At 34.2% G+C, this 60948-nt stretch overlaps 6 protein-coding genes and 1 pseudogene across 7 annotated transcripts; 4 read left to right on the top strand and 3 right to left on the bottom strand.

Moving 5' to 3' along the window:
• Positions 1 to 472: 472 nt before the first annotated feature.
• Positions 473 to 3515, bottom strand: LOC115974181 (alpha-amylase-like). Its single transcript, XM_031094417.1, has 4 exons — positions 3331 to 3515; positions 3017 to 3146; positions 1164 to 1969; positions 473 to 884 (listed from the first exon to the last, which is right to left on the bottom strand). The coding sequence occupies exons 1-4, from the start codon at positions 3421 to 3423 to the stop codon at positions 633 to 635; spliced, it is 1281 nt and encodes a 426-aa protein (XP_030950277.1). The 5' UTR covers positions 3424 to 3515; the 3' UTR covers positions 473 to 632.
• Positions 3516 to 8375: 4860 nt separating this feature from the next.
• On the top strand, positions 8376 to 9533 carry LOC115957875 (annotated as a pseudogene).
• A 1235-nt stretch (positions 9534 to 10768) lies between these two features.
• Positions 10769 to 11302, top strand: LOC115957866 (60S ribosomal protein L4-like). The gene has a single exon (XM_031076208.1). It carries the CDS (start codon positions 10769 to 10771, stop codon positions 11300 to 11302), a length of 534 nt encoding a protein of 177 aa, XP_030932068.1.
• An 8992-nt stretch (positions 11303 to 20294) lies between these two features.
• LOC115957856 lies at positions 20295 to 21299 on the top strand. The gene has a single exon (XM_031076197.1). The coding sequence runs from the start codon at positions 20295 to 20297 to the stop codon at positions 21297 to 21299; it is 1005 nt and encodes a 334-aa protein (XP_030932057.1).
• A 9516-nt stretch (positions 21300 to 30815) lies between these two features.
• Positions 30816 to 32651, bottom strand: LOC115974180 (SCP2 sterol-binding domain-containing protein 1). Its single transcript, XM_031094416.1, has 4 exons — positions 32277 to 32651; positions 32101 to 32161; positions 31382 to 31484; positions 30816 to 31172 (listed from the first exon to the last, which is right to left on the bottom strand). Exons 1-4 carry the CDS (start codon positions 32403 to 32405, stop codon positions 31091 to 31093), a joined length of 375 nt encoding a protein of 124 aa, XP_030950276.1. The 5' UTR covers positions 32406 to 32651; the 3' UTR covers positions 30816 to 31090.
• Positions 32652 to 34598: 1947 nt separating this feature from the next.
• On the top strand, positions 34599 to 37634 carry LOC115974179 (thioredoxin-like 4, chloroplastic). 2 transcript variants are annotated; one of them, XM_031094413.1, is made up of 4 exons: positions 34599 to 34693; positions 35853 to 36446; positions 36689 to 36742; positions 37264 to 37634. In XM_031094413.1, the coding sequence occupies exons 2-4, from the start codon at positions 35997 to 35999 to the stop codon at positions 37375 to 37377; spliced, it is 618 nt and encodes a 205-aa protein (XP_030950273.1). In that variant the 5' UTR covers positions 34599 to 34693; positions 35853 to 35996; the 3' UTR covers positions 37378 to 37634. The 2 variants fall into 2 exon arrangements, with proteins under 2 accessions (XP_030950273.1, XP_030950274.1); XM_031094414.1 differs by lacking the exon at positions 34599 to 34693 and adding an exon at positions 34722 to 34877.
• Positions 37635 to 40038: 2404 nt separating this feature from the next.
• LOC115977863 (abscisic acid 8'-hydroxylase CYP707A1-like) lies at positions 40039 to 44115 on the bottom strand. Its single transcript, XM_031099888.1, has 9 exons — positions 43816 to 44115; positions 43351 to 43672; positions 42839 to 42988; positions 42472 to 42720; positions 42231 to 42320; positions 41418 to 41496; positions 41035 to 41141; positions 40785 to 40903; positions 40039 to 40301 (listed from the first exon to the last, which is right to left on the bottom strand). Exons 1-9 carry the CDS (start codon positions 44007 to 44009, stop codon positions 40202 to 40204), a joined length of 1410 nt encoding a protein of 469 aa, XP_030955748.1. The 5' UTR covers positions 44010 to 44115; the 3' UTR covers positions 40039 to 40201.
• Between the last annotated feature and the right edge of the window lie 16833 nt (positions 44116 to 60948).

The following is a 60948-nucleotide window of genomic DNA, read 5'->3' as shown; positions in this document are numbered from 1 at the left end:
TTTGCAACACAGTAATTCATGAGGTGTTACGTCCACAACATTTTCATAATATTTTTACAACAAATCATAAGTGGTTAGTTGTTGTTGGTTCAAATTTGAACTTAACACTAAGATTACTTTTTTGCCCCAACAATAACAACCAGCCACTTAGGATTTGTTGTAAAAATGTTGTAAAAATATTGTGGATATATATCACTTCTCATTCATCATTTGCCAAAAAAAAAAAAAAAAACAATCGTGACTGATATTGACCAAGTTTAAGATCTATTTGAAAACTTGCTAGCAGTTTCAATTTATCGAACCATAGCGGTCCAAGCGGGGTGATTAAATTTTTTAACTAAGGGTATATATGACATTTTACTTCATATTTTTTTAAATATAGCATTTAAAAAGACAATGTTCCCTAAAAATGTGTAAGGATCGGACTAGGATGTCTAGGTCTACAACTCATTCCAAGCCTCCAACCATTGGATTGCACCTTGAATTGTTTTTATTTTAGATATGTAAAATTTTATTCTATCCATATAGAGATCTTTACACTCATCATAGAGACAAATGTAATAGTAAAATTAATAATAATAGGCTTCATGAACCATTTTGACATTTATTTTGTAAAAAGTCATTTCTAGTCTTCACTTTTTCTCCCACACAGCGTAGTCTTTGCCAGAGGCAGCAACCTGGAAATTTGAGGGAACAAGGTTTCCAAGATCCAACTTTGGCCCAATCTTCATAATGATCTTGTCATCAATCCTAGCCATATATAAATCAGCTTCAGACGCTAAAATATTCACGGTGCTTTTGGTGTTGATCCCATTCCTTGATCTAATCGCAATCCATTTGCTTAATTCATCCTTTAGACCCCATTCAAAGAAGTGATCATAGAACTACACAACATAAAAACAATCTCTTTTAGTCAACAAAGTAGTTATAATTATACCGTGATGGCTATTAGCCATCTTTAGAATGAAAAAGTATGTACAACAACACTAACATCCAGTCCTTAATCTGAAAACTTTGAGGTCAACTATGAATCCTCAACAGACAAAATCAAGTTAGTCACATTTATTCCTTTTTATCAAATATAATGAAAAGGTGTGTAGGCATTAACCAAAAAAAAAATGAAAAAAGAAAAAAAGAAAAAAAAAAGAGAGGATAGAAATTACTATGGTTGGGGTCCCAGGATGGGTGAGAATGTAAACATATCCCAGCATGACTTTATCAGAGGGGAATGGCCAAAGTTTTTGAGTAGACCCGGTATCATGATTATCAATAAAAGTCACAGAATTTTCTGGCTTTATTCCAATCAGCCCTGGTGGCTTCCCATTAGAGTCCTTTAACCTCCATAACTCTCCTTCCACAGCTGCTTGAAGAATCCCTTTGGTTGTGAAATCAAAGGCAGTGACAGCCCCACCAGCAGCCTGAATCCAATCAGCTAACGCACCACGGTGTGCATCCTGGTTGGGATTAGGCTTGCCATCATTCCCATAGGAAAGGGAATTCCAATTCTCTCCAACTGCAAATTCTGGTTTAGTTTGTTCCATATAGATCTTTGTTATACTGGGGGCATATCCTCTCACAAAATCAAAACGCCATCCATCGAATCCAATTTCAGTCTTTAACCAATTCATCCACTCCGACAACTCTTTCTGTACCCGTGGATTAAGATGATCAATATCAGGTGCACCACCAAAGTCCTCTCCAGAGTCAAGATTCCCTGTGCCATCAGAATAGGCTGTGTCATCCTTGCAAATGAAGGATGGTCCCCAATCAAGACGCCCGTCTGGAGTTCCACCTTCAAAGATGCACCATATTCCTCTTCCATCTTGCTTCTCAGCAGTTCTGTGGTTTATCACTATGTCAGCAACGGCTTTAATTCCTTTCTCATGTAGAGCTGCAATTAGTGACTTCAATTCATTCTTAGATCCATATTTTGAGGCATCGAGATCATATAGCCTTCCAGGCATGTATCCTAGAATAAATTAAGCAAGGAAACAACATACATTTAGATTGAGCATATCTTATCTGTTCTCTTATTTGAGACCAAAAGATGGGAACATATAGAAGATAAAAATAACCATTTTCCATAACTCAAACATTATCCATACTCAAGTTGTTCCTTTTTTAAAATATAGACAATCATGCATTCCCCAGGAATGAGATAAGATGCACAAAGTGTTGGGAAAGACTACCCACCTCTTGGTGAGAGCAAAATCTCAACCAATATTGCCAACCAAGTGTGAATTCACTTAGCCACAATAGATACCAAGGTTAGGCTAGCAAGATATGCAATATGGAATCTATAAGACATATCATCAATCATTAGAAGGCACACACAAAGTACACGAGAACTACATGATTTGGAATTAAGCCTACATCCTCGGGTTGAGTTTTGAACAATTCACTATAATCAAAAAGTTACAGTGGTCTACTATTCAAGTTCTATTACACTACAATCTTGGAGAAATACAAGATTTCCTCAAGAAATTTTACAAAACCCAGTTTCACCTCAATGGAATCTTCCTATCAACTCGTTTAAAGACCCTAAACACCTATTAGACACTTGTTTCAATGGCCTGAGCAAGAAAAGCTCACACACAAAACCTTACCTCTCACCATTGAGTGTCATCTTAGTTAGAAAAATTCCAACAACTTAGTTTATAAAAGCCTCAAGAACTTAGGCCGAATATAAATTAGTAAGTCCTTATGGGCTTGGACCAAACAAGGACAACACAAAGCAGACAGGCAACCCTTCATGTAGGCCAACCCAGCTACATGTCCTTGGAATATGTATCATTATATTGGAATTAATAGGACTTCATTGCAGTTAGGAACAAATAATTAACCAGGCCAAGCCAAAGTTGGAAGACCTACGCTAGAAAAAAAGATAACCAAAACTGTAGTACCATTATATATGGTATCACTTGTTACAACATGTGATTGAATTTAACCTTAATAGCAAAACAAATGGGACCAAATTATTTCCCAGTTTAAGGAAATGAAATTGCAGAAGTATTACCTTGGGGAGCAACAGATTGAGAAGCAGGAGGAAGCCAGACATGAGTGATTCCAGCATTAGCGAGGTCAGGAATAGAATTCTTCAGTGAGTTGTACCATCCTCCTTTATTACTTGAATCCCAATTGAAACCCTGTCATTTCATAATTCATTAATTTACATGCCACGGCAACACATGTACCAAGTGTACCATAGCTCTAGGAAGATGCATATATCCAATACATCATACATGAGATATATATACGTCTCTCTCTGTACATAGAAAAGATATATATATATATATATATATTATATAGTAAGTGGGTGCATACAGTTACCTGGAATAGAATTGCTGAGACTGCAAAGGAGGGTAATAGAGAAACACAAAGGCTGAGGAAGCTGAGTAAAGTTAGAAGATTCATGGGCTTCATTGCTGCTGAAGATGGTGGATGCTTCTCTCTTATTAATTACCTTATATAGGCATCACTCTTTGCCTTTGGTTTGGAATGTCAATAGTTGCTGACACTACACGTTTGATGGTCTGTACGTCAAGGAATTCTATTTTTTATATATTTTTTGATATCGTTAAGGAAAGATGTTAAGGCTTAAGACCGAAGTAGAAATTAATGAAATTCCATAGTGAGGAAAATTCAAAGGAGAAATAATAAAGACAGTCAAAGTCAAGAAATACCAACAAAAATCAATGGGTGAAAATATTCAGACCAACACCGGAGATATGTTTTTTTTTTTTTTTTTTTTTTTGAATAGGTAAGAAATCGATGGTATAGAAACTAGTAAGTAGTAACTATGTTACTGTAATATTTTATTATTATGAAAGTTAGTTACTTGATGTTTTAATTCTCTTTAACACCCCTAATATTTAATTCAAATAAATAAATAATTGAGGGTATAAAAGTAATTTGAACTTCTTATATTTACGAGGAATTTAATTTAAACTAAAATGCGAATACATGTTACATGAATTTCGCTATCTCATGTTTTAACTCCTATAAAACTTCTTTATTACTTAAAATTTTTAACTGCTTTCTTCTATTAAAAAAAAAAAAAAAAGCTACTTTACTGACAAATTTAAAATTTTTTTGCTCTTAACTTTTATCTAGGAAAAACTGTTATTAACTTCTGGTACTTATCTTCCTCAAAAAAAAAAAAAAAAAAACTTCTGGTACTTATCCTCTATCATTTATCTTCAAAAATAACTTTGATACGTAACTGGTTTTTTTTAATTTTTTTTATTGTGTCTCAACTAATCACAAAATTTGGCCAATGTAGCAGTGAATCATAAAAGACCAAACTTCAGTTTTCTCTACTTTATCGTCACTCTCACATGGCTAGTATGATCTCTCTTTCGTTGAAGGTTTTTTTTTTTTTTTTTTTTTTTTTTTTTTTTAATTTTAATTTTTTGTGTTATAAAATTTTTCCATGATATTCACATAAGTGTTATTCCAAATTTCCAATCTCTCCTTTTTTGTGCTTCTCTATTTCTCCACCCAAACCCCAAAGGGTGTTTTTGCATTTTGATCATAAAACAAAACAAAAATAGAAAAAAGACACACATGAGGTGAGCATTTGACATGAAGTAGTGTTCCAATCCTTAACCAAATTATTCTACTTCCTACCCATGAGACATTCCAAAAATTCTATGCATCAATAATGTAGTGAATGAAACTTGGGCCCTCTAACCTCCTTCCAAGTTTATGGCACATTTTTTTTTTTTTTTTTGGGATAGGATATGATATATCTTTTAAGTCTATTGAATCTATTATTTAGTATCCTGAAGAAACATATATTATATGATTTAAACTTATAATGTGGTGGCTCCACGATTATTGCTTTTTAACCCCTTTTTTTTTTTTGTGCTTTTTAACTCTTTTGAAACTTTTTGTCCGGTATTCATAGTTCCATACCTTATTTGATCAATTTGACTGCTTCAAAGCCGTGTCTATGACTAAAATATTGGAGTATTAAGAGAAGTATTTCTCCTTCATTTATGGTCTGTCCGTAAATCACGACTGTGTGACGACAAGCCAATAAGTGAAACTATGACCCTCAGCTTCTACTTATCACTCAGAAAAGAAAAGTCCAACATTCTGGCTTCACTAATACGTAATAAATAAAAGTATAACTTGAAAAAAAAAATGAAAAAAAAACATGAATTAAAATTTAGCTGGGTAACTTATTCGGAAAAGGAAAGGAACAAGTTATTATTATCCAACATGCAAAAAGCTTCTCAAAGAGAAAGAAGGAAAAAAAAAAAAAAAAAAAATTCTTACTATCGAAAGTGATGTAGTTATGGTAGAACGTGACTTGTTACTATTTAGGGTGACTATATAAAGAATTGAAATTAAAAAAATGTAAGGACTCGATTTATAACGATCCCCAAAATCGTATTGGGTTCGAATGCTAAAGGTTCAAACAATAAATTTGTAGAGCGTGGATATAAAAGAACTAGATTAACTTCAAAAGAAAAACGATTAAACTTAACGTTTCTTAGATGGATTAACACAAATATTACAATCAATTTCTCCTTTAATCAAGCTAAGTTCTTATTTCATAAGGTTTTCCTCTAAGCGTCACTTGTTTAGAAGTTCCGATCCCCTTTTCTCAATGCATTTTTCCATGTTATATACTGCCCTCTTGGTGTTATCTTCACCACACAAGTGTAGGTTGGGTTCGGGAGATCCAACACCTTCTGAAACCTCCAACTAGCAGCTGTAAGGCTGCTTCATCACTGTTCAGGCATCACCTCTACATTAATGCGGTCAGAGAGTTGGTTGAGAGGCAATTAATGCGGAGGCAGCAGTTGTTCAAGATATTTGTTTACCTTTTATTTCTTACCCTTGGTCCCATATCCCACCTTTAGTGGTAATGTAGCTCTGAAGTGTGTTGTAACAATATGGCGTTCAGGTCGTCCTTGGACACATAATGCCTAGAAGGATTTTGTCCTCGGACGAATACTGAACTCACCTCACGTGATATCTACTCTTCTTTTCATTTGGTTACCCTTATAACCTGATATAGACCTTCTCGGACAGTTTTACGTCCTCGGATGGGCCATAGGCCCAGTTAACACGGTTTTAATAATTATTGATTAACCGGCCCCCACAAAAAAAAAAAAAAAAGTTATCATAGTTAGCATTATATATTTTTTATATATTAAAAAAAAGGATATAAATGACATTTTACATGATTTTTAAAAAATATATATATAACAATAAAAAAATGATATTCCATAAAAAAAATCTGTGAAGTTAGTAGCACTAGTACAATTTATGCAATACTAATGTATAATAAATTACTAGCATCTAAGCACGCGCTCATGCATGCTCAAAAGCTTTTCTATTTTTTTGGTAAAAATTAATAATTTGCATCAATTATAATTTGAGATTACTACATTTTTCAATCACAAAAATACTTAGGGGTGTGATGAAAAATTATTTCACCTGCAAACGCATTCTACTCATCATTAGGGTTGTCCATGGGTTGGGTTTATGCCCAACTTGGACTCGACCCGACATTATCAGGTGGGGAAGATTTCAACCTGCAACCAACCTGAATGAAGTTTCAGATCAACCGAGTCAAGTTGTATTGGCTTTCGGGTGTGAATCGGTCGGTTTCAGGTTTTCCGATATTGCTGGATTTTGGCCGAAATCTAGCTAGATCTAAGCCGGATATAACGAGATTTGACTGATATTCCTTCAGATCTATGGAAATTTGGCCGAGATCTAACGAGATTTGGCCGAGTTAGAGTCGGGCTTACCGGAGTTTTGGCTGAGTTTGAGTAGATCTGGGCTAGATTTGCTGAATTTAAGCATATCTGAGTGAGAAAGAGGGTAGATCTTGGCCGGATTTCCGATGTCAAATCCAGTCGTGACGGGTCAGTTCCAGTCAGGTTGGTCGGTTTTGTCGGGTCTCCAGTTTGCATCGACACCTCTACTCATCACACTCCTAGGTATTTTGTGATTGAAAAATGTAGTAATCTCAAATTATAATTGATGCAAATTATTAACTTTTACCTAGAATAAGAGAGAAAAACACAAATGATCATCCTAAAATCAAATTACAATAGCAGTACTGTCTAAACAAAACTTACGAAAACCACTGCCACTTTATTTCTTTCTTCGTCAACAAAACTACAAAGCTTAAAGTATAATTAAAAAAGTTCAAAATGGCTCCAAATGTTTTTAGGACACAAAATAGAACTTCCATAGCAACAATTCATCAAAATTTATCAGTCTTTCACATACTTCAAATAAACAAGAAAAAAGAATAAAGATTCTAACTTGCATTAAGTCATAGGAAATTACAATTTAGGGTTTAAATTACAAAGAAAACCAACCACAACTACAACTAATTAAAACTTAAACCAAACCTAGAAACCCATATGTTTGATACTACCACACCTTCTTCTTGAGGGCATAAAATGTCCATGGTTGTGACAGTCTTACCCCTATATTCTGTGTAAGCTAGGATGTCCCAAATCACATTCTCCAAAATGATTTTGAGGACGCCACCTAAGATATAATTTGCGCTAGCGCCACTCTAAATATACGAATGACATATTTCATGGTCCCCTAAATGTTATTGCGAAGGACATTACAAATATCGTTTGCCTCCTCTTTTCATAAATCCCTTGTCTCGCTCTAGACGGCCGTTCATTCTCAATTAATTACAATGTAAATCTAAAACACGGAGAGAAACCCAAAAAAAAAAAAAAAATTAAATAATTAGAGAAGCACAAAAAAGGAGAGATTGGAAATTTGGAATAAAACTTACGTGAATATCATGGAAAACTTTTATAACACAAAAAAATTAAAATTAAAAAGAAAATTAAAACCTTCAACGAATGAGAGATCATACCAACCATGCGAGAGTGACGATGAAGTCAGAGAAAACCGAAGTTTGGCCTTTTATGCTTCTCTACTACATTGGCCAAATTTTGTGATTATTTAGGACCAAAAAAAAACCAAAACCAAAACCAGATATGTATCGGAAGTTATTTTTGAGAGATAAACGGTAGAGGATAAGTATCAGAAGTTAATAACAGTTTTTCTTAGATAGAAGTTAAGAGCAATTAAAAATTTTTAATTTGTGAGTAAAGTAGTTAATTTTTTTTTTTTTTTTTTTTTTAAGAAAGCAGTTAAAATTTTTAAATTTGTTAGTAAAGCAGTTTTATAGGAGTTAAAACGTGGGATGGTGAAATTCGTGAAACATGTATTTGCATTTGAGTTTAAATTAAATTCCTCGTAAATATAAGAAGTTCAAATTATTTTTATACCCTCAATTATTTATTTGTTTGAATTAAATATTAGGAGTGTTAAAGAGAATTAAAAGATCAGGTAACTAACCTTTTGAATCCTCTTACATGGCGTTTGGTATGAGAGAATCCACATTACTTCTGACATCCAGATTCCTGGGAATGTGATTCCTTGCAATTTGGATGCCTAAGAATGTAACTATTCCTTAAGTTTGGTTTCATTGGGAATCTAATAAGATTCCTAAGAATGTGAGATGATAATATTTGGTTTATTCCCAGGAATCTTAAATGAATTATTTATTTTTCCCATTCTATCCTTAGACTTAAATGTGAACTACCAAGTCCTTTAAAAAAAAAAAAAAAAAAATCTTCGTCTAAATAAATAATGAAAAACAAAATATAAACTATAAATTATGACAAATTCATTAAAATTGCAGTCTAACATTTTTTACTAAAGAGATTGGAAAAGGTGCAGGTGGAATCGTATACAAAGGGGTGTTGTCTAACAGTCGAGTTGCAGCAATCAAATGTCTCAATGAAGCCAACCAAGGAGAAGGTGAATTTCTAGTAGAAGTAAGCATCATTGGGAGGATTAACCACATGAACTTAATAAAGATGTGGGGCTATTGTGCAGAGGGAAAGCACAGGCTTTTGGTGTACGAGTACATGGAGCATGGTTCTTTAGCGAAAAACCTCTCAGCTAAGACACTTAATTAGGAGAAGAGATTCAAAATTGCCATGGGCACTACGAAAGGCCTAGCCTATTTGCATGAGGATTGCTTGGAATGGATTTTACATTGCGATGTAAAGCCTCATAATATACTTTTGGACTCGACTTGTCAACTAAAGGTGGCAGATTTTGGCTTGTAAAAGCTACAAAATAGAGGTGTTCTTAAGAATTCAAGCTTTTCAAAGATGAGAGGAACCCGTGGTTATATGGCTCCAGAGTGGGTTTTCAATCTACCTATCACCTCCAAAGTGGATGTTTATAGCTATGGGATTGTTGTGCTAGAAATGGTGACCAGAAAGGGACCATCAAGGAGTGTCCATGCTATAGATGATGGTGGGGAGGCAGAGCACAAAAGGCTGGTTACGTGGGTGAGAGAAAATATGAAGAAAGCGGCTGCAAATATTTCCTCACTTGAAAACATCATTGATCCAATGTTGGAAGGTAAATATGATATGGGCGAGATGGAAGCTTTGGTTCAGGTTGCTCTACAATGCATAGAAGAAGATAAAGATGCAAGACCTACCATGAGTTGCTAAACCATATGGGAAAGCAATAGGCACTATCACCCACGGAATAAAAGCCAGCAGAGAAGTTGCCATTTGGTGATACTAGAATATTTGGTTTCTCTACAGATAGGGATGTGCCTTTACTCATAACGACCAATGCTGAAGATATAAGTGGAAAAGAAAATGCCAAAGAGAGTAGAAGGAACAAGACTAGCAAACCCATGATTGAAAGCTCAAACTAGTGATGGACTTCGACAAGGCAAGACCATAATTATTTATAAAAGTGAGTTGCCAGTGCGATGCACGGATAACGTTATAATATTTTATGTAAGATGGTTTTAGAGAATATTGTACATATATTATAGTATACTTGTTATTGAATTTCGTTAGTAATGAGTTAATCATAAGAAGAAACAATTATAAATTGCACACACATATCCATTATAATTATTCAGTTCATATAATGAGAAATATAAAAACAACTTTGGAGAAATATTGTAGAATAAAAATTTTTGATAAGCATATTGTAGAATAAAAGTTGATATAAAATGTGTCTTTGTCTTTGTCCTTAATTCAAAAACAAAATATGCATCTCAAGCACCCACAATCAGTCACATCTTTTACGAAACCCACAAATTTACAACGTTTGACCTTAATATCAAAATTACTGCAATCACTCAATATAAAATGCAAGAGGTGTTGATATATGAAAGAGTAGAAGTGTAAGAGGTGAAAATGGTGAATTGAAATGAAAAAAAAAAAAAATTGTGTGTATGTGTGAGGGAGGAAAAGTGTTGATACATTGAGTCAAAAGATACAAAGTATATTTACCTTTTAGGCAAAAATGCAAAACTGATCCTCTAACTTTCAGTCTTTTTCATTTCAGTCCTCTAACTTTCAGTTTTGTCATTTCAGTCCTTTAACTTTCAATTCTTGTCAATTTAGTATTCCGTTAAACTTCAGTTATGTCCTGCCATTAATTGAGCCAAAACGACGTCGTTTTGATTTTTTTAAAATAAATTTCGAAATTTAAAGAAAAAAAAAAGATATTAAATTTAAAAAAAAAAAAACTAACTAAGGAATCATTCCACACCCCAATCACTGAAAAAAGCTTGTAAATTTCTTACGCACAAGTAACAATAATAATAATCAAAATCAAATTAATCCCACCCAAGTTTTTGACGAATCTTCCTCTTCTAATTATGATCTCAAAGCTATTCCTGGTAAAGCTTTGTATAGTCAACCCCCCCCCCCCATCTTCTCCAATGGCCATCGCAGTAGCCGTCGTGCGCCCCCTTGTCACTGCTCAATCCCTCGAAGATGACATGGCCACCGATACCATCACCACCGTCGCTTTGCCCGATGTCATGAAAGCCTCCATCCGACCCGACATCGTCAACTTCGTCCACGCCCAGATCTCCAACAACAAGTGCCAACCCTACGCCGTGTCCAAGAAGGCTGGACACCAGACCTCCGCCGAGTCCTGGGGTACTGGACCCACCATGTCCCGTATCCCCCGTGTCCTTGGTGGTGGTACCCACCATGCTGGTCAGGGAGCCTTCGGAAACATGTGTCGCGGTGGTCGCATGTTCGCTCCTACCAAGATCTGGCACCGTTGGCATAGGAGGGTCAACGTGAACCAGAAACGATACGCCATCGTTTCGGCCATTGCTGCTTCCGCCATCCCATCTCTTGTTCATGCTCACGGTCATAGAATCGAGTATGTTCCTAAGTTCCCACTCGTTATCAGTGACTCGGCTGAGATGATTCCTCAGTTTCTTTTTTCTTTTCTTTTTTAATATCAGTTTTTTTTTTAATTTTCTTTAAATTCCAAAATTTACTTTTTTAAAAAAAAGTCAAAAATCATTTTGGCTCAATTAACGACAGGATATAACTGGAGTTTAACGAAATACCAAATTGACAACAATTGAAAGTTAGAGAACTGAAATGAAAAAGACTGAAAGTTAGAAGGTCAGTTTTGCATTTTTGCCTACTTTTTAATTAGAAAAGTCTTGAAATATTGAATCAAATAAAACAAAATTTTAATATTTAATTTATTCTTATCTCTGATGTGGTACTTGAGAATATTTCAATTTTCTTTGCCAAGAATGTGCCACTTGATAGAACCTCATAATTTCATGCATGAAATCTCTGCTTTTATATATATACCAGCCACGAACTTGCGCGTTGCACGTGATAATTATTTTTATAGTGGTTTTATTAAAAAAAAATTTACAGTTTAAACTAATTTAATTATTTATTATGTGAGTTGCAGTTAGTTCAACTGGTAAAATTTTTGATGGTTGAATAAGAGATCTGGAATTCAATCCCCGCCTACACCAAAAAATGATTGGTATCTTGGTCTAATGATAAAGAACTATCATCAGGAGCAGACACCATAGGTTGAAACTCTCTCAAAATTTTATTTATTTATTTATTATAGGAACAATCATAAATATAATATAGGAAAAGTCATAAATTATAAATATAAATTTAATCGTACTAAAATGAAAACAATACAATTTTTCTCAGAAATTCAAAAGGTAAGTTAATGAAAATATTTATTTTTTAATAAAAGTTATTTATAACTGTAAGGGCACAAACAGACCTACGACCCAAGAATGACCAAAGAGTGGCCCAATGAGCCCACCACAATGAATTTGTTAGAGAATGGATAGGGTATTAACTACTTAATGAGCTAAAGTTAATCACAATGAGAAGAAACGCCAAATAAATGACTAGGATCACACAATTATGAAGAAAAAAGGGATCCTTGGTTTAACCTGAGGAAGATATTTTATATATAAGTCTTGCTTTCTCTTTTCCACAAGTATTTTTCTTCTTCCTTCCCAAAGTCCTCCACCCTCTTTCTCTTTTTAGATCCCCCACCATGAGGATTTTCATTTTCCTTTTATATTTACACATAAATTATCTTAATCCTACACTTGGAGGGCTGAGATTCCATTGACAGGACTTCTGTCTCATCCAGAACATACTAGTAAGCTTCTGCCTTGCAATTTGAGTTATGCCACCACTATTCATGGTAGTTTCCTCATTAATGCGGCCAGAGGAGTAGTTGTCTTGCATTTAATGCGAAGGGGATAGCTTCCACACCCTTCTCCTTTCACCCTCCTCGTAACCCGTGCTAAATCTACTTTCTTCCCTCTGTGATATTTTAACTTTATGAGCCTCCTATGGTTATTGCTCATCCCCAAGGTCAACAAGTGTTTGTCTCGTGGTTGTCCAGTGCTCGTCCCCAAAGTCCAAGGTGCATCCTCAGAAATCATCTTAGCAACCCACTCAAATGAGATTAGGAATCCTCGTCCACACAATAACATTTTGTGAATCATTAAAAAGAATATAAAATTTGAAAATTATTCTTTCAGTTTTAAACAAACTTTCTCAAACCTTACTTTTTCTGTCTACAATCCAAAACACCGAAAAACATAACTAAAAAAATTAATAAAACTTAACAATGATTAATTGGACCAATTAGGAAAACAATTTGTTGTTGATAATCTATTAAGGTTATTTTCTTTGCAGAAACTATAATTTTGTCCACCCAAAACATATTATCAAAGAAAGAATTATTAGCAAAATCTAAGAATTAAATTTCTATATAAGCATTGTTATAATAATAATAATAATAATAATAAAATTTCAAAAGCTAAAATTTGTCACCCATCCAATTATTTTTGTTTGGCTAAGTTTTGCTTTTTCTCTAAATAAATGACATTATAGAGTACTTCTAATACAACTATTAAGAGTACTTTTTCCACCACAAAGGATTAAAAAATAAACAAAAATTAGTAAAGTTTCATAGTTTAACATCTAAATTGACCACTATAAAAAATCAAGTTATGTAATAAAATAAATACCAAATTATCCAAATCATGCTATGTAATAGAATAATATTATATTTTTATATGCTATATTTAATTCTTTATAACGCAATAGGATAACATTTAACAAAAAAAAAAAAAAAACAACAACACAACAACAATTTAAAAAACAAAACTAAATTGCATTAACTCAAAGTAGAGTTTTAAAGAATATAAAAAATTATCAACCTAAAGTAGAGATGTAAGAAAAAAAAAAATTCACCAAAAAATTGAGAGAGAGAGAGAGAGAGAGAGAGGATTTTTTTTTTTTTTTTTTTTTTTTAGTGAGGGAAAACTATACATAGAATGGAAGAGGTAATGACAAATAAGAAGAGACAAAAATAAAGGAAGATGAAGGGAAATAGAAATAACGATATTAATGTAGAGAGTAGTGGGTAGTGAGGAGATGAAAAGATAGGAAACGGAGAAAGGTTGGAGAAGCAGTTGGGAAATGAAAAGGTAAGGGAGAGAGAAAGGTTGGAGAATTGTTAATATTAAAATATATTTATATATATTCAAAACGATTATAATAAAATTGGAAAGAAAAAAAAATAATGATATAAACGCTAATATAACTTAATTAGAACATAATAATAATAAATACTATACTTCAGTTTATATATAAAAAGCTGGCCAAGACTTATTCATACTGAATTTTTTATTTTATTTTTTCCTTTTAAAATCTGATGTAGAGCGTAGACTGGAGTACAATGGTCAAAGTTCATAGGGTGCAACTTTCTTGCACTTAAGGATCCGTTTGAATACAACTTATTTTACTGAAAACTGAAAACACTGTAATAAAATAATTTTTAAATATGTGAAAAATTACTGTTCACTCTGTTTTTTACTGTTCATAAGTCTAAAATCACTGTTCATGGACAATGAACAATGCCAGATGCACGTCTAGGATAATAATAATAATAATAAAAAAAAAAAAGCTGAAAACACGAAAAGAAGCAAAACGTGGCCGTGGAAGTAAATCCAAACCCACACTAAAAATAAACAATAAAAAATAAAAACACTTTTATTGCTTTTTGGCCGATGAGATGTTTTGACCTTCAACTCAACTTTGAGTCTAAATTCGTAGAAAATTAAAACTCACTTTAGACCAAGGGGCATTCACATTGTTTAGCAAAAAAAAGCATTCACATTGACTTGTTTAGAATAAGAGATTATTTTCTAGTTAATCACTTTTAAAAACACACGCCATTTGATTTTTTATTCTATATTCTATTTCATTAAAATAATTTTTTATTAGTATTTCTTCCACTTTTCAAAACACATTCACATTTTTTCAAAAAATATATAATTAAGAGTTTAAGAAATGAACCATGTTCTTTTACAATATTTGACAAAAAAAGCATGCATTCACATTGACTTGTTTAGAATAAGAGATTATTTTCTAGTTAATCACTTTTAAAAACACACGCCATTTGATTTTTTATAATATATTCTATTTCATTAAAATAATTTTTTATTAGTATTTCTTCCACTTTTCAAAACACATTCACATTTTTTCAAAAAATAAATAATTAAGAGTTTAAGAAATGAACCATGTTCTTTTACAATATTTGACATCATGCTCTTAAGGTTTTAAAAAAAAAAACAGTTATAAGGAGTTAAATTGTGATTTCTCTCAACAATTTTTCCCTCACAATAATATGTGGGTTTTTTTTTTTTTTTTTAAAAAAAATTTAAGGGTGGGCTGCTGAATTAAAAATTCGCCTAATTCTAATTAAACTTAGACCTGGAAATGACTTACGTACTAATTAAGTTCAAATAGACCAGAGTCTTGTCTTGATCTGGTAGTGGGGAACAAGATAAGTTGAGATGCCTCCCATGATTCATTACATCTGCTTGATTGAAGTGTGGAAAAGATACGTACAAAGATAAGATCTATCTTCTTCTTCATTTTTTTATTATTTTTTTTCTTTTCTAATTTAATCATTTCTATTGAAAGTTCTAAGCTATTGCTGTTGTGACTTTGCACTGTTATTCAACCAAGAGTACCGAACGTGTTTTACGTCTGAACGTCCTAATGTGGATTATTTGACAGGTAAATTAGACATAAAAGAATAAAGATGGATATGGATGTTGAAGATTGTGATTTTGAGCTCTCTCTCTCAATGTAAAAAAGTCTACTACTATCGTAGTTTTTTTTTTTTTTTTTTTAATCATTAAAGTAGAGGATTGTCATCATTTCAACCAAAAAAAAAAAAGTTGAGGATTTTATTATCTGTTAAAAACAAGCCTCACTTGGATTGCCACATTTGAATTTCATAACAATTTTTTGTTCTTTTAAATAATAAAATTATTTATTTTAAATAAAAACCTCCAATTTATTTTCTCATTGTTTCTATTACATGGCGTGTAGTGTTTCTGTTTGATTTTTTTTTTAAAAAAAAACCATGTTTACCAAAAATAAAAATAAAAAATAAATAAAAAACCATATTTGTTAGTTAGATGAGTTAGGGTGTTTTATTTTTAGGTTTAATTACACTTTAGGTCCTCAAGCTTTACCTCATATTTCAAAATGGTCCACAACCTTTCAAATATTTCATTTTAGTCCTTAACTTTTTCTTTGTGTCAAATAGGTCCTTATTGTTTGTTGATGGGTTAGTGAGAAATGGGTTTGAATGGGTCTGATTTTGTGATTAAATTTCTTAATATTAAATTTGATGCTACATTACTTAAAATTTGCCACATCATACCTCTATTAGTAATTTAGCCATTGAGGGGACCAATATAAATATTCTTGAGGATTTGTTTGACTGTATGAATACTCTTGCGGAAAGAAATGTTAAAGCTTAATTGGTGGGAACAAACATAAGGTTAAGAAAAACTTGTTCATGGCCAATGATGAAAAATATGCTTATGATCAAATTAGAGAGGAGCGATATATTTTTTTGGGTTGTTCATCATTTTTGTTTGATGTTTTTGGGTTGTTTATCATGTTTATCCAGCTTGTGTTTGATTTTTCTAATTCTTCAATTTTTTTTTTCTATTTAGATCTATTATTGTAGTTCTATTTTTATTTTATCTGTTAATGAAATTTTTAAAATTTTAGAGCATTTAATTTTATGTTTCATAAATTTTAAAATCTATTTAATTTATATGAAATTATGAAAAAGGTGTAATCAAAATTTTATGTTTCATAATTTTAATCTTTCAAACTAAAAAAAAAAAAAAAAAATTGATTACCAAAAATTAATTTTTGGTAATCAATTTTTTTTCTTTGTTGGTGGTTTTTGGCTATAGTGGCATTTTAAAACATTACTATAGCCTAATTATAAAATAAAAAATTTGGCCTATAGTAGCGTTTTACAAACGCCATTATAAGGTACGAACGTATAGTGGCGTTTTTGTAAAACACCACTATAGGTCTATAGTCATGGTACGATAGTGATGTTTGTAACCGCCATCTGCCAATTAGGCCTCGTCAATGGGCCGGGCCGGGCCAGCCTGACCCGTTTTTACTTGGCCCATGAGTCTAATGGGCTAGGCTTAACGGGCTGTTGACTAGTCAATGGGCTGGGTTGGGCCGGGCTGGATGGAAAAACCCTAGCCCATGGCCCTATCCATGGGCAATGCCCATTTGGGCTTTAGTGGGCTGGGCTAGTGAAGTGAGTTTAATGGGCTAGCCATGGGCATTTTTAATAGGTCTTCAATGGGGTTATAAAAATTTAACCAAAAAAATTATAATTATATATTATTACAAACTATCAAATTGAACAATTAAATTTACTAAAAAGATTCTATTAAAAAAAATACTAAGACATACCTCTTAAAAAGGTACTAAAATAAGATTAATTAACTTTTATTGATAAGAATAAATAAGTACATTGAATTAAATATCAACTCTTAAAGGAAATATTTGAAGAATAAAATATCAATTCTTAAAGGAAATATATGAAGAATCAAATATCAACTCATTAAGGAAAGAATTTCTTCCAACCAACGGTAAGATTTTTTTTTTTTTAAAGGAATTTCTTCTATAATTGTAACTTGTAAGGAAAGAATTGGAATTTATCAAAGGAAAGAATGACTTTCTTTCTAGAGGCACAGAGGTAGGGCAACAGTCATCTTAGTAACTTTGTTTTAAAAATCAAAGCTACTAGACTAATACCAAAATATATATTTATTATGCATATTGTATCACAATCATTCCAAGTATTTAGTGGTTAGGTGTGTGGTCTTAAAGTTTTTCTAATGTCTAAAGTTCAATCCCTCACCCACCCAACCCCCAAATTATTTTGTTATACATTTTGGGCAATGAGTCAGGCTAATGGGTCGGGTTACTGGGCTGGCCCACCGGGCGCCCATGGGTAAAGAAACCAACCCATAGCCTGTCCCATTGGGCTACTGGGCTGCCCACGAGCTTCAATATTACCGAGCTTGGCTGCCCATTAACCTGGTGGGCTAGCGCACTACTGGGCCAGCCCATGGGTCATGGGCTATTTGATGACCCTTACTGCCAATATAGAAAATGCTACTATAGCCCAAATGGGCCTATAGTGGCATTTCATGAATGCCACTATAGGTACAGTTTTTGTAGTGTGGTGTAATTTTGTCATATATAAAGTAAGATTATTGGTCGAAAATTTTAGACTAAGGAATTATAATAATGAACTCTACCTTCAACCATCAATTGAAAAAAATCTTGAAGTGGTTGAAAAAGATTAAGACTTGCAACAAGTTGTTGAATTAAAACTTGAAGATAATACTCTTCAAGAAGTTGATGAAGAGATCAAAGAAAAGAAGCTGGGTTGATAGAGGAAAATGGTGGAAATCATGAGATGGAAATTATTACCTAGTTGTTTTGCTAAAGATGGCTACACAATTTGTTGATTTTCTTGAAATAGAAAATTATGATTTTGTCTTCAATCCTTTGTTAATTGATGTTGCAAACAAATTGAAAGCCAATGAAAGTATCTCAAGAGTACAAGATTCAGAACCAAATCAAGTTATTGAAGTATCTTTTTATTTGGAGTGGAATATTCGAATTTCTATAGAAAAACTCGAGGTCAAGTTTCATTCAAGTGGAGGGGTATGATGTAGGACAAGATGAGAGATTAAATTTTATCATTTGTTAATTTTTGAATTTTTACATAATTTTCATTCTTTTAGCATTTAGGATTTTATTTCCTTGATTTTAGGTGTTTTTAAGTTTTCCTAGTCAAATTAGGATACTACGACGGCAAGGTATCAATTAGGATCAATTTAGGAATATTTTTAATAGATAGGATAGAAATGTAATCTATGAGTTTCACTCCATAGTGTTTGTTATTTATCATCAGACCTAAGGTACCAATTAGTTTCCCAAGATCTTTTATTTGATGTTAAAAAACTTTACGAGTTGAGCTAATTGAAATCAATATTACTGATTTTATTTATTTATTTAAATCTATTTTTGGATTACATTCTATCGAGCAATGAATCTCTAAAACGTGTAGATTTAAGTATAGGTGCATCTATTTGTTGATTCACATTTATTGGAAGCCTCTTATGGCACTAGCCAACCTACCAGGCCATAAACGGTAAACCATTAAACCCTTGAAACAGACCTTCTAATTTGTTGATGGGCATGGGCTTGGAGTTGTTCAGCAGTCTCAGGCCTAACCTTGTCGATGTTTAATGGTTGAACAGAAGGTCTAGAGGTAGAGTCTAGACTATGTAACCTTATTAAGGGGCTGGGCTTTTTAAACAAATTAGAATTCAATTTGTTGGAAAATATATGGTAAAGCTCAGCTTCCTTTCCACTTTGAAAGAAGATTAGAAATTAAAAAAATCTAACTCAGTCCTAGGCTGCTTAAAACTCATTACAACTATAGCTTATGTGGTCCCTGAAAATCCAATCTTAAAATTCTAGCACCCTCCTTGCTCAAGGCCTGCATGTACAAATTTGAACATACAATGGCAGGTGTAACTCGAAGCCCAATTGATATAGCTGGGTGGTTGATGGTTCACAAAATTTTAATGCGGAACAGACTAAAGTCTAATTCTATGAGGATCGTTTGTAAAAAGGTGGGATAAGAATATCCAATTAACTTTTCTCATATCCGATTTAAAACCAAAAATTAAGGAAGATTTAGCTCCATTTAACATAATTCTTGACGAGAAGCATATAAATGGTCGTCCATTACTTGCAAACCATCCATTACAGTGACGAGTAAGGGTATGGACGAGCGTGTGTGCATTAACTCCAAGCAGCAATCAATGACCGAGCAATGAATAGCACAAAACCGTTACCAGCGTCCAATAATGCAGAATTAAGGACCAATTACAAAAAGAAAACGTTGGAGTTTAATTTGCAATCATTAAGCATTGATTACCCAGTTGCAACATAACAGTATACTGAGTATTAACTTAAGGCTATATAGCCAAGAAAAATAGGTAAAAGGACATGAACACACAATTGCTACAAAAATTACAATTTTTCTAGAGAGAATTAGCTAACTTAAGCATCGGAGAGTCTTTGGCAAGCCTCAAACCGGTGCCCTTATCTGTTGAGTGCTTTCTGTGATACAGGTTTTACAGGTCATCCATCATACTGATGAGACAAATTCCTGCTTCATCAATTTGGCACCGTCTGTGAGGAAAAATTGTCAATAAGCCGTTGAATTCTCTATTGACTAAGCTCCTTAAGACCAATGGACTCAACTTAGACCACATTGTTAGATCCAGTGGTAATGGCCCAATAGATTCAAGCACTCACTGCTAACGTGCAAGAATTGATGAAACAGAACGAAGAATTGAAGCGGAAGGCGCGCCCTAGGACTTCGACTATATCGCAGTCTCAACGCAATCACAATGACAATGATGACGAGGCCCATAGTCTAGAGAATAACAGAAGGGATACTTCAAAAAACATACTATGCAGTCAACTCATGGTAGTGACCAAATGAAAAACATGAGAAAGGAGTTGGATGAGGTCAAGAACACCATGAAGGGGAAGACAACAATAAACCTGGATGGTATGATTAAGAGGAGCAATTCACCCTTCACAGCTAGTGTTCTAGAGTGCCCCTTGCCTCCCAAATTTCGTCTCCCTCAACTAAAGGTCTACAATGGCACTAAGGACCCTCTGGACCACATAGAAGCGTTCAAAACAATTCTGAGCCTCCAGCAGACCCTAGATGAAGTTATTTGCAGGACATTCCCAACAACCCTTAGGGGAGTAACACGGGTATGGTTCAGTAAACTACCTGCAACGTCCATTGCAAACTTTGACCAGTTGAGTGACTCCTTCATCTGTCACTTCATTGGAGGTCAATGCCATAAGAGACCCAGTTCCTATCTGCTAACTGTGAAACAACAGGAAGGAGAGACCTTGAGGGAATATGTGAAGCGATTTAACAAAGTAGTCCTAGAAATTGATGAGGCTGACGAGCGGGTGATAATAACAACCTTCCAGGCTGGGCTGATCAACCCTGACCTCGTTTTCTCCCTAGGGAAAACTCCTCCGACCTCGATGATGGATCTGCTGTTTAAAGCGCAAAAATACATGAATAGGGAAGACGCGCTAACGGCAAAAGGACTGACAGGCAAACAAAAGAAAGACGAAGGTGCAAAGTCCCAAAGCAAAAAGAAGGAGCGTAAAGATAATCTTACGGAGGCTAAGACTAGAAAAAGTAGCTTGGAGGCATCATGGAAGAAGAAGTTGAATTTCACCCCTTTGATAATGCCTGTAGACAAGATTCTTATGCGGATAAAGGATGACCCTACCTTGAAATGGCCTAAACCACTGAGCTCGTCCTCAAAGCGAAGAGATCCAAAGAAGTACTGCCACTTCCATAAGGACCATGGATATTATACAAACAAATGTTGGGATTTGAAAGAACAGATAGAGGAGTTGATCCCAAGGGGAAGCTCCAAAAGTTTGTTAAAAGAGACTATCAAGCTCGCTAGCGAATAGAGGAGAAACCCATTAACAACCAAAGAGAGGAAAATCGGGACAATCTCAAACCCATCGTGGGAAAGATAAGAATGATCACTGGGGGACCAATCGTTGAAGGATCATACAAGTCCCTAAGGAAAGCAGTTCAGAGGCAAGTGAATAGCGTCCATGTCAAGCACCCAATGGCAAAATATCGTCGCACTGGGAATGATGACATTATCTTCTCCGAGCAAGATGTGAATAGGGTCAGGCAACCCCATGATGATCACCTAGTCATTATGCTAACCATTGAAGGGTTCAACACCCGAAGAGTGTTAATGGATAATGGAAGCTCGACAGATGTAATGTACATGATGGCTTTCCAGCAGATGAAGTTGGATCCAAAACACCTTAAGCCTTTCGGATCTCCAATGGTCAGCTTCAGCGGAGACCATGTTTATCCAAAGGGCATCATTTCATTACATATTACACCAGGGACCTACCCCGCTCAAGTGATGAGGATGTTAGACTTCTTGATCGTCAACTGCCCTTCGTCTTACAATGTGATTCTTGGACGACCAACCCTTAATCGCCTTAAGGCAGTGACTTCCACATATTGCTTGAAAGTGAAATTCCCGACCCCTTACAGAACTGGAGAAATCACAAGGGACTAACTTTTAACTCGGGAATGTTACCAGGCAATCTTGGTGTCTAGGGAAAATCACACTTGGATGGTAGAAGAAGAAACTCCTAAACCCATGGAGGGGGCAGAAAATGTTGTGCTAGTAGAAGGAGACCTATCCAAAACCACCAAGGTAGGAAAAGAGCTTCAACAGACTTTGAAGGACGAATTGGTGAAGTTTTTGAAAAAGAACTTGGATGTCTTTGCATGGAGCCACGAGGACATGCCAAGGATCGACAGACGAGTGATAGAACATAGTCTTAACGTCGACCCAACAAAGAAGCCCGTTCAATAGAAGAAATGAGTATTCGCTCCAAAGTGGAACAAAGCAATCATGGAAGAGGTGGAAAACTTTTAACTGCTGGATTCATTAGGGAAGTCTACTATCCAAAATGGCTTACAAACGTTGTTATGGTAAAGAATTCCAATGGAAAATGGAGAATGTGTGTGGACTTCACTGATTTGAACAATGCATGTCCCAAAGACAATTTTCCCCTTCCTAGAACTGACAGCTTGTTGATTCAACGGCTAGCCATAAACTACTAACCTTCATGAATGCTTTTTCAGGTTATAACCAAATCCTATTGAAGGAAGAAAATCAGGAGAAAACTGCATTCGTCACTAGCCAGGGCCTGTATTGCTACAAAGTTAAGCCGTTCGAACTACAAAACGCAGGTGTCACCTATCAAAGATTGGTGAATCAGATGTTCAGTAAGTAGATAGGGAGGAATATGGAAGTCTATGTAGACAATATGCTCGTAAAAAGCAGGGAAGCTAAAACCAATCTTGCAGACCTTCAAGAGGCGTTCAATACTTTGAAAAGGTATAGAATGAAGCTTAACCCTGTGAAGTGCCTTTTTGGAGTCTTATTAAGAAAATTCCTAGGCTTCATGGTATCTCAGCGAGGAATTGAGGTGAATCCAGAGAAGGTCAAAGTCATACTTGACATGGTTTCTCCTAAGACAGTCAAGGAAATGCAAAGACTAACGGGGTGAGTAGTAGCCTTAAACAAGTTTGTCTTGAAGGCCACTAACAAGTGTCTTCCTTTCTTTAAAGTTCTTAAACAGGCTTTTTAGTGGACAGACGAGTGTGAGGTAGCCTTTCAGAGCCTCAAGGAGTATCTGGCCAAGCCTCCATTACTAAGCCCGTCAGTAGAAGGGGAAGATCTGTTTTTATATTTGGCTGTATCATAAACAGCCGTCAATTCTGCTTTGATTTGCGAGGAATCCAAGATACAAAGACCAGTGTATTACACAAGTTCAGCTTTTTAGGGTGCTAAAGCAAAGTATCCATGCGTGGAGAAGATGGCCTTCTCATTAATCGTGGCTTTGAGAAAGCTTCGTCCATACTTCCAGGCTCATACCATTGTAGTTATGACAAACTAATCAATCCAAAAAGCAATGAGCAAATCAGATGCTACAGGTTGTATGGTCCAATGGGCAGTTGAACTAACCCAGTTTGACATTAAGTACAGACCAAGAACAGCTAGGGGTGTCCAACCAGACTTGATACTCGACCAAACCGCCAAACCTGGCCGACCCAGCTCGAAAACCGACCGACCCAACGCCGATGATGGTCAGTGATGGGTCTTCGCCCCCAAAACTCGATTCCAACAAGTCAAATGACGAGTTTGAGCATAAAAACCAAGATCTCAACCGATTCGACCAGATGTTCACTAGAAAATTAGTTGTTCTCCACCGATGGATGTGTTTCGCTGGTCGAAATCTCCAATTAGTCGAGATCCGGTGAGATCTCATCAAGATTCGGCCTATTCTCTCCGAGATCCACCGAGATCTCACTGAGATCTGGCCAAATCTCGATAGATCGGCCCAATCTCAATCAAATTTGGTAGTTTTCGGCAAAATCTGGCATAGTTTCGAAATTTTCAACTCCGACCGAGGACCAACTGGTATTTGAGGAGGTTCGACCACCCGAACCAATTCCGTTCACTGGTTGGCGGTGGGTCCAGAAATGAAAGAACCAAAGTTATCAGGTCAATTCCGGGTTAGGCATAAACTCGACCCAGACCGACCCGTGGACAAGCCTAAGAACAGCAATCAAGGCACAAGCTTTAGCGGATTTCATTGTAGAATTCACTCTTCCGGACCCTAATCAAGAAATAGAATATTGGATAGCTTGCTCAAATGGCTTGTCTGTCACAAGACTTTGAGGCGTCGGTGTCATAATGACCTCGCCAAAGAATGACGTGCTTAAGTATGGGGTTTAACTCCAGTTTCCAGCAACAAACAATGAGGCAGAGTATAAGACAGTCCTTGCCAACTTGAGGGTTGCAAGAGCCTTAGGAGTAAGGAATTTGAGATTGAAGACTGATTCTAAGCTGATTGTTGGGCAAATAACAAACAAATATGAAGCAGAGGAGGAAAGGATGAAGAAATACCTACAGCTGACAAGCCAGCTCATTGACTAGTTTGACGATGTCAAACTCGAGCTAATCCCAAGGAAAGAAAATTCAGCTACTGATGAGGTTGCTAGGCTTGCATCAACTGAAGATGCTTCAGCAACATTAGGCTTGCTCATGGAAGTTCAGACAATCCCCAGTCAGAAACCAAGCAACTGGATGGTATCTTACATCAGAGATGACTAACTCCCATCTGACTCGTCAGAGGCGAAGAAGGTCAGAGTCCGAGCAGCAAGGTTCACTATTTTGAACGGAGAACTCTACAAAAGAGGATTCTCAATGTCGTACCTAAAATGCTTGACCCTTGACGAAGCAACGTATGTGCTACAAGAAATACACGAAGGTGTGTATGGTAACCACTCCAAACCTCGATCTTTGGTGGGAAAGACGGTAAGGGCAGGCTACTTTTGGCCAACTATGCGGAAGGACGCAGCTGAACTTGTGAAGAAATGCGATAAGTATCAGCGGTTCGGCAACGTGCAACATTTACATGGGGAATTACTGACGAGCATCTCCTCACCATAGCCATTCTCCACGTGGGGTATAGATATCGTCAGTCCGCTCCCTTTGGGAAAGAGGCAAGTGAAGTTCCTGCTTGTAGCCATTGATTACTTCACCAAGTAGGTCGAAGCAGAACCACTAGCGGCAATCACCAAAGAGAAGATATAAACCTTCGCCTAGAAGAACATTGTCTGTAGGTTTAGGATCCCTAGGACAATCATATCTGATAATGGTTGTCGGGTACATTTTTGTGACAAGGGTCGAAAATGCAAAAATGGCTCAAATCTCCCCTTGGGTTCTTTAGAAGTGTTTATTTATGGAGAATCAAGCCCAAAATTTACAATATATAGAAAACAAAGGCTAATGTTGCTTTGACAAGAGAGAATCAAAATGCTAATAACAAAAGTGCAGAAAAAGCATAAAAACATAACAGGTCTGAAACTTCGACCCACAGTCATCGAGAAGAGGAAATTGAGAAAGGTTGTGAGGAAGAGAGGGAAGGTTCCCCTGTACCCATATTTCCACCCCTAAGGTTCAAAATTGTGAGAATGCTTCCTGGCTCAGTGGGTTTTGGCTCTCAAGTTTCAGCTCTATGGAGAAAACGTGGTTCAACAAGTTTGAAATTTCGGCCCACAATCACCGAGAAGAGGAAATTGAGAAAGGTTGTGAGGAAGAGAGGGAAGGTTCCCTTGTATCCATACTTCTACCCCTAAGGTTCAAAGTTGTGAGAATGTTGACTAGCCCAAAATTCACAATGTATAGAAAACAAAGGCTAATGGTGTTTTGACAAGAGAGAATCAAAATGCTAATAACAAAAGTGCAGAAAAAGCATAAAAACATAACAGGTCTGAAACTTCGACCCACAGTCATCGAGAAGAGGAAATTGAGAAAGGTTGTGAGGAAGAGAGGGAAGGTTCCCCTATACCCATATTTCCACCCCTAAGGTTCAGAATTGTGAGAATGTTTCCTGGTTCAGTGAGTTTTGGCTCTCAAGTTTCAGCTCTATGGAGAAAACGTGGTTCAACAAGTCTGAAATTTCGGCCCACAATCACTGAGAAGAGGAAATTGAGAAAGGTTGTGAGGAAGAGAGGGAAGGTTCCCTTATATCCATACTTCTACTCCTAAGATTCAAAATTGTGAGAATGTTGACTAGCTGAATGGGCTTTTGCTCTGAAGTTTTAGGTATGTGTGTAGAACATGGTTAGTTTTGTTTTGAACTGATGAGAGAGTTTTATATAAAGTTTGGGGTGTTGCTAATAATTGGTTTTTGAGTAATGGAAGTGGCTTTTATCCCTCATGATACTAATTTCGTGTTTTGGCTTGGGTTGCTTTTGTTTAGGGAAGAGTTTGACATGCTTTTAGCATGATTTTGGAAACAAAGTTGTTTCCTCTTCATGGCTACTGTCTCTGGTCTTTGCAGGTATTGGAAAACTACATTTGGGTGGTTGAATGGGCTAGGCTATTCAGTCTTTTTCTTAAAGTCAACTGTGTTTTGGTGTGGAAAATGAAGTTAGGCTGAAAATTAAGGGCACAGTCACCCAGAGCATGAAAGCTCTTTTGAGGTGGAAATTTTGGGTACAAGACCTCCTCCATGAGCCTGAGGTGCTACCAATGTCCCTTGCCAACTTGGTGGCACGCATGGGTTGGGCTCATGCAAAAGGTCCGAAAAGAACTGACCCATACCCTCCAAACCACACTTCCTTAATTTCCCCCATAAGTCATATGGGCTTGGGTCATGCTTAAAATAATAAAATAAAATATAATACATGAATTGAGCCCACAATGAAGTGGGGCTTGTATAAAGTGTGTCGCAAAAATGGGTATCAACAATGGTCGATAGTTTGATAGTCGAAAATTCAAGGAGTTTTGCGCAGAACTAGGGATACAAAATCACTACTTGTCACCCGGACACCCACAAGCTAATGGATAAACAGAAGTAACAAATCGTACTTTGCTTAAACTTATCAAAGCACGACTTGAGAGGGCAAAGGGTGCATGGCCTGAAGAGTTGTCTGGAGTATTATGGGCTTACAAGATAACGTCGCGAACACCAACAGGAGAAACTCCATTCAAGTTGGCCTTAGGCACTGAAGCAGTTATCCTAGCCAAGGAAGGAGTCTCCAGTCTTAGGCAATCTCATTACGACGAAGGTACAAACAATGATGAACCGAGGCTTAGCTTGGATTGTTTGGCTAAAGTCAAAGACGAGACAGCCTTGAGAATGGCTCGATACCAGCAGAAAAAGCAAAAGTACCATAATCAGAGGGTAAAGCTCAGAAGGTTGAATCCCAACGACATGGTGCTATGGAAAGTCTCACAAGCTACTAGGGATCCAACGCAAGGAAAGTTGGGGCCTACTTAGGAAGGCCCATACAAGGTCGTCCGTTACTCCGGACGAGGAAGCTATTATTTGAAGGATTTGGAAGGCAATCCACTTCCTCGTCCTTGGAACGTGGAACATCTCAAGAAGTACTATTAGTAAAAGCTATTGCTTGGTTTAATAAGCTCTGTTTTTAAGCTCACCTCGCCTGACGACATATCAAATAAGCGAGATTTAATTGTTTTTTCTAAGTATTTCTTTTCCTTCAAGTATTTTGATAAAGCTATCTTCAGTTTTTGTTTCTTTGTAATTCCCTCGTAAATGAGGAATGCATGAAATAATAAGGCTTGTTCAGCCATCCCTTTTTTCAAAGGTTGACAGAGTGTCAAAGCTAAGTTCAATGACGAAAAGGAAGTATCTAAAATATAGCAACAAGTTCAAATCACAAATGTGATAAGAACGCAAATGGTAAAAGCTCAAATGACGAGTGAAAATCATAAGTGTTGTAAAAACTCAAAAAAAGAGTCAAAATCACAAAATATGGTAAAAACTTAAATGACGAGTTAAAATCATAAATGTGGTAGAAACTCACAAGATGAGTTAAAATCACAACATGCGGTAAAAACTCAAAATGATGAGTTGAAAGTCAAAGACGTGGTAAAAACTCACAAGGTGAGTTAAAATCACAAAAAAGAGTGAAAATCATGAACGTGGTAGTGACTATGGCGATGAGCTAAAATCACAGAGCATGGTGAAAACTCAAATGATGAGTTAAGTTCTTAAGCAGGGTAATAAAAGAGCAAGCATGAATCATAAGTAGAAGAACTTCAAAGTTTAAAACAAGATAAATACGTTGTTTCTAAAATAAAAGCCTCAAAACAGGAGGCACCCATTGTTTCTAAAAGCCTTAAAATAGGAGACATCCATTGTCTATAAAATGGAACCAAAAAAAAAAACTTAAATTTTTACTTCAAGGAGCACTGATGATCTCCTCAACACGGCCTGCCTTTGTCTGAGCCTCGTCAGTGGCTCCTCCTATAGCAGCACACTCTCCTTCAACAACATCGATAGCTTCAGCAATGGTCTCACCTTCCTTCTCATTAGCCTCGTCAGCAAGGATTTCAGTATCAATAGCTTTAAAGTCCAGATTTGCAAAATCAGCGACATGACTATGGCGCTTCATCATCCACCAACGAAAAAGCTCGAAGCCCTTAAAGTACTGCTCAAACTGTATGTCAGAGAAGTGATCAGACTCCAGGAACCTGGCAATCACCTTCTCATGTTCCTCATCTATTCTCAGGAGGGCAACTTAAACTTCCTCGTCTTTCTGAATGACGAGCTTTTTCTCAACCTTCAGTGCTTCCTTCAGTTCTTTCACCTTCTCCTTAGCCTTGGTTGATTGGTCCATAGCTTCGATTAGATCCTTCCTCAACTTTGAGCTTTCGGCCTTAACAAAATCAACCTTGGAGTTGGCCAATAATACCTTCTCCTCGCTGCTCAAGTAGTCCGTCGTTAAACAAAGGGACTCACTAAGAACCTGGAAAAAAAAAAATGAAAGAAAGGTTAGTAATTTTCAATAGGTGTAACTACTTAACAAGTAATGAAGAAACGTTGAGTAAAATACCTGCACTAGTTTGTGAATATGGCGGCTAACCAGTTCTTGAGAAGGGATGGACGAGAGACCCTTAAGCTCGTCGTTAGTGATGACATTATGAGCTCGTCCAAGGGCAGTAGTAGGGTCGTCCTAAACATTCTTGCCAACCTTGGCCTTCCCTTTAAAGCGTGTGGTCAGAGGACTGAAGGTCATCATCTCAAGAGAAGGTGTGGGAGAAGACGAAGTACCAAAAAGCAACAAAGGGGCAGGAGTCTTGTCCTTCCCTTCGTCTAGCTTGCATCTCTTTGATCCGGGGGTAATGTGAGATAGGGGTTCACTCTTCAAGTTCTTGACACGGGCATACTTGTCTTTGCTATACCTAGTGGCCATTTCTACAGAAAGAAGGTTAGTAGGGTGAAATTCTATAAGGAAAAATAAGAAAGGACGAAGAATTAAAAACCTACTCTTCTCTTCCTGGGCGATTTTCTTTAAAACATACGCAGAAGGCTCGGGTCCAAGGCAACACTTGTACAAATGACAAGGATTAACCAGCTCGTCGAAATCGTCAACTGTGAGGGTGGATTGACCTAATAGTTAAAGGGTAAAAAGTGCAATTAATCATATTTTATTTTAGATATATATTTTTTTTAATGATGTGGAACTTCACCAAGGTAGAGCCCTTTAAATCCACTACTGGAGACTAAACCATAGATACACAACCCCACCCGCTAAAATCGTGTATCAAGTAATCCATGGGAGCTCCTAGTGGGGATTGAACCTCGGATGTTTGGGTCTACAACTCATTTCAAGCCTCCAACCATTAGATTACACCTTGACGGGTTTTTATTTTAGATACAATTCGTTAATTAGTATTTTACTTAATTTCCTTGAATCAAGGATATTTTAATAATTCAAAAATTGAGCTTTCCTAAGTCATTCAAATTAGGGTTAAGTCGATAATCTAATATAAGCAGTTGATTGTACTTGAATGGAGAATGTTCACAGTTTGCTAGAGTAATAGCATTTATTTTTAAAGTTTTTCCTTCAATAACTTAGTGCTTATTCTAGACAACCCGAAGTGTTGATTCCTAGATTTGTTCTCTCTTACTTAATGATGATTCTAAGCAATTCTAAGTTTTGATTCCTAGGTTTATTTCATTTCCTGTGCTCGCTGCATCTATTTCATTTTTTGTCCCGCTCATATAGTCATCTTGATCATCAATTACTTGTCAGAAACTGCAATTCGATGCCAAAGTAGTAATAATTTCAGCAATATCAAAGGTCCTAGAGATGAGATGGTTAGTTGATGAACAACTATGCTCAACATTCTTTTAAATGCAAAAGAAAGAATCTTGACATTGAAAATTAGCCAGATTTATTCATTTCAGAGGCAGGGTTAATTATTCAGGAATAAGAAGAGCGAGATGAAGAGCAAAGACAGTGGAGTCAGTATCTCCAAAAGAAAGGCTTTGGAGATTCATGGAACAGTAAGAAAAAGTTCATCTCTAAGATAGGCTACATGGTTTTAACTTTTTAAGTTGTGTTGTAGGCAAGAAATTTGAAGCCTCCTACCCAACAATCTTTGTAGTCCACTCTGATTTCAATGGGTAACACACACTGGATGCCAACAGCGTAGTAGGCTAGCCAACTATTTCAAAAGTCTGGTGTGTGGTTAACACCAATACATGCTAGTTAAAGTCGGTGAAACCTGTACTCTAGCCTGGGTAGAAATTGCAGCCCCACAGTATGAGAAAAAAGTTTGTGGTGTTGACAACCTCTTAAAGTGAAAACATCAAAAAGACTTTAGAAAGAACAATACACTTTGTTCATGAAGATAGTGCACACGAACACAAAGTCTGCAGAAAACATATCATAACTAGCAACCACGTCATGCAGAAATCTAATCCAATGTTTGACTTGACAAAACTATCAATTCTACAATAAGTTACTTTAAGGTGCAAAGATTGGAACTTTACAGATCCGTATTGAAGATTAGGCATCAAAGACAACAAATCTACAGCACACATGGATTCAATCAATGAAACAAGTACATCCAAAATGGATGGCATCATCCAACTTTATATTTCAATTTTCCAGATCCATAATCCTCATATAACATAAGAAAGATTCTTTATATTTCAATTTTCAAGATCATATAACATAAGAAAGATTGTGCATATATTAAAGACAGATATTAATAAAAGATTTCATATTGATTTCTTGTTCCCTAATTCAGAGGTGAAATGATAAGTCTAAAGCTCTACCATTTAGTAGAGATAGAAACAGTAATGCAATAACTCTCGTGCATATCTGCTCACATCTTCGAAGGCTTGGGGAAAATGTCAGGAGTGAATTTCTGCGCTGCACTCAGACTACCCTTGATTTTCATTGCACCCCTGCATTCATTACATATCAAAAAACAACGTAAATATAGACAAATGGCAACAAAAATGTAGCAAACAGAATTACTGCATGTTTGGTTTAGCCGATTTTCATCTGAGAATGCAGAGCAGTACTTTTGCCCAGCTTATTTTTAGGCAAAATAAAACCAATGAAAATAAGCTATCGACCAAACAAACACTTAAAACACAGTGCAAGGCCACACCTCATGAAAGCAATTTGAGGATTCATCTTCCCCAAGGCAACCTTAACAAAATCGTCATCCTTGAAGGAAAACGTGGCATCTGGCTTTCCTCCTTCATATGGCCCTATAATTCAATAGACTTCAAAGAATGAATGGACATTTAACCGGAATAGCAGATCAATTACCATTCTACAAAAAATAAGTTTCTAGAGCAAATATAAACCAAAAAAATGACACCAACAGTTAGTGATTACAGCATTGAACTCCTATGCCCAATTCATCCAATTATATGTTATGAGGGCTAACTTAGGTACAGATATAGTTCCTTAGATACCGTACTTCATATTTTCAATTAAATTCAACCATATGGCTTATTAAGCAATAAAATACAACCATGTTTCTTATTGGTTTATTGATCAATGCCCTTTGGCTCCTTATCAATCCCAACAAGGAGTTCCCCTGCATTACCTAATTCACAGTTCCACGTCATTCCAAAAAAAAAAAAAAATTACAATTTCCAAGGCCACATGTTTGAATTAAAATAGGAAATCTAAACTCTAGCACTTAAGCAGTTATATTCAAATGTCTCATAGAAATTCAGCAATTCTAGTCTCTCTTATTGTCTAGAGCAATTACCATTTCACAAAATTGAACAATTCATGTTTGCAATACAATCAATATCAATCAATTAGGAACAACAAAAAACGAATCCAAAAAAATCCGAAATCAGAATCCCAAACCTTTGGTGACCTCTCCTTTCTTCAGATCAACGGTATAAACAACCTCATTGAATCCAATTTTCTACAATTGACCCAAAAAAAAACAAAAACAAAATGAATTTAAATAAGAACGAAATTGGGGTTTACAATAAAAGTAGAAAAAGGAATTGGGTGGGAGAGAGAAAAGTGGTGGGTACCTTAGGAGCGATGTTGATCTGATAAACGAGGTTGATTTTCTTAGTGAGTTGTTTACCGGCATCAGAAGCCAGGTGTTGTTTCATCAGTTCCATCAAAGCATCGGACTTTAGCTCTTGATTGGTAGACATAGCTTATTATTACAACAACTTAGAAAATTGCTAAGCTCTTCTTCTTCTTCTTCGCTGGAAAATGTTGGGTTTGTGTGTGTAACTAGTACTAGGGTGGTTTTAACATTTAATATTTGATGCGATGGGGGTTGAGACTGTGAGAGAGAGAGAGAAGAAGGAGTTGGATGAGCTGACGAAATTAATGATAAATGGGGACACAGAGCCCGCATCCCAATCTAACGACGTTTTCCATTTTCTGGTATTTTCCTTTAGCGGATTAGATAACGTGTTGTACAGTAGATGCTCTGGCTACTCTTTCGTGTGCCAAAAGCAAAAGCCCAATGCACATTTTTTTTCCTACCCAATTGTGTGCTACCACGTTGTCTTGTCCTCTCTTCTCGCATTAGAGGTGGGTCGCATGATGAGTCTCACACATAGAACTCACTTCTCATGAGATTAAAGAGATCAGTACTCCTGAACTACCTAATAAATTTAATAAAAATAAACTAATTCAATACGCATGAGTATTGGAACCAAACCCTATAAGTGTCATGTAAGAGATAATGAGTTTGTTATCTTTTAATATCTTAGTAGATGATTTGTTAATGGATAAAATTGAAAATGCATCAGGCTTTCCTATTAAATTGAATCATATAATTTTTTTTTTTAAAAAGAAATTGAATTAACTAATAAAGCACAATCTTCTTTTTTTTTTTTTCTTTTTCAAGAACATCTAATCTTCTAAAGAACTTAAAGTTGTTACTAACTCAGAAATAACACATAAGTGACATGCAAGGCAAAACATGTAGTATATTACATTTTCTTCCAATTAAATTAAAATGTATAGCTGTCTTGACTAATAAAGCACAACCATCATTTTTCTTTTCAAATATCACCAGTGTTCTGAAAAATCTTAATCCTAAAGAGAGTGAGTGGATTAACCCAAATTCACCCTTTTAAGGAACTAGTACTGTCACTAGGTTTGAGAAGTAATTTGTGATTACTTAAGATGTTAAGTAAGGATATTAAGTAATTAATGATTTCTTAATATCCTTACTATATGTGATAGTTCTAAAGAATCTCACGTAATCACCAATTTTTGTGAACTGAAAAATACAATGTTTTTTCTGTCAACAAAGAAGGATGGAGCGGCCGATTCGTAGTTTTGTCGTAACGGATATGGTCTTGGATCGGACCGATAAGTTTTTGTTTGCTTTTGGTCAGATTGGGTCGTATATCAAATGGGTGATGGGCATAATGATTTTTTCGGTGTGCCAAGCCCATAGCATGATTGTATTTGTACAATGTTCTGCACGTTGTCTTCTTGGGTCAATCTGGATTCACTTAACAACAGTGTATCTCGCCCTGGGTCCAGGATATATGTTTATCTAGCCCAAAGCTTTAGAGCTCGTGACTAATCTTTTTTTTTTTAAATGAAAAGGGGCCTCTAACGTGGATTTATAATTTATTGACCTCACGTTAATAAACTATATGTGTCACCGAAGCTTTAGGGTCCGTTTGAATACAGCTGAAAACTGAAAACTGAAATTGAAAACTGAAAAACACTGTAGCAAAATAATTTTTAAATATGTGAATAGTATCGTGGGACCCATTTTTAATGAAAAAATTGCTAAAAAATGTATTTTGTGGGACCCATAAACAGTGCATAAAAGCACTGTTCACAACAAAAAAAGTCAAAAAGTTACGGCTTGACCAAAAAAAAAAAAAAAAAAATTTCTGAAACGTAAACGTGCGTCTGGGAAGCAAAACGCGCTTCCCAAACGCACTCTTAATAAAACTATCACTCAAACCGCTAACTAAGTAAAGTAATATAAAAACTCTTATTATCAAGCCACATTTTAAAATGGTCATGTGACTAATGGTTAATACCTATATAATCATTGGAAAAAAATGGCTAAATACCTTTTTTTTTTTTTTTAAGTATGTAGTAAAACAGTTATTTTCAGAGTATCTAACAAAATACTCTTATTTTAAAACTTGACATTACTCGTATCGAGTTTTGCTACACATAGCAATTCCGAGTTCTACTTTAAAATCAAGAGTTCCAAAAATATGGAATTTTAATACATACTTTGGAATAAAAGGAGTATGTTTGGCTAAATAATTTTAAAATAAAAGGTCAAAATATATATATATATATATATATATATTTATTTATTTATTCTTTGACTTTTTGCGTTAAGGATATAGGTTATGAGTCAAGAGATACAAAGTGGATATGGTAGTAACGTGCCTTGTTCTCATTCGAAGCTAATTCTTCAGGTGCTATCCTAAAAACTCGCGCGGAGGTAAGCACCAAATCTCTCTACGAGTTCCTTATATTCTGTTCACAAAAAAAACCATTTAGAATTTCTCAGTTCTGATTATACATTTAAAGTTAAAATCTTCTGAGTTTGTCTGACAGATTTATAGTATATCTGATTAGCTACTATTTCTTGCTTCTTTGTGGACCGCTTGTTGTTGAAAGTGAATGTATGTATCGTTGGCCAGACATTAAGACATTCTTAGAATTGAGAATGATTATGGTTTTGTTTTTTTTTGGTTTCTTGTTGTTTTCAATCTACTGGGTATTTGTTTAGTTGTTTGTGAGTTACAATAATAAAATAAGTGAGCATTAACTGTTTCACAAATTGATTTACGTTGAACACTGCTTCATTGGAAAGGTCATTAACTCACTGTTGGTCTGACAAAGAACGGTCCTAGAATTATATAAGCATAATGAAACCCCAGAAGAAAAAAAATAATAATAATAATAGGACGAGATCTCATAAGAACAAAAGCGTCTGGAGTGAGCAATTATGTGGTTCAAGAAAAAATGTTTTTCCTTCTTCTATTTGGTATAAAGATATATTTTCGTCAGTTTGTGCTTATTAATTAGTGTCATATATTTTATTTACGGTTAATTCTTAGCTCCAAAAAAATAAGAGATAGATTGTGGAAGGTTGATGATCAGTGTAAAATTTAGTCACTTTTATAATTTTTTTTTTTGGTATAAAAATATGCAGGGTTTCCACCAAAATTAATAATCTGTATATGTTTTCATTTATACGATCTTTTTGGTGGGGGCAGCATCAACAGCAGCAAGTGGCTGCTGCTTGAATATTCTGGCATCATATGCTATGCTAGGAAAAAGAAACAATCTACAGATGTTTTCTTGTGCCAATTTTTTATTCTAAGTGGATGTTGTGAGATCTGGTGGTTCACCTTTGGTGTCTGTGAGAGTCAATAGGATATTTATTGATCGGATTGTTTTAATAGTATTTTTTTGCTCCGTTGATGAAGACTTTCCAAATGCATTGAATATTCAGTTATCAGTATTCTAGACTAGTCCAAAGTCCAAAATCCTGTCTTATTATACAAATCCTGTATTTTTTGTAACTAGGAAAATGCTATGATGTTTATGAAATTTGTTTCTTACTTTGATGCTTATCACTTTATATTATGCAGGCGATGGGTTTAAATGAAAATAAGGATTAGATCGAAGATCTATGATATTAAGCATTAACTGACCTATGCCAAAAATTTATCTTGGAAAACCATCAGTTTAAGTGGCATATAGATTGTTGTTTTGGAGGTTTGCTCTATGTTGTCATGCAAAGGCAGAGTATTCGTTATTGCAAGGCATATTTTGGTTTTGGAAAAAATCCTAATGGACACCTTGATTCTAGATTTCCCTGTATAGTTCCCAGCTTTCTTCATGATAGAAGTAAGGTTAGATTGTGTCTCATTAGGGCTAAAATCCCATCTACTAGTAAAACTTTGGACACATTCCGAGCTGAAAGAATCAGAGTGGCTGAGGTGAATCAGGGAGAACTGTCAGATGAAGATGATGATCTCTGTCCTGCTGAATGTGTTAGAGAATTTAAGACCGACGAGGAACTATCCAGAGTTCTTGAAAAGGCTAAAGAAACAGATTCTTTAGTTGTGGTAGATTTTTATCGCCCTTCTTGTGGAAGTTGCAAGTACATAGAGCAAGGATTTGGAAAATTATGCAGGGGATCTGGCGATCAAGATGCTCCAGTAATCTTCTTAAAGCACAATGTGAGTATTATACTAGTTGAACACTTGAACATGTATGGTTTGCATAGAATAATTAATAAATATGGAAAGGGTAATGAAATGTAAAACACCTTCTCTAGTTCCCCCCCAGCCTCACCAGACAACCCTTTAAAAGAAGAGGGAAATATTGATGTAATGATCTTTACATTGTCTCATCAAATTAAGCATGTCTATTATATCCTTAATCAACTCAGAATAAGAAGTTGCAATGCTATCTACTGCAGGTAATTGATGAGTATGATGAGCAATCTGAGGTTGCGGATCGACTTAGAATCAAGGTAATTTTATCTGATAATAAATTTTCAGTCCAATCTTATTTAAATTTCAGTGAATTTGCAGGAAGTAATGCAGATAGTACTAATTTGGGACGATAGATATATTATGCTAAGATTTTCTGCATGTGGGCTCAATTTGATTTATAGTCAGTAGGAACATAAGCTTCAAGTCGGTTCATACTTTTAGCTTTCATTTAATCTTTTAATGAGCTTACTCTCCAATCGTATTTTCTAAGATGAGATTCAGTCGAAACTATACCAGAACCCTGATTCAGGTGTATAAAAGAATGTCGTTGCAAGGCAAACTGAGGAATGAGAGAGAGTGAAAGTATTTTACATAAAGTAGTCAAAGAATCCTGAATATTTTTTGCCTTTTTTGATTAATGCTACTTTAGCTTTAACTTTAGGCTAGAATGAATCCAAGTGCAATTTGATATATTCTGTTCATGGGATACCCTGATCAACTTATATTCTTTCCCTACTTCATGATTCACTGAGATTAAAATGGACATGTACTCATGCAGTCAGTGCCCCTCTTCCATTTCTATAAAGATGGGGTCCTCCTGGAAGCATTCCCAACCAGAGACAAAGAAAGGATTACTGCAGCCATTCGTAAATACACATCTCCTGCATCTTAATATGCTTTAACTTATCTGGTTATGATTCAAGTGCTTGTGCCTGTAGAATAATAATGGGGAACTTCAACTGGACGCAGATACGATCGATTACTTAAGAAACATTTTTTCTTAGTGTAAACCATACTGTCTTCAATTGCTGCTCATTTGCCATTTGATTAATACTATTAAAGGTTTATTCATTTGCTACTATGCATTATGTAATATATTCACTTTAAGGTTAAATTGATGCAGATGTGGCTTCTAGCTTATTTTAGCCATGGCTCTATCTATAATATAAGTAGGTTTGTACGGTTATACATGACTTGGATGCCTATAATTATTGGGAAAACTTGGGGTGGTTGACATCCTTGTTCCTGTTCACTGGAAAAAACAACAGAATTTTCCTGACTAGAGTGAGTTCTGTAGGATAGGTATGTGGAGCTTCTATGTCATACATTCTTTATGAGTAAACTATCTAATTTTAAACAAATAGGGAGCTTATTTGATTAGACTAAGGTTGCAGTGGTGCCTGAGTGAAAATATTGATATGTTTGAGATATAGTAAAAAATTTGTCTACAGATCAAGACAGATATGTATCATAATTTCAATGATATGCAAACCTATGATTATTAGAGGTCATTGCCTGTGATTTATTTTTGAAGATGATCTGATAAAGCAGAGTTCTCTGTTAGAATTTAGAAATAGACAAAGTGAAGGAATGCATCTGGCATATTCTAGGATAAGCTCAACTTGTCAAAAAGTAGGAAATTTTGTATAGAGTCTTGTTGCTTTTGAATAGGGTGCTTAATAGTGCTAGCCCATAATTTGAGCTATGGTTGAGGATTTTTAAATGGATAAATGGTGAAGTTAGAGATGATGCTTTTATTCTGAAGTTGGATTCATATAACACTAACAAGAGAATTTGGTGAAGATGGTTCATTCACTTCACTCATCAAAACAAATACACTGTAAATATATGGGCTACATTGTATTTAGAACAATATATACTCCTATTTCTTGTTAAAGATGGAATTGGATTGCCAAATAATTGGGAATTGGCTTAATGTGCTGATCAACGACTCAATGTCATGTCATCTATCAGACATAACTCACCAGGCCAGTGGTTTATTAGGATTTGGTTGGCAACTTGGCATTATATTAAAAATAATATACAATCACTTTCACAACTTTAGGTTGATTCGTATATATGATATTGATGTTAGTAATGAGATATATGAAAATAAGGTTTCACAATTTGACATCTTAACAAGTTGTAAAAAAAAAGTGTTTTATGGAACAAAACTAAAGTATTGTACTTTAAATTCCTGAATTAAACTTAATCACATAATTGTGTTCAGTAATACAACAAAGTCATTGTTATCATTTTAAAGGATAATTAAATTCATTCATGTGGTTAAATAGTTGTAAGAACTAAGAAGGAAATCATGAGGGAAAGTGAAACTCATAAGTGAGCTCATAAGTTTAAAAGGAAAAACAAAACAAAATGTCTTCAGAAACTAAAAAACCCACTGAAAATTTCACATTATCTCTTACATTGGTCATGTGGTAGCTCAATGTGAGAGGGTGTGAAATTTTTTATAATTTTATTTTTATTTTACTTAAATTTTGGGTGTCCTCTGTCTTGCTCAGGACAAAATAGCTATCCTCTCTTCGTAATGACCTGTGGGATTGCCTCACACAGATAACAATATCATAATCTGGAGAAAGAAAATCAAATCAGATTTTATGGCCATCAAGCTCCAGTAGCCACATCCTGGTAGGGTCCATGTAATGCTTAATTGTAATTAACAAACTCAGTGTGTGTGTGTGTGTTTCATTTCTTAATAATACTTCCCAACCAACCAAATATACTTCTTGGTAGTTAACGAAAAATACATCTTGGTAGGGTCCATGACCAAAAATACTTTTTCCAGTAACATCTTATTTAAAAATTAATTAGAGTCAAAATATAGAAGCCTATAATAATCATGAAGAAAAAAAGGTGGGATTTTTTTTTAGTATTAAACAGAATCAATTAAAATGTTAAATTGATAACTAGGCCCTCCAATATTAGGCAAAGTTCAAAGTTCATTTTAGTCTCTCAACTGTTGGTTATCCTTTAACTTTCAGTTTAAATTTTAACAAAATTAATAGTTGAAATTGGTTTAGTTTTGAATTTATACACTTTCCTTAGTAACATTACCTCGTGTGCTCCGTTGTCCGTACAGTAATTTTGTGAATTATATGGGTAGAATATTTAAAGATGAAATTGACTTCATTTTAAAATTCTAGTGGCTAAATTGAATTATTAAACCAAATTGATCTATATTCAATAGTTGAAGTACGAAATTAGTAATTAAGAAAAAAAAAAAGACAACTATGCACCACTTGACAAAACCTGTGAGCACTTCTCTCAATTTTACATAAATATAATTAGAATATTGGAATATTGGATCTATTTTTGATAGTGAACATGAAGGAATATAATATAAAATTCGGTACAATTGAATTTAGTACAAAACCCATACTGTTCCAAAAATATGAAGGGGGGGGGGGGGGAGAGAGAAAGAGAAGTGAGAGCAAAATTTCTTTAATTAATGGCAATGAGCTCATGATAAAAAGTTTTTTTTTTTTTTTTTTTTGGGAGAAACATGATAAAAAGTTAGAAAGGAAGCATTTAATTGACAACCCCGATTGAGAAAGGGGAATAGGCTAAAAAAGAGTACAAAATGAAAAATGCCTAGCAAAATTATACAATACTAAAAATGAAAGAAGATGGATTTGGAAAGGGATGACATCTTCTTCAAAAACATTTGCCAATTTCTAATTAAACCATGCTGCTTGTTAGTTGCTAGATTCCTTCCAAAATCTGGCTGGGAGTCCTTGCATAGGCACTGGGAATGGACTATACTGAATCCCACTTTCTGTTCCCACCACTTCCCACCTGCAAATATTCAACAAAAATGCCCTTGTCAAATAAAAAGCAGCCTCTTTCCGAATTAATTATACGGTGAAATTATTTAGTATATTCTGTGTATTACACATTTTTCTTACATAAATATGGATCATAGGAAGCTTCCAAGTGCTCCAAATAATTTCTCTTAGCATGGCTCTTGTCAAACAAGTGGATTACGGGAAAAAATTATGATTGTTCATACTTTAAAGTGTTATGCTTTTTCTTTTTTTTTTTCTTTTTCTTTTTCTTTTTTGAGAATTTAAAATTTTAACACGGTTTTTTTTTTTATTAATATTTTTTTAGAATCCAAGGTTCCACCAGTAATGCCCCTACATAGGTTACAAGTTTGCGTTGCTGCACCTGACAGGATCATTATTTTCATATTGGAGGAAATCATATAAGCCTATTTTGCTTGGTTGTTATTTCATAATTTATTCTTGTAATTTAGGTATATTTCCTTTTGTACAATACCTGAACTTGGTAACTAAATGGTGGATCACGATCAACATTTCCATCTTTGCAAGCTCATTTCCTGGACAGGCATGCACTCCATTGCCAAACGGCATAAATGTATTGGGTTTTGGGGCAACCTAGAAAAACAATAAACAAAAAAAGGGAGGAAAATAAATAAATAACTAATCTGTGTAGAAACATAGAAATATCTTAACCCTAAAAACTGGAATTTAACTAGCTTTAGCCTTGAAACAATGTTAACTCATACCTCAAATCTCGAAGGATCAAATTTTTGAGGATCAGGGAAAAACTCTGGATTGTGATGAAAGTTTCTAAACAAAGGCATCACTTTCCAACCTTTTGGAATTAAGTAACCTGTCATAAATTCTTTTGTTAGTCATTCTCTCCAATGAAGTCCCAAATTAACCACTCCATCTGAAATAGGAGGTTTCTTGTACATTAAATATACGCATCTTCCTTTTCACAATGTTTATGTCTCACACAGCTATAAAATTCATATATTATGAGAAGGAGAATGCATATATCGAATATAGTAGATTATTATTGCATGTCGGCATTTCATTTTGCTAAAGGATCCTATTCTTTTATTTTGTTTTTTAGTTTCATAAAAAGCTCTAGTATTCCTCTTACCCTTATATTCCACGTCAGCCACTGCTTCTCTAAAGGTGAAAGATATGATGCTTGCCATTCTCAAGCTCTCCAATACTACCTGAGTAACATCATAGTTCCCTACTGTTAGCCAATCACTCATGCAACAAAATAACATGCCTTATTGCAATTAATAAGATCAAAATTGATTTCTACAAAGAACATGTATTTTATAGATTTCTATATGTGAGGATGCATATTGGAATTTTTTTTTTTTTTAAATTTTATTTCTTAGTCTTTACTTTATAGTAGATTTTAAAAATGCACGATGCATCTCCTTCAATGTCTTGCCATTGAACTTCTCATTCTCATTTTAGCTACAAAATATCTGGCCCACTTGAATGGCACACGATTGCTAGGACTACTTGTAGCCTCATACTTTTTTCTTTTTCTTTTTTGAGTTCACATTTTCTAAATGACAATAAAAGTCTTATACTCGTTTTCTCACCTCCACTTTCATGTATTAAAAAGTAGCCATTTTTAAAATGTTAATATTTCCACATCAATTATGAATATTAATGTAAAATTGTTGATTTAATCAAGTGCAAGAGGATATTTTTCCATTAATTTCTTAATCTTATTTCTTTGCAAATTTGTTTATAAATGACATATATTAATACTGTAAGAGAAAAATATTGATCCATAAGAGGTTATCTTAGTGGTTCTAAGGTCTTGTGAGATTCATAACGTCTTGCGTTCACTTTTCTTTTCTTTTCTTTTTCCCTTTTTTTAGAGTTTATGCCCATACTTTTGAAAGCAAGTGAAACATGATGAGCTGTATATGACACTGCATACCTTTGAACTTAGAGGCATGTTCCTTATTTGACTCCAACTCAATGGTTGGTTAGCTTCATCATTTTGTCTACGAATTGCATTCTGTTCAGCCTGCAAGGAGAGCATTTCATAAATCATCCATAGGACCACGGAGTCACCAATGTCAAACTCAAAACTAAAAAAAGACGACAAGTGGGGGCGAGAAATAATAGCTTGTTCTACACCATTTGGGATCACAAATAGTTGCCTATCGGTATCATACCTTTACAGCCTCTAGAAGTTTCGGGTTATCATGGAGATACTTGACAATCCATGTCATGGCACTAGCTGTGGTGTCTCGAGCTGCAAATAACACTCCAATAATGTTGTCCATGATTTGATCTACCATAAGGATCTGTCCATTTTCGTCTTTGGAGTTCAATAGACAACCCAAAAGATCCTTTTCAATTAATTTCTTTTCCTTCCTCTCAGAAATTATATCACTGATAATCTTAGTGAGCCTCTCTCTTGCCTACAGAGAATCCAACAAAAACATAGAAAAATAGAACATATATAGTCAGTTGGAAGTGTTCTTGGTCTACCAAATAGTTCTACTATATAATTTAATTTTAATTTACTAGATTGCTTACCTGTAGTGCCATTTTGTATCGAGTGCCTGGGATGTTATTTGGAAAGGAATTGTAGCCTTTGTCTACTATTAAGTAATTCTTCTTCAACTCCTCTCTATAGCGAGCCTCCAAATTGCCAAAAATTATAAGTATACCAACGTCAAAAGAAAGCTGCAAGGGTTCAAGGATGGACCAATTAATGAGTATTCAACAATAGTACCAAGTATAAACTAAACTTTTTAGAAATCCCGTATAACTTCCAACTCATGTGATCCACAAGATATTGAGTTCAAGTTTCGTAACCATTTAAGGTCACTTCTAAGGAATTTCTCTCTGTAATTATCTTAGTATAATGTTTTAAGAGTTCTGGACGCTTACGTAACTCTATAATGCTTAACTGAGGCATCAAATAATACCTACTTTAGTAGTACCACAAATGCCTAAGTCAAATGTGCACGAATGCAACAGTACACCATAAAAGGTTTTGATTGAATCATTTGTATAAACAAACAACATTGAGCCAGCGGACTTACCTTTTTCATTTCTTGGTAAGTGTTAACGACATGGCCGCCTGCCCATGAGTCAAAGGTAGAAGCAGCTATGGCTCCAAGACCCCCCATCAAGTTTTTGATTGCATCAAGGGACAGAGATCCCTGGACAAGCCTTCTTAGACGAGTATGGTACTTCCCTTGGTGGAAAAAAATGGCAGAAGGTCCAATTAAACGCTCTTTGCTTTTGGGGTATGTTGGTTTGAACAAATGGGCTTCTGTGACTAACACAAACCGAGCTGCCTCAGGGCTCGCCAGCATGACACATGGACACCCAAGAAAATGAGTCTTGAAAATTTCACCATACCTGAAAAAAAAAAAAAAAAAATTAAAACACCCGTGTCATATGTATCATTCATTACCACGTGTTCAAAATCATTTTACGTTTAAAATATATATATATATATATATATAAATTAAGATTCAATATGAATAAAAACAAAGAAGTACCTTTTCTGTTTCTCTGCAAAGAAAACATTTGGGTCTTGAGAGTAAAGTTGAAGAGTCTCTCCTATGTATGGCCAACCCATTGAACCTGGTGGAAGCTTAGCTATTTGTTGGGATTCTTTCTTGTTCTTTCTTAGAAAAACATATAAGAGTAGAGTAAGGAGAAAGATAAACACATAGACAAAACTTGCACCCATCTCTCTCTCTCTCTCTCTCTCTGACTTAGCTCTCGTTCTCCTTTGTAACAAAGTAATGAATATGGAGCTTACAAGTTTTTAGTGTTTTTTAGTCACAGAGAGATGGACGAGGAGGTTCACTTCTTATATAGGGTGGAATCCATAAAAGGACAGAAAATGAGAATGAGACAGATGTCACCATTATATGATCTACAAGTATGGTATGTTGAAGCCTCATCCTCATCCTCATCTAGAATACTATGGGATTGTTTTATGTACATACATTCAACGCATATAAGGTGTCAACTTAATCAAGAATCCAGTTAGACAGTTCAAGATTTAGTAGCCATATTTCTCAATTCCAATTCACTGCTCTGCTCTAGAATTATACAAATTAACTGTCCTGTGATGCTGTGCTTAATGAACACATTTATCCGTACGAACCAACTTGTATAATATGTGGACTTCTGTTATTTGACGGGATACCCAAGAATGTCTTTTAGATTCATTCAGCACTCAGCCACAAGTTGTATGGGCCCAATTTTTATAAGTTGCTTCGAGGAACCGAAACCTCTAAATTTGATAAATAAAACTGCTTCGAAGGGGTTTAGAAACTCTAGTAACGTCTTTTTTTTTCTTTTCTTTTCTTTTTTTTCTTTTTTTTTTTTGCTGAATTCTAGTAACGTCTATTTAGACTAGCTAACCATTTGTACTTTGATAATTGGTGTCTATTCTTTATTCATTAATTAAAAGGTAGACATTTAAAATAGATAAAGATAAATACTTACTCTTTATAATCTATTAATTAAAATAATCCCAAACCAAATTTATTTATTTGAACCAAGACCTCAACCGCACATGAGCACAAGCCGATTCCTTTGTAATTTATCATTGTCAACATCAAAATTTGTTAGGACATATGTGATTCAAAGATAAGAACATATGTCACTATTTTTATGTAATTGACTAATCCTTTGACAAAATACACTTTACTTGTAATTGGATAGATCTAGGATGTGTAATACTTCAGGAAATAAGATTTCAAGTTCAAGTGTTAAAACGATGCAAGTCTGTTTAAGAACCAAGTCAGAAAGTATTTTTCATTAAAACTCGACAGTTAGTATCTATCAAGCCCTGAAGAGCTGTTCCAGCCATGGCTCGACAGCAGCTCGACAGATAGGGTATCTGTTGAGGTTTATGAAACTCAAATTTTCTAGTTTGTTTTTCATCCAATCCGTGATTATATGTTTGGGCTTTCTTTTCCCACAACACTAAATATATATAAGGGTTATTTTAAGGGCTATAAAAGGTTACGCACAATTGCACAAAAGAAAATTTCACAAGAGTGAAGAAGTGTGACCGAAAACCTAAATTTGCCCTAGTTCTTGAAGAAGCTGTTGTGTTTGTATATCATAGGGTTTTGTGACCAAGCAACTTCATGATCTGAAGAATTTTGCAGCCAACAACCTTCTCTAATTGGTAATTGAAGTCGCGTACTGGAATCCGCGCAATTGGTTAGTCACGTACTAGGAGCCGTGCATTGAAAGGAGAGATTGTCACTACAGAACAAGTCCAATTGGGTATTGCGGTAAGGGTTCAACTGTAGGTTAGTATAAGGTACTAGGATTCCTTTACTTCTAACCGCTTGTTTTGATAATAGTGGATTCTTGAGAGTGGTAACCTTAAAATCACCTGATGGATTTTTTGTCGTGTAGGTTTTCCATATTCGTAAACAAATCACTGTGTCAATTTATTTTTCACTGCATACTTAGTTTAATTGGTGATTTATTTGTGCTACCACGTGATTTGCATGTTAATTTGATTAATTAATAAACTTGGCTAATTAATCAATTAATTTATCACAAGAGATCAATACGTTTTTTGTCTATCAAAATTTATACCCCATAAAAAAATTTTAAAAGGAAAAAAAAAAAACCTAAATTTATAAAAGGACATCTAAAATAAATAAAGATAAATACAAACTCCATATAATCTTATCTATATAACTCCTAATCCAAACTTTTTTTCTTCGAGAATCTAATTTATTTGGATGAATAAAATAAATTTGTACAAATTAGATTAAATTAGACTCACAACACAAGTGTTTTGGACCATAGTCATGTTTTCTAGGATATATACTAAAAGTTTTTTTTTTCTTTTTTTTTTTTTTTGAGAAAAGCTGGACCATAGGAAATGGGATTTTATTTTTCGCTTACTATATTGTAGGAAGGAGATGTGCATAAATGAAAAATATGAACATATATGATATATATCATTATAATATCCTTTATAATAAAAATTACATTCTACACAACGTAGTTGTGGCCAAGTAGCTCAATGTAAATTGTACATATCGTATAATGTGTTTTCAGCATATATTTCACTAATTATTGATATAATTTACTTTAGGAGAAATTTTAGAATCAAAGTTTCAAAAAATTTAAAATACTTTTCTAATTAAAATTCTATAACTTATATTAAGAGAAGATTTATGATTTATTTCCTACTTAAATTAGTTTAATCTTGTACCATAATTTTTTGTTTTCATAAAAACATGGTATTACAATATGTGTTTCTATCACATAATTTAAGGGACAAAATGGGCTTTTGCCCTTTTCAGCCAAATTAATTAACCTTTTGCCCTTCTTCCCAAACTAAATAAGGAAATGCCCCTTTTTTGAAACTCGACTTTTTCAAAATCGAGTTAAGCAATTTTATTGCCTATAACTCGATTTCATAGATATCAAGTTACAAAACGTCACTATAGGTTCTTAAAACGTCAATATAGGTCCTTAAAAACGTCACTATAGGGGTCCAGAATTTTTTTTTTTTTTAACTCGATTTTGAGAAAGATGAGTTTCAAAAGAGGGGTATTTCCCTATTTAGTTTAGGAAGAATGGCAAAAGGCTAATTAATTTGGCTGAAAAGGACAGAAGCCCATTTTGTCCTAATTTAAGATATAATTTATTTATTTATTATTCAATTTCAAGATATTAATTAGTAAATTTTTTTAATTTATATATAATTTATCATTAATCTATATATACATTATAAGATGGCCATATTTTACTCTCTCTTCTCTTTTCTTTTCTTTTTATAAGAGGCATATTGTTACTTAATCTATGCATTGTACAAGCATACTTATTGTTTTTCTTTAATAATATCAAGCATATTTATTGTTAGTTTAGCAGGACAACTCAACTGTAGGGTTATTCCATCTCTAGCAACTCCCTAGTCTCGTGTGTGTATATAGGGTTTTATTAATGCGTACATTTACAACATACATTAATAAATTATTTTAGAAAAAAAAAAGATATGTCCATAATATTTTTACAACAAATCTTAAGTGGCAGGTTGTTATTGTTTGTTATTGTTGGGGTAAAAAAATAATCTTGGTGTTAAGTTCAAATTTGAACAAATAACAACTAATCACTTATGATTTGTTGTAAAAATATCGTGAACATAGCACTTCTCTTCCAAATAAACTTTTTACCAAAAAACAAAAAAATTACCGACTTTTTTTTTTTTTTATAATCATTCCATCTCTACCAACTCCCTATATAAAAAGGATGTAATAAAGCTACGGAGTTGGTAGAGATGGAATGAGATAGCTAAGGAGTTCTCATATATATATATATATATATATATATATATATATATGAGAACTCCTTAGTGATCTCATTGCATCGCTTGCAAAAATATAAGTTGCATCTATCTAGGTCTAGCATACTCATTTATAATTTTCCCAATGTTTGTTTGGTGTAGGCTTGATATGGGGTTTAATTATTATGTCCTCATTAAAAATTAAAAAATCAAATTAAATAAATGCAAATCAAATCAAATCAAATAGGGAGAAATTTTGGCTTCAAAGATCGACATTTCTAGCAGTTAATCGATATAAATTGTAAGTAATCAACCTTTTTATATGGTAGTAGGGACAGGTACTTAAAAAAAGACACACCGACCTCTTTAATTCATTACCGAGAAACAACTGGCAAAATCTATTGAATATTGACATTTGAAAAAAAATATATATTGAATATTGACTTTGAATTTGTCGTAACTTCGCAGATAAGAGAATAGTAGGAAGACAACCAAGACTTATTATTATTAGTATTTCTTTTTCTTTTTTTGCGAAACAACGAAGTTTTTTTTTTTTTTTTTGTGCGTTATTATTAACAGTCGACAATTGAAACGGTATATACCAGGGTTTTTTTTTTTTTTTTTTTAATTACTAAAATTCAATCTACTCCTTTGAGTTTAGCTTCAACTGTCAATTAAGTCAATAAATTTTGAGTAATTTTTATCAGTTTAGTCTCTTACTTCTTGAAAGATGAATCAATTTGGTCATTTGCCCAAATTTATTAGCCAACAGCATTATTTAAACATTCTTTTTTCTTTGTTGGTTAAAAAATTAACAAAAACATTCACAAGATGCGCCATTTAGTAGATCTTGTTATTGAATGAGTATTATTCTAAATATATATATATACACACACAAACATATATATATATATATATATATATAATATACATTAAAGTTTAAACAACTTCATTTGCTATTAGATTTGGGGAAAATGACTAGATTGATTCATTTGATAATGTGAATGACTAAATATATAAAAATTATACCTCAATAACTAATTTGAAAATTGAAGAAAAAGCTAAGAGAATAGATTAGTAGACTGAACCTTAGCCTTTTCTTTTTCTTTTTTAAAGAAGTAATTTAAAGAAGGGAAGAAACGGATGAGTGCATGAGTTCTGTTAAATAAAATTCAAACACACCTTAAAAATCTCAAAATATCTAGGATACTCACAATATACCAGTTATTATAAGGAGAAAATGGGCAAATACCACTTTCAAAAAAAAAAAATCTAGCATTTTGCCCCCTTTCCTAAACTAATTAGGAAAATGCCCCTCTTTTGAAACTTGATTTTCTCAAAATCGAGTTATAAAAATTAAAAAAAAAAAAAAAAAAATTTCTGGAGCCCTATAGTGGCGTTTTGTAATCCGATCTCCATGAAGTCGAGTTACATGCAATTTTTTTTCTTTTTTTTACCTATAACTCGACTTCATGAAAATCGGATTACACAACGCCACTATAGGTCCTTAACCTTAAAAACGTCACTATAGGGTTTAACTCGATTTTGAGAAAATCGAGTTTTAAAAGATGGGCATTTCTCTAATTAATTTGAAAAAGAAAACAAAATGCTGGATTGTTTTTTTGAAAGGGACAAAAACTAATTTTTTCCGTTATTATAGTCATGGAAACTTTTATTTTATATGACCACATCATAGGAATCTGGTGTCTAGGTTTTGCCATATAGTAGCTAGGCATAAATGAAAAGAGACATACATCATATCAAATGATCTAGCAATTGTTTGGGATTGTTTCACATGGCGGGTAGATACAATAGCTAGTGTTCCATGAATTTCAAGTTAATAGATAATATCATTAACAATGTTATGTAGGGTGGGTACTACCTTTTTTTGTTTTTTGAGAATGGGGTGGGTACTACCTGGTTGGCTTAAATTTCCATTTCTATGTTAGTCGTGGGTCCATGTGGAAATTATTATTTACTGCTTATAACTTGATAACTCAACAAGTTTTTTTTTTTGATGAAGTGATAACTCAACAAGTTATTCCAATAACATAATTGTTCCTTAATACGAGTAGAGTTTATTTAATATCTTTAGGAATAGCTTTTACCATATTTACTTTATCCAAAAAATAAAAGCTTTCACCATATTCAGTATACATGTGTGACTGGAAGCCGCGTATGGAAAGAAAAAAAAAAAAAAAAACACAGTAAATGATAAGATTTTAAGTTATGTAATGTCCTTAAAAAATAACGTTCTTTTAATAATTTTCTTTTTTTAGAATACTAAATATTTATAATACACACACCAGAAGAGGGGAGAAAGTCTTAAAGAAACTTACAGTGGTGTATATCCAAATAGGCCTAATTCTTGGATACACAGCACGGGCTTTAAACATTTTTAACTCACACTTATTTTTCAATGTGGGATTAACCTATTATTTTTTCTTTTAAGAATACTAAGTATTTATAACACACACACACGGTGAGAGGGGAGAATGTCTTAAAGAAATTTACAATGGTATATATCCAAAAAGGTTTAACTCTTGGATACACAGCACAGGTTTTAAACCTCTTTAACTCACATTTATTTTTCAGTGTGGGATTAACCCACTATTTTTTCTCTTTTAATAATTAACACAATTAATAATTGAAAAACTTAGCCTTGAAATTTAAACTTTAAAGTCCAAAAATCTCAATCGTTGGACAACTATCTTTTAATGACTTGATTTAATACTTTAACCATTTATCAATTATCACCCAAACTTAAGAATCAACTCTAATAAAGAATGCAAAAGTCTAGTTTATAGTTTATTTCACAATTAGTTATGTCATTGACAACCATATGAAAATGATGATTCATCACTCATAATTTGTCAATTCAATAAATTGTAAACTATGTGCCACATAAAATTGATAAGCGTGATATTATGTAATCTTATATTGATTAAACATCAATAAATTTATTGTAATAAATTTAGTAGTTAGTAAATTTAATATATTAAATAAAAAATAATATAAAAATATTGTAGATGTGAAGGGAAAAATTCTTTTTTTTTAAATAAAAAAAATTGTGGGCATACATTCACGCACGCTTGTGACCAATTCTCAGGTTACTGCTTAAGCAAATCATTTAGGATCAAACATATTTGTCCACACACTTTAACATAACTTCAACATGTGGCAAACGATAATTATATTGTATTTTACTAAATTTCATTAATGAATCATGACTAAGTGATGTAATTCAATCATTCATTTAGCAAGTTATGGCACAATATACATGGACAAATGTGTGTGTATATATAGATGGGCCTGAGTGAGGTTAGGGTTCGGGGGCCTTCTAATAAGGGAAAAGTCTAGAAATGGACCACCAGATGATCGACAAGTGTCAAAACTCCAGCTGGGTTTGATAGTGACAGTAGGATGACCACAGAGGCACACAATCTCACTAACTCCACCACTATGAAACACAGTCTATATAGGAGATAGCAATGTGGCATGAAAAGGGCCCAGCCAGGCTCGGGAGAGTTCCACGTGTTCCTTCTTTCTTTTCCGTACATACCAATATATATTTGAAGGGACCCACGTGAATCAGATGTTAAATCCTGGTTCGGTATGGCCGGAGATCTTCCACAAATTATTATATAGCTAATAGCTGTATGCCACTGCCCCCCGTTCCCACCTGAGTGGTCCGCCAATACGGTCCTAGTTTCCTTTGACCTGTCCATCTCTAGCTTCTATCAGCACATAATAAAATATTATGCATATGATTCATCTAGATTCTACAATTATATGGCCCATCCGTGATTCGATTTTGATTTAAAAATTTATTAAACATATTGTGTTATTAAGTGATGATACCGTGAAATCACCAGTGAGCTGCACAGTCTACGCTCGTCGCAACTAGCAACTTGCAAAGAAAAAGAAAGTGATCTCGCCGTGGGCACCGGTGTGGTGTCGACCAAATACCCTCCGACGATCAAGTTAGTATTGTTCTCAACTCTAGAGTGCTAGAGTAGGTGTTTTTTGCGTACCTTCATTTGCGAGAGTATTCAAGCTTTTTATAGTAGAAGAAGGTCGATTTTTCCTCTTTGGACTAGAAGTCTTTTCCTTATAGGACTCTGAAATCCCCAACGTGATGGGCAAATATTTCCTTGTAGAGCGAGTTTCTTCATCAAGGCGGACCTTCTAGAATGGCCCTAGTGCGAACCTCCTGATTTTCTAGGATTCCTTCTGATTTTAAACGTGCGTACCAAGCATTTTAAGCGAGGCCAAGCCTTGGGCCTCTGCTTAATGTCGGCCCATGATCGCGAACCCGTCAAGCCCAAATGTTGCACAATTTTTACCCATCATTAAGAAACAATAATTAAATTTGCTTGCCAAATTCTTCTCACCAAAAAAAAAAAAAACCTTATTAGTATTTTTTGGCATTTTTAAGAAGGATAATTATAAAATCTTTTGAGAGTACAATAAATACGTTCGTCTTTATGGGAGTACTCGTGATTCTATAGTTTTTCTCCCCTATTCTTGAACTACAAATTATCATTAAAGAAATATTTTAATGCATCTTTTAAAAAATAACTTAATGTTACAAAATTGCCATAAAGTGTTTACATTTGCATTGAGCATCTGATAAAATTGCAATATAATGAGTATTTTTTAAGTGAATTGCAATTTTATTAGCAATCATAATAAAGAAAAAAGGATAATTACACTTTATCCACCTGTGGTTTGCCTCTAATTCTATGTACCCACCCGTGGTTTAAATTTTGACACTTTGCCCACCTGTGATTCTCACCGTTACCCAGCTGTAACCCACCTCTCCAATTCCATTACTTTAACACAAAAAAGGTAAAAAAACAGAACCCCACATGGATCAAAACTCATTCTCTCCCAAAACTCACACACTCACATCCAACGCAACGAAGATCCACAACAAACAAGGACGAGTACTATACTAGTACCTGCACTTCTTGGCTATTACGGCTAGGCCACGTGTACCAAAGCCATCGCAACAAACAAGGACGAGTTTTTTGAAGGAAGGGAAATACTCAACGAGATGTTTCAGATCTTCGTCGGTGACCGACATGCATTTTAGGTAGACTTTTTTCGAGCCAAGGATAGGCGGAGCCCAAGGCGGCAACCCACTGCGCAAAGTGGGCCCCCCATTCCAACGGCATGAGGTTGAAGTCGGCGAACCTCGATCTGCCCTTGATGACCACTGCCTGAACCCGGGAGAACCAGGACATGGCCCATCTGGGCGAGACGGAGTAACAGTTCTCGATGAAGAGCTCGAATCGGGTCAGGGCCTCGACTTGACACCACGACTTGCAGACCAATGAGGCGGCGTTGCGGTCCCACCGGGAGGTGAGGAACTGGAGCACGTTCTCGAGGATGTTCTAAATTCAAATTGACTTCTAATTTAAGCCAAAAAAATACCCACAAGAAATAAAGAAAAAATAAATTCAAATTATTAACCTTCATACACAATTTAGACGCATTTGAAGTGATTTTTCTCATCAAAATTAGAGGGTTTGAAATTTAAATTTCAAAACAAAAACCTGGAGGTGCAAGTCAAGAGATTGGGCCTGATGCTGTGTATATTTGGATTCAAGGTTTAACATCACTTGGAATTTTCCAGTGGGTTCAGGTGGTGCTCAATACTTGGTTCGATTGCATTTCTGTGATATTGGTAGTCCTACACTTAACTTGTTGTACTTCAATGTATATCTCAATGGGTACCTTGCTTATGAGGATCTTGATTTGTCAGTACTTACGTCCCATGTGCTTGCATCTCCGATCTATGTGGATTTTGTTGTGGATCTTCGTTGTGTTGGATGGGAGTGAGTGAGTTTTAGGAGAGAATGAGTTTTGATCCGTGTGGGGTTCTGTTTTTTACCTTTTTTGTGTTAGAGTAACGGAAATTGGAGAGGTGGGTTACGGCCGGGTAACAGTGAGAATCACAGGTGGGCAAAGTGTCAAAATTTAAACCACGGGTGGGCACATAGAATTAGAGGCAAACCACAGGTGGGTAAAGTGTAATTATCCCAAAGAAAAAAAAAGTAGTTTTGGTTGAATCCTCTTTATACCAGAGGCGGAGTCAGGAGGGACGAGAAGGGGCAACTGCCCCTATGACCCTGCCCAAATTTTCCCTTTCTAATAGTTTTATGGCTGCTAAGAAGAATTGTGAGAAAATAGTGTGTGAATAATTGAGTTGCATTGAAAACACACTTCAGCACATTGAAAACACACTTCAGCTCTACATGCTTCAAAAAAAATTGTAAAAGAGATGAAAGAGTGGTGGAGCCATAGTAAGCACCACGTACATCCTTTCTTTCTTTTCTTTCTTTTTTCTTTTTGGATATATCTCCATATCTTTTTTATAAGTCAAAGTCAATTGTTTTATCTTCATATCTTTTCTTTTTTTTACTTTATCAATATTTTTTTAAAGTTCAAAAGTTACAAAAGAAAAACATTGATAAAAAAAATAAAGAAGAAAAAGTTATTTGAAGAGACGAAAATACCACCCCAAAAAAAAAAAAAAAAAGTTTCATTTCAAAAGTATTAACTATTAAGCAATAAAATTTGGGAACAATTACATGACAAATTCCACAATTTGATATTATTTTCAAATTGAACTCTAAAAATGTGATTGCACAGATAGTTATTATATGGTGTAAAATTGTTATAATCTAATCCTATTATAAGTTTAACAAAAACAATATTTTAGGCTCATTGATTTATTAAAAATCATTGTATGAGAATTATAAATAGAATTTTAACTATGAAAAAAAATTACACTACAACTTAGTTGTATTTAAAAACACTATAGAAGGGCGAGAAATTGAGAACATGAATGAACAAGAAGAGGTCAAGACCAAAGGGACACACCTCGGGAAAGTCAAGGAGTCCTCAGAGCAAATATGATAACACAACCACAAACCCAAGAAGATTGGAGTGCCCAAGGATCCTGAAGATAATGATACAACCTCGGAAGAGCTGAGGTCTAGTTCTGAAGACCACCAGACACACAACTGAGGAAAGTAAAGAAGGTTTGTCATAAAGCAAATGAAGGAAGAGTATTGACAAAGCATCCATCACCTTCGCATTCAATACTCTGCATCCATTTAGTTGGCTGCATTAATGGTGGAATGACCCCTGAACAGTGTCATCACAACTCACAACCTAATAGAGAAACCTTCTAGTAAACCCCTGATGGGACAAGTATCAGAGGAAATGAGCCTTGGCCCTCCAAGTGGAAGGCCAGGATACAACCTGGATGACTATATAAAAGAAAGAGATCCCTATGAAGAGGGGGATCAAAGAATTGCAAGGAAGAGAAATAGAGAGAAAAATAAAGTGAGAGTGTTGTCATACAAGAACAAGTGTAAACCTTCACCTTGGACTAAAATCGAGGAGCATTGTTAAATCGATCCAAGACCTGTATTATTTAGTTTTTTCCTGACTTAAATATATACCAAGCACACATTCCATTATCACTTGATTAACTTGTTCAAAAAAGGATTACTGAGGTTGATTGGCATCCCATCTCTATAAGTAAACTGTGTGAGGTTGAAATCTAGCTTAGCCAATTTTGACTTGCCACAAATACTAATAAAATATACACAATATAATGATATGCTATGATTTTAGGGGATTTTTTAATATTGAAAGATCACTTACTGTTCATATTATTGGCATTTAATTGTCAAGTTTGGTTAATATTCTGAATACGTAATGTTTGTGTTGTATGCTGCATACACAATATGTTTACCTTTTTTAATAAAAAAAATGACTAAAATTTCATTTAAGATGCAATATGAGTTAAATCAAAATATAAGGATTCCAAAGCATGAGACATATGTATATTAGTTATAAATCTTGCCCCTCTTAAGGTCAAATTCTAGCTACGCCACTGCTTTATACACTATGTTTTTACTGTATTATTGTTACTCAAGACAAAGTGATTAACTTTGGTGATGGTCATGGCATAACAGATCAATCTTCAAAGGAAATTGCCACTTTGATTTTGTAGTAGATTCATTAAACTATTTGAGAAATAGAGCATTTATTCCAAGTAAAATATGGAAGCCTCAATTCAATAATTAAGAACCACCCAAATAAAAAATTTTAAAAGAAAAAAAAAGGGCCTGGGGGTGATTTGTTAAGCCTTGAATTGCTTATAGGAAGCCTGGGGCATTTAAGACGCCTCATGTTTGGGATATTTGATTTTGAGCAAAATCCAATGGAGATAAACACATCGCGACTTGAAGATCTACGTGTTTATTTTGTCTCAACAGGATGATGTAATATAGATTTTTGATCATTTTAGTTGTTAAGAACAAAAGATTTGTAGGATTTTAGTTGTAAAAATATAATAAGAATACTATATTATTACATAACTGATATCAAATATAAAAACCGACATGTATTAAATTGATAAAAACAATTCAATAGAAAATTTTGATAAGAACAAAAGATGTGTTTTTTTTTTTTTTTTTTTTGATACGACAAAAGATGTGTTTGATTGTACAAAAACCGTGTATTAAAAATCTGTTAATAAAAAGTTAGTAGTAAAATTATCATTAAAAGTATATGTAAAAATTGTGGAACAATATATAATCATATCACTAACTTCAATTTAACAGCTTAGAGTATATATATATAATAGTAAATCATTTTAAGTAATTTTTTATAAAAAAAAAAAAAGTAACTAACATTTTTTACAACTTTTTTAATCTTCAATAAAAAGTATATGATTCTAAAATCCAACTTTCATATGATTCGTATGTATATAATATGAAGTGGAAAAATACATGTATATCCAAAAGGGTGTTTGTAGTGTTTTGTACGACACCACAAATTCGCAACAGACCAAACATTTTTTCCTATAAATCAGCCACCAAACCGATCAGCCTGTACTATCAAATCAACTGATTAGCACACACAAATGAAGCCTTATCAACTACCACAATTCTCATTGCCGGTGCAATCTGAGCCAAGAAATCCATATGCGTAGTCACCGTTGATTTTCATTCGAGAGATACTATGTCTACAATATTTTTACAACAAATTATAAGTGATTAGTTGTTATTGGTTCAAATTTGAAACTAACACTAAGATTACTTTTTTGCTCTAACAATAACAACCAGTAACAACCTGTCACTTAGGATTTATTGTAAAAATATTATAAACATATATCATTTCTCTTTTCATTTAGATTCTGTTTGGATACCAATGAAAAATAAAAGTTATTTCACTATTCAGATTATTTTTACTACTATTTATTATTTTTACTACTATTTATTGGCTTCACTGCACTTTTTGACACTATTCATTAGTTTCACTATACTATTTCAACTCATTTTTACGTTTTTCTACAATACTTTCAGCAATAATTTTTCAGTTTTAATAAAATAAGCAGTATCCAAACACACCCTTAGTGCAGTGGGGCTAATGAATAATTCAAAAAATGCGGTGAGGTCCATGAATAATAGCAAAAATAAGCTGAATAGTGAAATAATTTTCATTTATAATCACAATCTAAACACACACTTAGTGTGGTTACACGAGAGTTTAGGTGGCTAATGTTGATAGTTTATTATATAAAAGTTAAACTTGAAAAAATTAAAGAAGCAAGTCTATAGAAAGTTATTCATTTGGTGTGATTACGTGAGAGTTTACGTGGTTAATATTGACAATTTATCATATAAAAAATAAACCTGCAAAAATTAAAGAAGCAAGTCTAGATAAAGTTAATCATTTGGTGTGATTGCATGAGAGATTATGTGATTAATGATAACAATTTATCATATAAAAGTTAAACTTGCAAAAATTAGAGAAGCAATTGTATAGAAACTTAATCATTAATATGATGATTTGGAACACTTACAATTTTTTTTTTTTTTTTTAAAACAATTTATGGTTTTAGTTAAGTTGGATTTTTATTGACCTATATTTTTTATGATTTGGATCACTTAAATTTCACTCATGCTATCCCCCACCTCCCAAACCATTAAACCAGCCCATAGTTTTGGTGTCCTTAATTTTCTAATGAGAAGTCTTATGCAACAATCGTTATATGGGGTCTTTTTCTAATGAGAGGTCTTATACATGCAACAGTAGCGATTAATGATAGCTCATATAGCCCCTTGGGAGGCGACTTAATATTTCCAAAATGTAGCTTTCAAAGTGAAACAAATTTTTTTTTTTTTTTTGAGAGAGAGAGAGTTAGAGAGTTTAACTAATGGCATTCGCTCTTGATGATAACTATTTAACATCAAACTAAAACACCAATCAATTTTTGGTGTAGGTGGAAAAGTGAAACATAGATGAAGAGTGAAGACCTCACTTGGTTAAGACCCATGCTACAATCATAGAAATTTGGCAACCCTCTTATTATGAATGTATTCCTATATATCCTTCGAGATATAAACTATGTTGTGAAATCCGGCGTCAAAAAGAGTTTAGCAAAAACATTTTCTCATGATATATATGTGAGACTCATACACATGTGAAAGTGAAAGGGTGGATTTCATGACACCTGTCCCTGAGATACTTTATCCTATCATGTGAGATACATGCATCGATCCTCACTTCTCGTTGTGGCTTTGGAACCATTTTTCAATTGCACGGAAACAAGTCTATGTCAACATGTGTTAATGCAAGAATCTCGTACAATATACGTTGGTCGTTGTTTGTCTCTATCATTTTCACTTTCTTAGTCACAATCTTCACATGCTAAAAACCGATACAAAGAAGGCTTTGCTGCTACAAGGGCATTGCCTTATTTGTATAAATGATTTTCAATTTTGGGATCTGGTGGTGTCCCCTCAGTGTGGCTATCATGCATGGGAGGAATGCCTGTACTCCGATACGTGTCGCGAGAGTATTGATGTTTCTGTTCTTTCGGTGTTTGACATAGGCCTAGGCCTGGTTTTTGGCTTGGCCTTCAAAGAGTCAGAATGACATGAAATATCTGAAGAAGATACCACCATTATGAATTATTTGGGGCAGGTGTCCAAAGCTCACATGCTCGATGGGTACCATGAATCCAAATAACAACATCATCGTACGAGGTGTGAAAAAGATACAAATATAAAAGGGTCCCATGCACAAGACAAAGAGAATTGAAAAAGAATCTAAACAAAAGCTAATGAACAAATGTCTTTTAAATTGAAATGACTTTTTTATATATATAAAAAGGTACGCGTCTCATGCAAGGGATAAAGATAATTCAAAAAGATTCTTTACTAAAGCTGTGGGATCACACACATTATGATACACCCTTCTTTAATTATGCCAAAGGCTTATAAGACAAGGATGGGAGGCGTCTCTCCTAGATGTGGGATTGAGCAACTTCATGCGGATGGGACGTAAGTCAATCCTTACCCATCCCAAAGCGAATAATACCTGATTGGGGGCGGAGACAAAAGTCCTCCTACAAAAGCTAATGAACAAATATCTATCAAATTGAAAGTGACTCTCCTATATATATAAAAAGGTGTGCGTCCCACGCAGGGATAAGGGGGATTCAAAAGGATTCTTAACAAAAGTTAATGAACAAATATTTATTAATTTTAATCTCTCTCTCTCTCTCTCTCTCTCTCTCTCTCTCTCTCTCTCTCTCTCTCTCTCTCTCTCTCTCTCTCTCTCTCTCTCTCTCTCTCTCTCTCTCTCTCTCTCTCTCTCTCTCTCTCTGTTTATTTCAACTTTGGAAAACTATTCCTTTTTGATAAGGTAACGACCTTGAAAGTGAATTAGAAAACATTTTTTGGAGTTTGATATATGCAAAAAAATTATTAATATTTATTGAATCATTTAAAACATGTAAAATCAACTAGTTGGCATTTTTGGGTATTTCCAACAAAGATATTTATGATTCAAATTTCTTCATCCCAACTATCGAATTAAAAAATATATATTAAGTTCATAAACCTTATAAAATATATATATATATATATATATATATAATAATTCAAAATAACCATACTCCACATTAAAAATACACAAAATGCCAAATTTTCCAAATAGGCACATCCAAATTCTTACCCAAAAAAAAAAAAAAAAAAAAAAAAACCTTACATAAAATAGTTGTGGAAGAAGTTCTGTTATGTTATTATTTTAATTGAAAATTTTATCAAAGTTTCAAATTCTCTTATCTCTGATACAATTATTGTTTTTTGTAAATTTGAAGCTTTCATTCATGGCATTAAGATATTCATGTCATGACAGCAATCTTTCCGGTTAGGATATGTATCGCTACATGAAGTTCCAAGTCAAGATGAAGCAGATAGCTTTCATACTCACCAAAGAAAAGGCAGAATAAAAGCATGTGTTAATCATGACATATAATAAATAGACAGTAAATAGAAGTCTGACGATATATCAAGTGCTGGTATCACCAATAGATAAAATGAAAGGAAATTAAAGATCGTTCTACCCTACACTTTTCGTCAAGTTAATAGAAACAAACCCAAACGAAGATTGAAAGATAAAATTAGACAGAAAATAAAAAATGAAAGGAAAGGATCGTTCTACCCTACACTTTTCGTCAATATGATAGAAACAAACCCAAATGAAGATTAAAAGATAAAATTAGAGAGAAAATATAAAAATGTCGGTTGTGGAATTAATAATCTTTTTCTTCAATTCATTCTCAATAGGAGACGTTAGAAATTGCCACATTATCAAATTTTGTTAAAGTTAGCAGAAATTAATGTAAAGCATAAGTGGTTGAATTTGTTTAAAAAGAAAAAGGATATATATATATATATATATATATATATTTAGAGAGTTTCAACCTATGGTGTCCGCTCCTAATGATAACTCTTTATGATCAGACCAAAATACCAATTACCAGTTAAACTAATTAGAACCCACGATATATAGTTATTAATTATTAAGTGTAAGTTGAACTCAATTCATATTGTATAACTATATATTTATATATAATTATATGCTTATTCTATTATTTTTCTTTAATTAGCAATTTAATATTATTTATAAATATATAGATACTATATTTAGTGTGAAAATACTATTTCATAAACTATATTATATATAGACAGTAACTAGAAGTTTGGATTGAATCTTGAAGGTGGACCCGCAAGTTACACATTGTAGAGGCAGAAAGATCTTTAATGGAGAGGAAGATAATTTTTGGGATTTCTATTAGTAATGAGGTGAGGCAGGGCTAAGTTGGATTTTTAATTGTGGTGGCCGGCAAAGCTCTCGTTAGACTAACAAAATCATATTGTAGGGATCACAATATGATATATGATCCTGAAAAGATGAAATTTGTTTTAGTGGTCATGGATTGGGTTGTCGTCATGTTGAGTCATTGGTGGTTTTTTTT

Source organism: Quercus lobata, chromosome 2, assembly GCF_001633185.2.
Source record: "Quercus lobata isolate SW786 chromosome 2, ValleyOak3.0 Primary Assembly, whole genome shotgun sequence".
Taxonomy (NCBI): domain Eukaryota; kingdom Viridiplantae; phylum Streptophyta; class Magnoliopsida; order Fagales; family Fagaceae; genus Quercus; species Quercus lobata.
This window is presented reverse-complemented; position numbering and strand designations above follow the sequence as displayed.

Excerpts from the sequence above, each read along its gene's own strand:
- LOC115974181 (XM_031094417.1), bottom strand. The coding sequence starts at position 3,423 with ATGAAGCCCATGAATCTTCTAACTTTACTCAGCTTCCTCAGCCTTTGT. Across the intron at positions 1,970-3,016 it reads TCAATCTGTTGCTCCCCAAG|GATACATGCCTGGAAGGCTA; the intron begins GTAATACTTCTG and ends AATTTATTCTAG. Across the intron at positions 885-1,163 it reads ATCCTGGGACCCCAACCATA|TTCTATGATCACTTCTTTGA; the intron begins GTAATTTCTATC and ends TATGTTGTGTAG.
- LOC115957856 (XM_031076197.1), top strand. The coding sequence starts at position 20,295 with ATGAGAAAGGAGTTGGATGAGGTCAAGAACACCATGAAGGGGAAGACA.
- LOC115957866 (XM_031076208.1), top strand. The coding sequence starts at position 10,769 with ATGGCCATCGCAGTAGCCGTCGTGCGCCCCCTTGTCACTGCTCAATCC.
- LOC115974179 (XM_031094413.1), top strand. The coding sequence starts at position 35,997 with ATGCAAAGGCAGAGTATTCGTTATTGCAAGGCATATTTTGGTTTTGGA. Across the intron at positions 36,447-36,688 it reads TAATCTTCTTAAAGCACAAT|GTAATTGATGAGTATGATGA; the intron begins GTGAGTATTATA and ends TATCTACTGCAG. Across the intron at positions 36,743-37,263 it reads CGGATCGACTTAGAATCAAG|TCAGTGCCCCTCTTCCATTT; the intron begins GTAATTTTATCT and ends GTACTCATGCAG.
- LOC115974180 (XM_031094416.1), bottom strand. The coding sequence starts at position 32,405 with ATGTCTACCAATCAAGAGCTAAAGTCCGATGCTTTGATGGAACTGATG. Across the intron at positions 32,162-32,276 it reads AGATCAACATCGCTCCTAAG|AAAATTGGATTCAATGAGGT; the intron begins GTACCCACCACT and ends GGTCAATTGTAG. Across the intron at positions 31,173-31,381 it reads CCTCAAATTGCTTTCATGAG|GGGTGCAATGAAAATCAAGG; the intron begins GTGTGGCCTTGC and ends TAATGAATGCAG.
- LOC115977863 (XM_031099888.1), bottom strand. The coding sequence starts at position 44,009 with ATGGGTGCAAGTTTTGTCTATGTGTTTATCTTTCTCCTTACTCTACTC. Across the intron at positions 43,673-43,815 it reads TTTGCAGAGAAACAGAAAAG|GTATGGTGAAATTTTCAAGA; the intron begins GTACTTCTTTGT and ends TTTTTTTTTCAG. Across the intron at positions 42,321-42,471 it reads AACTTCTAGAGGCTGTAAAG|GCTGAACAGAATGCAATTCG; the intron begins GTATGATACCGA and ends CTCTCCTTGCAG.